Source organism: Battus philenor, unplaced genomic scaffold (genome assembly GCF_028537555.1).
Source record: "Battus philenor isolate CCGP_79_NKW_IND1 unplaced genomic scaffold, ilBatPhil1.0.hap1 SCAF_34, whole genome shotgun sequence".
Taxonomy (NCBI): Eukaryota; Metazoa; Arthropoda; class Insecta; order Lepidoptera; family Papilionidae; genus Battus; species Battus philenor.
In genome coordinates, this window is record NW_027181698.1 from 410,626 (window position 1) to 482,714 (window position 72,089).

Genomic DNA, 72,089 nt, shown 5'->3' on the forward strand with positions numbered 1-72,089 from the left:
CTTTTACACCTATTACAAAACTCAACTCTTCAAAGCTAGAAAATCATACGTGATATAATTTTTAGAAATAATTATATAAAAGATTGTGTTTTCTTTAACCTTTTATGTAGTACTTCAATTTTGTTTATTATTTTGTTTTGTGTTAATTAAGGTTCTTTGACGTAAGTTATAATATAATAATGTAATGTCTTAAAGAGGGTCGACTTAGAACGTCTTGATCAAAGGTTTCAGGAAAAATAATAAGAAATAAAAGCCATTTCAATGCTCGAGTAACATTTATTATGGATTAATATATTTTAGAATACACATTATTAAACTTTCTAAACTACGAATACAATCGAACATAAACAGGAATATATTTTTTTTTTTACATTTTTGTGGACTTTTATTTTATCCATTGCATTACTTAACAATATCTTATCTAGAATTTAAATGTCACTGAATAGTGAATCAATTAACATTAATTAAACTCTGTAATTAGTATATCTCTCACATAGAACAGAATGTTATATGTAATAGTTAACAGTCTTATATAATTTGATAAAAAGAATAAATACGAAGGACGACATTGTCGGTTAGAATTCAGAGGTCGACAGTTTGAAATTTTTTTAAATTTAAATTAAGAATTTTTTCCGCTAAAAAGATGTTACGTTGAAGTTATATTCTGATTATAGATCAGGTTTATCTATTAATATTATTTTTATCTGTTATAATTTCGAAATCTTTAGATAGTCAAAGTAACAATTTACGAAATATGTGTCAGAATGTCATCCGATTATGCGTCACCGAAGTTTTAAGGATCGCTGTTGTTTGACACGTAGTAGAGCAGTGTGCCATTTGTTCCACTTAAACCTCGGGAGAGCGAAATAAAAAAAAAACGTTATTAGCTGAAAAATAAAAAAAAGGTTAAAAGGTGTTAAGTGCTTAGTAACATAAATACGGACAAACTAAAAAGAAAGACGTTTATTTTTTTTATATTATACTATTATATTAAAATAAGTAAACTTGTATAATTAACTATTGAGCATGTAAATAAATATTTGATTTATATTCTTTAAAGACATCTCTTTCATTAAAATAATTAACGTTATTTAAATTGCTATTTTAAACGGCGTGAAAATATTTTTGCCGTTTGAGCTATTTTTTTCTTGCAAAGCTATTTCTGGGGAGTAACAGAGAAACGTAATGTAGTAAAGACCTACAAATGAACTACAGATCTTTTGTAATTTTATATATTTTTATACGTTAAAATAACAACATTGAGCAAATAAAGCAAGTCGTTCCTGTTATGCAAAATTAATAATTAAAGCTAATTTCCTTTTCAGACTTCATAATGCTAAAATTCATTATCTTGTCGCATTATAATAAAAAAATATAAATAAATGAAACGTATTTTGTACATTCAATAAAAATATGTTACTAGCTGCCGCGACCAACATTTTAAATACTTTTGACACTACTATCAAAAGTAAAGCGTATTTCAGAGTGATTATTTTATTCGTTAACTTAAATATAAGACAAGATTTTGATAGTAAATCGTATAAATTTTATTTGAAATCCTGTATGGTACACGATTATTTTTCCTTGGTACAACTGCTACAATTCCGTTTACTTCTATAAGAATGGCAAAGTTTCGTTTAGATTATTTCACTTGATTTAATTTTAGTAATTTTCTTTCTAAATCAATATTTGCTTGCTTGACAAAAATAATAAAAAAATAAACGTCGACCAGTTCGAGCTGCGCTAGCGCACATAAATATGCGTTTTAACAATATATGGAAATTAGTTATTTATTTACATATAAAGACTGCATTACATATAAATGGCCACCACTGCCTTCCATAGTTGTATTTTTATCAAAAATTTCTAGAAAATTTTTAAAATGCCGAAAAATATTGGTTAAAAGTTTTATGTCTATGAGTGCTACAATAATGAAAATATGCATATATTTACTATGCATATATATCCTCTTTGCGAGTAGATTTTTTTAAATACATATATAACGGGCCAAAAATAGAGACGAGAATATTGCATAAATTTGGACTTACATTTATTTTACATTAATATCTATTGTAGTAAAAAACATATGTAGTTCTATAAGTTTACATTATTATTATAATTTATTTCGCTGATGTCTAGTTAGGTTTACCTGTGTAGAGTTTAAAGGGTGCCAGAAGGGTCAGAGAGATGTGTGGAAGGATAATCGTTGGCATAATTCTCGTTGTACTCTCGTCTTAGTCTGTTATTCACCTCAATGCAGCAAGCATTACGGTTATAAGGGAACTCATTTTCCGATCGTGAGGATTTTGTTGAGCTACTGTAAAATGAAAATTATATACCATAAATATAAAGTTCGTGATGAAAAAATATGTAAGGTATTTAAAATATTTGGTGCTGATAAATAGAATAAAAAGACAATTATTTTCAGGTCTTATGTCATCTTATATAAGCCGATAGACGCGGACTGCAAGGCGTAGTCCTCCCTCAAATTTTGCTACTATGAACGGTCTCGCAAATTTGAACTTCCGTGCAGCTTTAAACAGTGCTGACTTAAGGAAAAATAAAGAAAATTTAAAAGGCTACGTTATAATTATTCAGTTTGAAAATAGAACCAATTTAACAGTTCTTTTGTTACTATATTTTTAACGTTTTAATAATTATAGTACTATTTTTTTTTAATTGTTTGCAATTATTTACATAAATATATTATGTTTGGAAGATTATTGAGAAAGTTATACGAAAAAAATTATTTTCTTTAGTGGCAGAATTTTTTTTTCCATAATTATTTAATTGGTTCAAAAGCTAAAATAATAATTTATTTTTAAATTATTATTAACTTACTTTAGTTAAATATAAAAAAATATAATAATTACCTGTAAAATACCACAGAATTGTTTTTGCGATCTGGGAAAAAACATCACTGTATTAATTACATCGAAAATATCACACTGAACTTTAAATGCTAAATACTAATAATAAAAAATGACTGCTCATTTGTGGTCTTCATAATTAAACACACAATACACTAAATGGGCCATAGAAAGGGCTATGTTAGGGATTTATTTACGAGACTGAATCAGGGAAGAGGAGATCCGTAGACGATAGAAATTAGTTAACGAAGTTATAGTGTAACGGTAAGTTAAACTGGTAATGGGTAGACCAAATAGAACATAGAATAAATGGCCACTAAGATTGTAATGTTTTGGAATAAAGACCACGGATCCACCATCAAGGTGGTCATTGTCGGAAGATGTTGAAATGACCTGTGACTGAAAAAATGATATTACCGATGAATAACATAGTTGATTAAAATTCAAGTTCCAGTTTAGTGGATACTAGTGCCCAGTTAATATATTTTATTTTTGATTCGTGTGAAAAATACAAAAGAAAATAAAGAAATAAGCTGCCAGGCGTCCGCTTCGCGTGTCTCACACTGCTTTTGGTGGACGTAATTAATAAAATCTAAAAAAATAATTAATAATAAAAACATAATCTCTAACATAAACCATTTGTAAAAAAATTTGTGAGAGCATAAAAAAAAAACTTTTTTATACATTCATAAAAATTCCTTTTTGGTAAAATTTAGTAAAATTCATACTTAGCTGATATAAACTAAGATATCGAAATGTTTCCAGAAAATTTAAAATTTTTAAGTCTTGTGGTTTTAAAGATATCGTGATGAGTCAGTATAAAGGTGAAAATATCTCTACTATAGAGCCTCAGTGCAGCTTCCGAGCATACTACCTAGTATATGCAGGACGGCCTTTTAATGTGATCTCTCTTATTCGATCTAAATCTTGGAATCTCCAGAAATAGCATACCTGTGGTTTAGCCTACCTTGGTAAAAATATTAATCTGTCGTAAAAAGGTATTAAAATGATTGACTTACCATTTTTCTTGTGGCAATACACGATAAAGAACGTTATTATGAGAGACAACGTCGCAATCATAAGCACCCCTGCTATCATAGGCGCCACGTTAGCAGATTCTGGAACAGAAGCTAATCCGATTTCAGTTCTCTACGAATATCTAAACATATATAATCGTGATATATTTTAAGTCTTACCATGTACCAACATAGTTACGATATAATTAGTGATTCCTTTGTCGTTTTCCACGTAAAGCTTATAATTTCCTTCATCGACCGGGGTAACATCTTCAACAATTAAAGTATATAAATAACAACCGTCCAGTAACTGTTTTTCGGTTGCTTCATATCGATCTAAAACAATACACCATTCTTAATTGTACACGTAAATTCAAAAAGAATTTTAGGCTGTGTAGACTTTTTTTTATTAATTCTCATTTTGTATCGCTAGTGTTTTATTTACAATATTTTTTCGCTTAAACGCAGATAGTTGGGAGAGGGTTGCCGCTATTTGATACGGATGTTTCTTTTCCTAGCTACGACGCACGACAGCGTTTTATCACTATTTACAATTTTTTTTATACAATTTTCTCTTATGGGTAAATACAGCTAAAATTTATACATATTTACAATACAATTTGGAAGTTTTACTCATTTATACATTAGTTGGTACATTATTTTATTTCAAGTCGTTGTCCAAGCGCCACAGACCGTTAAATGCCTTGAGGTTTTTTTTTATATGGCCGCCGCTATAAGGGGCTTCTCGCTCCCCTATCTTGTGAAAGGACAGGGTCATTTGTTTTCGCTTATTAAATTTTTTCACATTTTATTTTATTTCCACACTCTATATCCTTTCATCTTAAGTTCTTCCATTCTTTTTTTTACTTTCCACATTTCGTCTGTCTTACCCTTTCATTCCATTTCCTATTCCGTTCTTCCGTCACCTAATTTAATAGTTTCATAATTTTTTTTATTTTAAAAAATTTTGTTTACCTTGAGGTTTAGGACAATGCCGGGCCAACCGATCAAAAGATTCCGCCCTAGATTTTTTCTTGAGGAGGTCCGGTAATTTGAATGGAAGGGCTGTGTAGACTATGAGATAATAACTTACCATATGCCGAAGGCACGTCAAAACGCAATTTGTCTCTAACCCAATACGCAGCTTTCGGTGGTGGTTCAGCACAGATCGTCGTTTTTAACAGAGTCATATTACTTTTCCATCCGTGAACAATTTCTACGTCCTTCGTAGCAGGCGGTCCAGAGACATTCAACGTTATGACCTTTGACCGGTGGCTTCTACGAGCGTACAATAAATTAGTTAGGTCTATCAAAAAAAATAATGTACAATCAAACCAGTTTTTTTTTCGTAAATTAGTTGTAAAAATAATAATTAAAAAAAAGTACATGTTAAAGGATATATAACAACTACAAGAAATATATGTTAAACAACTTATGCAGAGATGGTACAAGAGGCGGACCTTTGGATGGAGATGAGACACATGAAGGAAAGGGCAATTTAGGGCGTATTTAATAAAGAAAAAAACAAATCACATATTTTAAGTATAGTATACATTTTACATTTACATACATGTTAACATGCACAAGATGCGTATAAATGTATGCGTTATACTTGGTATAGGTTTTACATTTATACGAATAAGTAATCGTTTTTTTTTGAGCAGTTTTAGCCCAGCGATAGAGGTAAAACCCAATGTATACAATATGACACCGTTTTTTAATCTTTATAACAGTGGCGCCGTGTACTCGCGCAGTCGACGCGAACACAGTACCAACCGTTTAAACGCGGCACTAAACGGCCCCGCCGCGTGCGACGGAGCTGGCTAGCGGACCGCAGTAGGCGCTCGATCGCGGCACGCGAAACAGCTGGAATTTGTCTATGCGCACACCCAGTCCGCGTCGTGCGTCATAAGTTTTACCTAGTTCTCACCTTATTTACTTTACTTATAACAAGTTTTCGTTTCATATCTTTTATTTTCATTACTAAATCTACACCTTTTTTAATTATTTACAACTTAGTTTTATAATGACATTATCATCCAAAATTCGTACAATCTCCTTATTTACGATACCGGTGAACTATCTATTTCGTTTTTGTAAATTTTCATTGTTCACGTTGATTTAATATCCTTATTTAGTTCATATATTTTTATTAAAAAAATATAATAAAACGAGGTGTACGCGTTTACGACTTATGTATTTAATTATTCACATTTTTAATTACGAAAAGACAGTTTTCATACCTCACACTATTCTGACTAATAATAAAAATTACAAAAAAAGTTTTCTTCGAAAATCTGCCCGGCCACGTAGCTAATAATTTGCTAGATTTTCACGGGGACTGAAAGTGTTTTTTATTAATCTATCGAATACAGACAGACAGATACATTCATTTTTATACGAATAGATAATATTTATAGCGAAATTTGTACATATCTATGGCTAATTTTATACCTGCTGCTGTTTGATATAAATAAAAAGAAGTAACAACTAGAAACATCTGTTAACTACTTGACCCTTCACATTTTTTACAATGTAAGAAAAAAAATGTTAATAACTTACCTTTCCTTTGTTCCAATTAGGTTTTTGACGATACACACGTATGACCCACGATGAGAGTACGTCACGTTGCAGAGTGAGAGATGTGCTTCAGACGCTATTATGTAACCATCTAAGCACATATTGGTATCCATTGTTCTGGGACTGGAAGCACACTTTATTTATTAATGGACACATAACGTTTTTATCTATATTATTTCAGCTGTAGGAAATACATCGACCTCAATTCGGTTAATGATATTCCTTTGATTTTGGCGAACTGTGTGACTTCTCCTTTTTATCCATATTAGTTTAAATTACTTTTCCTTTACCATTTTTCTTCAATTACAAATAAAAAATCATAGTAATGGCCTTACTTAATGACATTACAAAGTTATTCTGAGTGCATGCAAATGTAATAAAGTTCCAAAAGATATCGTAGACCTTTATATCTTAGTTTTAAATCTAAATTAAAAGTATATTATTAATTCAATCTCATTATTTGAACCCATCAAAGAGTAATTGTTAAGTTTCTGACCGGTTTTCTTGGAAGTTCAGTATCCCGTATTATCTGGTGATGACTTACACAGGAGTGACCTTTTTTAAAAATAATTCAGGATTTAAAAGTGCGAGTGAAATTTAATTTGATTTAATACTTTTTATAGCTCACGCTACAAAATATACATATATACATAGGTACACCATATTAAAGAAAAAAATACAATGGGCGGTCTTAATACACGAGGCAGTTTATACCAGGCAGTGGCGTACCTAGGGGGGGGGCGGTGGGTGCGGTCCGCACCGGGCGGCACTTACTTTGGGGCGGCATTTTTTAAATTTACTTATAGTTGTAAAAAGCAACATATTCATTTCATATTTATTTTCTTTCTTGAATAATAAATAAAAATTCTGTTCCCAACATTGTAATTTTGTTAAGAATTTTTTTAACAATTTCAATCAGTGTCGGTAGTTGCGAAAGAAGCTTCTCAAAATTGAAGTTGATAAAAAATTATCTTCGTTCTACAATGAGTCAATTAAGACCAAAAACTCTTGCAATATTACCAATAGAACAAGAAATTACAAATAATTTTAATTTTGAGAGCATTATACACGATTTTTCTAGTATGAAAGCTAGAAAGAAGAGTAGATATTATATAAATATGTTTACGAGTGCATACACATATGTCTAAAAAAATTACTCTGTGTATTAATTAATATTGATTAAATAACTTAATAATTTATTTATGTGTAATAATTTATAAAAAACCACTATTTGATTGACTTATAATAGAAGGGGCGGCAAACTGGAGATCGCCCCGGGCGGCAAAAGTTCTTGGTACACCACTGATACCAGGCAACATAATATGGAAATAGTACATGTATAAATAACGAAGGTGTTTATTCATTTGAATTTTAAAGGTAAAAGAGTTTTATTTGCTTCAAGTAAAATTGGCAGTTGAATAGTGAACTGTTGCTTGCAGCGTTTAAAACTTACCAATGATACCATTGATAGGACGGTGTTGGATTCCCGTTCGCTATGCATTCAAAAGTTGTTTGCGAGTAGAGATCTACGTCGAGGCGAAGCTCCGGACCAACCCAAATTACACGAGGTGGGTCTGAAACAGCACGAAAACAAAATAAATATGTTTTTGAAAAAAAAAATTAAAACTTTAATAAATACTTACATTTAACGTCGATGTCAGTTTTCACCGATTCGGATGTACCCAAACCGTTTTTGGCTTGACATCCGTATATACCTATAAACGATATTAAAGTTTAATTTATAATATAAAAAACATACAATTTTTTTAACTTAGTATTCTACCTGAATGCTTTCTCATCACAGGCACTATCAAGAGCTGAGAGCCATTGGACATTATTTCTTGTCCATCTTTCGTCCACCATACACTTGGTGCGGGATTGCCATCGGCCTTACATTCTAACGACAAAGTGCTAATACCTTCCTCTAGATTCGCAAGGACTTTTTTTTCTGCCCCAATTACGGAGACTAAAGGGACATCTGAAAAAAATTTATTAATGATAATACTCGTACATAATAATACATTAAAATAAATATTACCACCCGAAATTTATAAATTAGCTAAATAAACTAAAAGCACCTTTTACCGCGGTATCTAAAGTCCGAATTATTTTTTTATTTAACATTTGATAACGATACGTATCTTATTGACATAAAAATAAGTCTATTAAAATGATAATAAATGCTGTAATAATATTGCTATATAAAAAGCCGCCATATGTGAAAGTTCCCGCGGACGTCGTCACAACGCTTTACCTTTTGTTCGTCTCGCCCACTCGTCTCGCTCACTCGCACGGCGTGCACGATACGCGCTCTTGCTTGCTCTTGGCAGGTAGCCAAGACGCAGCACGTGCGCCCGCGGCCGTTGGAGTTCTGGAGAGTCGGATTTGAGCCATGGTTCGATCCGCAACCGCGCGTAGGCGAATTATTCATTTTCCGCGCACAAAATGTTTTAATAATTAAATAAACGTTTTCCGACATCACACTGGCTCCCAACCCGTGGCCTACGCGCTATTTATCGACGAAATCGCGTACTCAACCGTTCGCCATCTTAGCGTCGTAGAAGAATCCCATCGAAAATTTAACAATTGTGCGTTATCGGAGTGAATTTCGTCAGTGATTTGCATCTGTTGTTTGCGATGCCACGTTGCAAGGCTCCAGGCGTCCGTAACAACGTCGAGGATGAGGACTCGGACTAGTTCATGACCGAGGGGCAGCTATCGTCGTTCATGGCGGCGTTCACCAAGGCTCAAGCGGAGTCAAACCGCCAGCTAATCGAGAGTCTTTTGCTGCGATCGCCGGCCTTCACCACAGGAGCGCCCTCGCCATCACCATCACCATCGTCGTCTTCGGCTCATCCGTTTCCGTCGGGAAACTTCGCCGGTTGCACGGCTCGTTTCAATGGCGCCTTACGCGACTCTGACACTCTGGAAGCATTTATCGACGCGATTGTGATATAACAAGAATGTATAAACATCGCGGACGATCATGCACTTCGTGGTTTACCGATGCTACTCGAAGGAGAGGCAGCCGTATGGTTCCGAGGTGTAAAAGCATCGATAGCGTCGTGGGAGGACGCGCTATGTACGGAGAGTCCCAACCCCCGAGACATCTTCGCTTCTGAGTAAGGAGACCGGGAGCAATCGGAAGTATTCATCGGTCGTTTACGCGCCTCGGTCGCCAAACTGCCGTATGCATTGGACGAAAGAATTCATTTAGACATGGTTTATGGTCTCTTAAATAAGCGTATTCGGAAGCGATTAACACGAGAAAGTGTACAAAGCGTTGACGAGTTGGTCTCAAAGGCGCGCTACATAGAAGATTCGCTGATGGAGGGCTCATCGGTCGCGCAGTCCCGCGCGCCGTCAGATCAGCGAGCAGGGAGTGCGCGCACGCGCGCGCGTGCGCGTGCGACGTGCAACGCACGCGCCGCCGCCGTCGCTGTACCTGCTGTGGTAAGCGCAGCGAACGCGCCGAATCGAGGTAAACGGTTTTGTGTTTATTACAAGAAGAGTGGACATGATCGCGATGAGTGCTCAAGGCTTAAATCTAAAAGTGATCCGCATACAGTTTCGTGTTACAGTTGTGGTATGAAAGGTGTTATTCGTGCTAATTGTGTTAACTGTAATACAAAAAATACGGACATTAAGGATTCGTTCTTTTCGTGCGATTTTATGTCAACAAATAGGCATTTATATTCTAAAACCGATGCATCGCAATGTCAAGCCCATGTTTCTTTTGATTGTAATACTGTTTTTATATTCTGTTTGTAATGTATATGATGTGCCTGATGCGCGGTCAGTGGATTACTCGCGTACCGAGCGCTTGCGTCCGGATGTTTGTACCAAAGGCCGTTCAATTATGGACATAGAGATTTTCGGCTATCGCGGTACCGGTCTATTAGACACGGCGGCTAAACGTAGTGTTGCCGGATCCATGCTGTACTCCTTGTTGCTTGAGTTAGGGCAGCCGATGCGTAGCAGCGTCATGACTGTGAAACTCGCTGACGGTGTAGTGCGTGACGTGACAGTCAGACTGGTGGACGTTGTGGTGATGCTCGCGGGCGCATCAATACCTATCACTTTTATTATTTTTCCAGATGCAGTTAACAATGAAACATTGCTAGGCATTGATTTTCTACGGAAAGCTGGTTTGGTTATTGATATTTTTAACGAAACGTGGTTCACAGCTGATCAACCTCAGGTCATTCACCCCTTGCGTTGTGAGAAATCACGTAACTTCATCGGGTGCGCCTCTGCCGACATGTTGCGTTCGGACGAGGGTATGATGCTGTCACCACCTGAAAGAGCAAGCCTTGCGCAGACATTGCAGGAATACGAGGACATTTTCCGAGAAGGGGGAGGACCGACGTCGTTCGCTGAACACCGCATTGACACCGGCACCCACCCGCCGATCGCCGTCCCGCCGTACCGCCTGACGCCTGCGAAAAAAGAAGTTATGGAGGCTGAAATTAATAAGATGCTGACGGAGGGTGTCATCGAAGAGTGTGAGTCTCCGTGGGCAGCACCAGCGCTGTTGGTACCTAAAAAGAATGGATCCTACAGATTTTGTGTGGATTTTCGCAAATTGAATTCCATCACGAAGGTCGACTCCTATCCGCTTCCGGTGATCGACGATCTACTGCAGTATACTGGCAAAAGCTGTTTCATGAGTACCGTCGACCTCAAGGCAGGTTACTGGCAGGTTGCTGTCAAGGAAGAGGATCGCGACAAGACCGCCTTCGTGTCACCATTTGGCGTTTTCAGATTCAAGCGTATGCCTTTTGGCTTGCGCAACGCTCCAGCGACGTTCCAGCGCCTGATTGACAGGTTTCGTTCGGGGTTTGCTTTGCAAGGCGTGACTAATTTAGGTTACATAGATGACCTCATCGTGATCTCTGAAAACTTTGCTCAGCATCTACAGGATCTTCGAGCTGTTTTCGATCGCCTTCGTATCTTCAGCCTGTGCGCCAATCGAGCTAAATGCGTGTTTGCTAGAGAAAGCGTTAAGTATCTAGGTCACGTGATTTCGTCTCAAGGGCTGTCGCCTGACCCTGACAAAATCAGCGCCATCGTCGATATGAACGAGCCGACGAATGTAAAGCACTTGAAATCCTTCTTACAGACGTGCTCGTGGTTCCGCAAGTTCGTGCCGAACTTCGCAAAGGTTGCGCAACCATTGACTATGCTAACGAAGAAAGATCAGTCTTGGTTGTGGGGCGATGCTCAAGTCACCGCGTTCTTGGAACTTAAGAAATCACTTACCTCTCCTCCAATCCTCATCCAGCCAGATTATAGTCTTCCTTTTGTGCTTAGGACTGACTCGAGCAGCTATGCTTTAGGTGCAGCTCTCTTGCAGGGGGAGTCGCCGCGCGAAGAGTGTCCGATCGCGTACGCCAGCCGCCTTCTGACTTCGGCGGAACGAAACTACTCAACCACCGAGCGTGAAGCTCTTGCAGTTGTGTGGGCAGTCGAGAAGTTCCGCGGCTACATCGATGGCCATCCCGTGCGCGTCGCCAGCGACCACCAGCCCCTGAAGTGGTTACTAACCTTGAAGTCTCCTGCAGGTAGATTGGTCCGTTTGGCTATGAAGTTGCAGTCTTTCGATCTCCAAGTGGACTACACCCCAGGAAAGGCAAACGTCATCGCAGATTCGCTCAGTCGACCGCCATGCGTTAAGGAGGCTCGAGATGCTTGTGGCGTCTGTACGGTGGTGGTTGAAACGCCACGATGGGAGGCAACCGCTCTTCGTGAAGATCAGCTCGCAGATCCTGAAATCGCGAAGATTATCCTGGGCCTGGAGGGAAAGGAAAAAGTGGAGATTGGTAGGTGGACAGATAGAGGACAGACAGATATGTCAAAGGGGATACTTTACCGATATACAGAAGCAGAAACCGAAGAACCGCAGCTTGTTGTGCAGTCAACCGTCGGAAGCAAGTGATGGTTGAATGTCACGACGCTGCAACAGCTGGTCACGGTGGTGTTGATAGGACTTTGCATCGTATTTCCCAGCGGTTCTATTTTCCTGGAATGCGTCGTTTTGTAGCGGAGAATCTCAAGTCTTGTACTGAATGTCAGCGTTACAAGCCTTCGAATGAGAAGCCTTCAGGCTTGTTGCAGACTTCAGTACCCGCACAGCGCTTCGAAGTTGTAGCAGTAGATTTGTTCGGTCCACCTCTTAAGGGTCCCAAGGGTGAACGTTGGGTCCTTATTGTCGAAGACACCGCCAGTAAGTGGGTAGAGCTGTTTGCGCTTACTGAAGCTACTGCTGAAGCTTGTGCTAAGATCTTGATAGAGGAGGTTTTCCTTCGTTTTGGCGTTCCTAGACGATTAATTTCTGACAATGGTGTCCAATTCGTCGCCGATGTTATGCAGAAAGCCATGTTTGTTTTGGGTGTTAAGCAGAATCTGGTGCCCCTGTATCATCCAGAAGCGAATCCTGTGGAGAGGAAGAACAGGGACCTTAAGGTGCAAATGGCTATCCTCGTGGAAAATCACCATCAAAAATAGCCTGAAGCTCTGCCATTTATTCGTTTCGCTTTAAACACATCGTTGACAAAAGCAACCCAACAGACTCCTGCATACCTGACTTTTGCTCGCGAACTTCGCTCAACAATTGCAGCTCAGACGGACTTGCGTGCAGTTGTCGAAGCAAAGAACTACGTGCCACAAATCACACCTTATCTGCTAAGACTCGCAGATACTCTCCAGTCCAGCAAAGAAAGTTAGCCCAACTACGTACCTGTTAGCGTTTCCTAATAAGTCCAACATTACCATTGGGAAGTATCATGTCTCTGACTTAAGACGCTATCATTCGCGAGAGGGTGAATACACTGAGATTCCTGTGCCTGTGGCTCCAAAACGTCCTCGCGGCCGACCGCGAAAGCTTGTGTCGGTTTGACCAGTTGTGAGGTCACTAGTCCTGGTCAAAAGGGGGAGTATGTAATAATATTGCTATATAAAAAGCCGCCATATGCCTTTTGTTCGTCTCGCCCACTCGTCTCGCTCACTCGCACGGCGTGCACGATACGCGCTCTTGCTTGCTCTTGGCAGGTAGCCAAGACGCGCAGCACGTGCGCCCGCGGCCGTTGGAGTTCTAGAGAGTCGGATTTGAGCCATGGTTCGATGCGCAACGCGTAGGCGAATTATTCATTTTCCGCGCACAAATTGTTTTAATAATTAGATAAACGTTTTTCCACATCACAATGCCCTAGACCTGTGAAGTCTTTGAAAAAGTCTCAACGTGTCTATATACTTACTTAAAATAAAACAAATTTACATAATTTAAGCTCACACGTTGAATTTTAAAGAATTAAACTTCACAAACGACTATATAAGTATTTCGCATTGTGATCAACTTTAAAATAATATACGCAAACGATACTAGAATGCAGTTAAATTTCAGTTATACGCTGGGTAGTTGTACGCCGGGCCAAGATGGAGTCCCAATCAAATACATGTATTCTATTGTAAAAATGTATACATTGCTCACGAGAAGATTTACCAACTCTAAAAATTTATGTTGTTTTTAACCTATGGGTAAAGCATTGTTAACCAACAGTCAATTTTTAAATTTGTTTTTATTTTGCTTCTGAAAAATACTTTATGATTTAAAATATAAATAATATGACTAATGATAATATAACTACGAATGATAGTAAAATTTAAATAGGGTGTCCGGTGGCAGAATTCGAATTTTAACTTCAAATTAGGCAAAAACAACGTTTATTAAATATTTATTTTAGTAAGAATTAAAAATAACGATTATGCGTATATTATTTATTTAAAATTATATTGTCTAAATGCTGAGGAGTACGTCGAGAACACTCTTTAAATCTGGTCTTGGTATATCGTGCCATTCGCTTCAAAAGTGATCTTGGGATACCAGATATTTTCGTATTCCAATTCACTGTCAAAAAGTGTTGTGCAACATTCCTCGGTACAAGTTCATACAATATCTTATAAAGACCTGAATTAGTAAATTATAAAATTTTATACATCGATAGTTAAATTGATTTTGTATACCGCGGTAATAAGTCTTGTCTTTTATTGTTGTACTAATAGAAATTTGATTTTTTACCATGAATACGTACAAGGTCATAACACATACATATTTTGATTCGCCTGCTTTTTACTAAATTTCGGAACGAGAGAAAATAATATTCAATATATATTCTCATCGTCATATCAGCCGGTAGATGCCCACTATAGGCCTCAAAGTTCGCCACAATGATAGGCCTAGCGCTGCCCGCACCCAGCGACTTATTGCGACCTTTAACTATTTGGTTTACCTAGTGGGGTGCCTATTCATGCCGCGCCTATCACCTAGCGGTCGCCAATAGAGGACCTTCCGGTCCAAACGGCAATCGGTTGCATGAAAGATATACATCGTCCAAGTCCCGTGCTTTTATTACAACTGAAGTTTTTTTTTGGACAAATGAATATTTTTCGAATACAAAATCTGTAAATACAAAATTTAATGCATAAGTTATCTAGATTAAAAAAGATAATTAAAAAATTATGTTGACTATGGTTATTAGATTCAGATTTCGTAAGTAATAAAAATGTACTTTTAACTCACAGGTTACATCTAACAAAGCGTAGGCATTCCGATAATGAGGCACAGGGTATGAGGGATGGTAGGCACGGCAAGCCAGTTGTTTTCCGTAGCCAAATCTCGTAGCCCCAATCTCCAGAATCGAGCGAGTAGTCCACACATCTGGTTTCTCTATTTCCGATGTATTTGTTTGACTAAGCGGTGTCAAGCGTCCCGAATCTAAATGAACCAAATCCACAATTAAAAGGAACTAAGTAAGAAAAGGACCAATATTTAGCCACTTCCGCACATGCAGTGGCAGTCGTGCAACAAAGTGCCCCGTCCGCCAGCCCGCTAATAAATGCGCATGCGGCAAACATTGGGAATTACACAACTACCACCTCAACAAGTGTTTTACCCCTCCACGGGGCATCTTCAGGAGTTATGTTACACCGATTAGTGCCAAACACAGAGTTTATGATTTTTTTTCCCATTCCATTTCCATTAAATATTTAAAAGGAACTGTTTACTGAACATCTGATTGCGCTATTGTAGTATGCAAAAACATATACAACACGAGCACACGCTGGAATTCCATGTGAAATTCAAAACATATTTATTCAAGTAGGTATTTTCACACAGTTTTGAATCGTTAATAATTTTTAACATTAGAAAAATGTCAGTGAAGTCAATCCGTAAGTAATCTAGCACTTGCTTGGAATGCTGACCAGTTAAGAAGAGCGGGACAGAAATCCAGTAGTTGATTTTTAAATAAAATTTAACTGTTTTTTTTAATCGTTTGTAGGTGAAGCATCTGACCTTTGTCTCGCTTGGTGTTAAGAGATGACGAAGTCTACGACAGTATATGCTTGCTTAAAAAAAACTATTTACTTTTTTATTGAAGACTTCTAAGTTATAATTGGCTGGAAGTAATGACGCCGATTGTTTCACTCCTTGGCTGTTCGCAATATAAAATTGTGGCAGCCAAACGCTTAGCGCGGGTGGAAGGGATTTCAACCTTGTACGGACGTCGTGAATCCATGCGTTTCGCAGTCCGATGGAAGAAAGGAGATGAAACAGAATACTAATCAAGTGGTAACTTTTTACCGATGCCAAGGTTTGAAGTTTAGTTTTAGGTATCCATTATCTTACAAACCCTGCTAATGATTCGACAGAATAAGTTCCACATATTTCGATTAAATAAGAACTGTAAAATGCTATAATAATATTTATTTAATAATATGGTTTTAATATTATGTTCCAAATTAAGAAAAGTAAGGTTTAAACTTAAGACATACTTTATTATTTATGAATACTTTCAAACCTATGATGGATTTGTTAACTTTTTAAAGACAAAATTAAGACTTTACGTGTTTATTTATATTTCTTATATTTACCATCTGCCTGTCCTTCCTTGATATGATTTTAAATAATGGCGCGTAAATAGTATTGTATAAAAATGTTATGCGAAGCAACCATCACCATGTACCAATTTCTTTATAAATGTCTTTTACAAAATTGTTTAATAAACATTGCGATTTTCTGAAGAGCAAGTCTTCGAACTTCATCGGTTCATGTGCGAATTTCTTAATTTGTGATGTTTCTCGTTTTTCTTTTTCTCTTTGCTCTATTACAATGTATATATAAGAATTTGTTAAGTATTATGAGAATGTCAATGCAGAAAGCGCATTATTATTAAATATTTACCTAGATACCATTCGACGTGAGCAGGTGGGTTTCCATATCTGACCTCACAGACGACCGTAGCTCTTGCTCCAGCTGACATCATAATTTTCTGGTTTGGTTCAACCAGGGTTCCGTTGAAGAGAATCCTCGGTGACTCTGGTTTAGCTCGTACAACTAGAGCTGCCGGAGGACTTGAGAGCGCATCCTAAAATAGATTACTAATTAATCTTTTAAACCTTACACATCAGTTAGATATTTTAGTATAGCATTGTGTATTTTTTTTGTATTTGAAATAGGTATATGTAATTTTTTTATAATAATATTAATTTGAGAGAGCATGCTCGTAGTAAATCCTTTTTTTAATTAAAACACAAGTTACATATTGTATATTATGTTCATTTTTCGAGTGTAGAGAATATATACGTACAAATGTGAATGTTTTTTAATATATTTTTACAGAAAGCATTATTAAGGGTTCTTCGTTTTTTTAATTCCTATACTATATATTAAAAATGTAATATGTTTCTATTTACTATAGACTAAAAATAAATAAACGTTTTTGATAATAGTAAATTTCTCTTTTAAACACAATTACAACGTTTTGTTATTATTATCTTTAGTTTATGATATTGGAATAAACATAAATATTTCTCATATTTTATTTTTAATGGCGAGCGACAACTACCATAAACGTCTTTAAAATTGCACATACGGGATTTACAATTAAATGATGAGAATAAATATATAGAATATTCTTATAATATTGTTAATTTTGGAGTCTTTTTAAAATCAATAGGCAGTTTTATTTAAAATGTAATTCGATATTTTAATAAAATTCCTTAATTTCGTTAATTGCACAAGTGTATAATGAGAATAAATATAAAATATTATAATATTGTTTACATTTATAACCTGCATGTCGAAGTTGCTGGGAGTTACTTGGCATTGCCAATTGCCATTGTCCATGTGTAGCTTGGCACCACGAATCAGAATAGTGCAGTCGCCATTCATTTTTGTACGAGGGGTCGCCCATTCGTACTTGCCTCGATGCATACCTACAGGCTAAAAATAAAAGTTAAAAAACTGTTTTATTTTAGAGAAATGAGTGTACTTCATCTAGTTCTTCGAGTAATAAGGTGTCCTTCATCCATTATCATCATCGTTACAGCCGTAGCCGTACTTTTTATTGCTGTAAAGCGTGTTAGTTATTTATTTTCATAATAACACCAAAATCTATGAAGCTCATTGAAAATTATTTCCATTGTTTGATGAATGGAATACGGTCCTTTAAACGTTGGGACCAGTTATTAATAACACACACTCTAATATTTAATGGAATCAGGCGTTACCTTGCGAAAAGAAAAGGACCAATATTTAGTCATATATTAATGACATTTGAATCAAGGAAGTCAAATGATTGAAGGGAGTGGCTAAATATTGGGCCTTTTCTTACTTAACACACACTCTTTTTGGGAAAATTCTTTACTGCCAATGGATTGTTTCAGAGATTTCAAATTATTATCCAACTTAGAGACGCCATACTGTCTAAAACTTATAATTCATCAAATTAAGAATGGGAGTGGATGAAAGCGCTCTTGAGCACTCTTTCTTCAATGAAAGAGTGTTGTTATAATTCTGTTTTATTGATGCAGAAAATTGAAAATTAAATTCCATATAAAATAATAAATATTCTTTAATAAATTATTCTTTCACCGCGTGGAATAACTAAAGATCAAGAACAACATATATCACAACAAACTCCTTACAATAATCGGATCAAGCTACCAAATACGAAGCGGGGTAGCATGAATTGTCTGCGAAGTTTAATCGGAGTTGAACGTTTACTCTCCAGTTTGATATCTCAGCTAATTGGCTATTTAGTTAATAACCTGGGGATAAGTGATGTTAATAATACCACAGCTAATTAATATATTTACTTCATCAAATTGAGTAGCTGTTGGCTAGCAGATTAGGATTTGTCATTATTGATATGGGTTCAAATTACCGGTGTATACATTTAAACATAAAAGTTAATGTCGATTCTTAATTATAATTGATTTATTCTATTAACTACTAAATATATAACAATTGACTTATGTGGTTATTTATTATTTTTATTTATTTATTAGCAAAAGATATATGTTCTTGTCAGGTAGTCATCTATTATTATAATGACAGTCCTTATAATAATTATGCTTGTTGAATTTTATAGTTATTTATAAAATTGTGTTTCTAATATTTATTAGTAAATAAACAAATATATAAATAAATGTTTAAATATACCTGCTGAGTCAGCAAAATTATGTATTAAAAATGTTTACTAAAATAATAATATTTTTAAAAATGTTTCTAATAATATTAGAAGATTTTTACCAAAGTTTATTTTATTTATTTATTTAACAGTTTATTGTACACAATAAAAACACTAAAGTAACAATACAAATATAACTGACACAACAGGCACTACTTATTTCTAACCAGAAATTTCTTCCAGTAGGCCTACGGAAGGAGATTTATAAAAAGTAAGGCAGACACAACGTGCACAATAATTAAATTGAAATATTTACAATAGAAACGACTTTTGACCATAATTACATACTTAACATGAACATAAATGTATACTTACATAAATAAGCATAATAAATAATATATATACATAATATAAGCATAAATACATATATAACATATATAACTAAAAATATTATATATACTAGACAACTAGCGATAAATAGTGCTCTTTGACTCGCTTTTTAAATACAGGTAATGATGGACAATCACGTACTTCGTAGGGGAGAGCGTTCCATAATCTTGCGGCATGGACAGTGAAGGAATAGGAAAAGAAATCAGAGTGTTGGGTGGGGATGGCCAGTGACGACCTTACGTTCGAACGACAAGGTTTGTCCTGGGCCCGGGAGAAGTGGAAGAGGTTACGGAGATAAGAAGGAGCAGAGGGATTGTATAGGATGTTATAGAGAGTAGAAAGAACATGAGCGTTCCTGCGGTGACGAATTGGAAGCCACTTGAGTTGCGATCGGAACTGGGAAATATGATCGTACTTAGGTAAACCGAAAATAAATCTAATACATACATTTTGGAGACGCTCTAGTTTGTTTAGAAGCTCCTCAGTGGCATCCAGGTAGCACGCGTCAGCGTAGTCAAGAATGGGGAAAAGGTGAGTCTGTACGAGGGAGATCTTGGTTTTCAGAGGTAAAAAGTTCTGGAGACATTTGAGCGAGTGAAGTGAAAAATGTAATTTTTTGCTGACCTCATTGACGTGCGGGAGCCAAGACAAATTGGAATCGATGATTACCCCAAGATTCTTTGCAGATTTGCTAAAAGGTATAATAACGCCATCGTAAAGCAATGGACGGATAGCAGTGACAGCGCCAAGACGCTTATACATATATGCGCTCCCAATAAGCAAAGCCTGTGACTTTTTCGGGTTTACTACTAGTCCGAATGACTTAGCCCAAGTAGAGATCCGCTCCAGATCGGCATTGATAAGAGCAATAGCATCATCAAGATCAGAGATTTTAAAATGCCGATAGATCTGCAAGTCGTCTGCATAAAGATGGAAGTTAGACAAAATTACAGTGGTGACTGTGTTTATAAAAACGGAAAACAGGAGTGGTGACAGTACACCACCCTGCAGCACACCCGCACCGAGATCGCACCAGTCTGAGGAGACATCATCAGAGTGGATCCGCTGAAAACGACCACGAAGGTAAGACTCAAACCACACCAAAGCAAGAGGAGAGACGTTAAGAGAGCGAAGAATAGCGAGAAGGACATCAAAGTCTACAGAATTGAAAGCGCTGCTAAAGTCGAGTAATGTTAATATCGTCAGAGACTTCTCCTCCATTGCAAGACGTATATCATCATATGTTCTCATTTATAAAATTAATTGATTAGAAAAAGTTACCGAGAATTTTGATAGAAAATAAAAAGATAGCGTGCAATATGTCGTGAAACAATTATTTCATTTAGGAAAGATGGTTGCATTACAAATGTAAAATAAAGACGTAAAATAATAATGATAAAAACAGAGTTATTACACACAATAATTATAGTGACATATCTAGTGGAAGTATACACAAAACCAAAAAAATAATACTAATTAATAATATAGATACAGATATATTTTTTTCTTAGATATCCCGAACGTAATGGTATTCGTATATGTGTATGTTTTGTTTTTGCACATGCAAGCAGACCTACTCAGACAGAACCGCGGAAGTGACGCGGTTTTTCATAGGCCCGTGATGTTCAGTGCGCATGGTCGTATCAAATTAATTAAATACATACTCATATATGATATTATATGTATATATACAGATATATATATATATATATATATATATATATATATATATATATATATATATATATATATATATATATATATATATATATATTTACACATATGTATTAGGCGTTGAAATCAGTTCCAATCTAAGTACGTAAGTGATGGAGCATTGAGTTGGTTTTAAAGAGTTAGTATCTTATTACAAGACGTTTGTAACACTTTATCAATTTATTTAACACACGAACAAATTTTTATTAGCGCTTGAGTGCGAGCAAAAAGGACGTGCATTCGTCGTAGGACTCTGGGGCGCAATGTGCTCTGCGACCGAGTGAAAGCGGGCAATAGAACAAAGGCGCAAAAAAAATAAAAGAAACAAAAGTAACAAAAGGTCTGCGCCCGCGTCACCGGTGCGTGCATGTGCTCGCTGCACTAATTCGGCACACTAAGTTCGCCCGTCGGCTACGCTCGCCCACAAAATCTTACACCTATTATTCATTCAGACATCACATCAGTATATATACGACTCCCACAGTACTCCCCCGCTGAGACCGAAGGTACGTCCCGATCTGGTTTTCCTTACTGGAACGGTTTCTTCTGTCAAAGTGGGGTTGATATTTTTAGGAACGGAATTGGCTAAAGTCGGAGTCTGCTCGGTTCTGGTTTGTGTAGTTGCGCTGGCGGCTGCGGTTGTGGTTGCGGTTGTAGTTGCGGTTGCGGTTTTGGTTGCGGTTGCGGTTGCGTTTGTGGTTGCGGTTGCGGTTGCGGTCCTCCCGGGCGAAGTCCTCGTCTTCGCTCGCGCTCACTCCGCTCTGTACGGAGGCGCGCATTTCGGCCTCCAACCTGTTGAGAGCCACGGTTTCGGCCACTTGCGCCGCGGGACCCTCGTGCTTTCTGAACAGGTTCCCACAGTTTGCACAAGTTTTATGTTTATTAATAAAAAGTTTGTTTATTGTTTTTATAAATATTTTGGGCGGTTTTATATCTAAAAACGTATGTCTAAGCTCTGTTGACAATGAATATGTTAAACACTAACATTAATAGTATAGCACAATGGCGTTATTACATAAATTGTTAACATTAATGTATTCATGATGAAGCAATTATGCCTGGACGGTTAAAGATTGACTGCTTCGTAGCTTTTCAGCTCGAGATTCTTAGGGAAATATGCAAAATTCTTCAAAGAGAATTTTCTCAGTATTCTGTTACATGAAAGCTCTGAAATATAATTAACTGCATTTTAACGACAATGTATTTTTACATCACTGTGAACGATCAATAACAAGTTTCCGACAAAAATAAAAATTACTTTAGATTGTTACGTCTTAAGATAGGGATCTAATTAAAATAACATTTTACCCAAAAGGTGTAATATTTCATCATATTTCCGTACTTCATCAGAGCTGAAGACTGACTGTCACTAATCCTGGTTATAGTCAACTGGATTATGATTTAGTTTTAGACAGTAAGGCTTGCTCTTAACGCTACGAAAATTCGAAGTCCCTAAAGCAATCCGTACGAGTGCCAGTAAGGAATTTACACATAGAAAGGGAGCAAGCTGCCAATGGACACCAATAGTTTTATATTAAACTAACATAATGTAATGCTGAAAAATATTATGTAAAATAAAAAAAATGTATTTGATTTTTATGACAAGACTGAGCACATGTTTTATTTGTGACCTAAACAGTAAATGCTCAAATTAATAAAAACAGCTTAAATTTTATAAACAAAATGATTCTTTTATGCATATTGAATTAGTATCGCAAAAGATTTAAAGACATTTTTAACCATAACCTTCTCTGTAGAGAGTAGTCGTAACATCCCACAATAGCTCGTCTTAACAAAGTGAACGACTTAATAAGGAATCCGTTATGACTGAAAAGAGCGAGTTCATTGCCCAAAGAGACTTGAAATGAATGGATATTAAAAGTTACCTTTTTTCGTTGACTTTCTGTTTCGTCTCGTTATTATCGATAAGTTTTTATTTCACGTTTCTCTATGCACTGTAACCTTTACTCGGATTAAAAAACTTTCAGTGGGATATCGATTTAAGTACTTTATTTTTGGCGTAAATTCTCATTATTGTATAAATTTATATTATGATTTCCGGGTGCAATGAGTTGTAAAAAGAAGCCGGGCTTGGTACAAGGAACTGACGACCTAGTTTCAGAAGGACTGCTTGCAATCAATCGGTGCCCACCATCAGCGTTAAGACTCCTGTCCCTTTTCCAATTGTCTAATTGACAATGATTCTGCCAATGCTGCTTTGCAAGCCCCTTGAAATGAACCGGTGTTCGCTTTTGATAAGCATAAATCTTTCAGCAGGTTGTAGAGATTTCGCTGTTATAATAGTTGGCACAAAAGTAATACCATGATGTGAACGTGACATAATTTTTACTAGTGGGCACAAATATCTGCTTTGACATTTATCAAGTAGATATATAGAGAATTAGTTGTCAATAAACGATGGAGTATATAATATATATTTATAAAGTTAGTTTTGCACCACCTGTTACCTCTCGCTTACTATTTCCACCGCATAAAAATTCACAAAAACCTAATTATTTCGTTGACAACGACCTAGTTTAAGTACTTGTTGACATTATTTGTGTGATTAAGAAAGGGACTAATAATATAGCCACTTCCGCTATGCAGCAGTAGTCGTGCAATGAAGTGCACCGCTTGCCAGCCCGCTGATAAATGCGCGTGCGGTAAACAATGCGAAACACAACTACCACCGTTAATTCACTCTACACGTGTTTTACCACTCCACGTTGCATCCTCAGGAGTAATGTTACACCGACCAGTGTCAAACACCGAGTCAATTATTTGTGTGACGTTTAAATATATTTGTCTCCTAGAGAACAATAAATTATTGTACATTGTATCGCCCGAATGATATGGCAAATTAATGAATGGAGAAACAATTGAATTTAGTTATGCCGGTGGTAAGAATAAAATTATTTTTAAAATAATTTTTAGTGAATCTAAAATACGAAGAGTTCAAAAAGTATATTCTTTAAGAATATAGAATTTAACTTTACATTAAATCATGCATCAAGAAGAGGATAGAATGTTTCCGATAATTGTACATACAATAGCCCACAGATGAATGGTTCACAGAGAATGTATTACATGTAACCCACGCAGGAATGCTTTATCAGGCAGCGTGTACCACAGGCGGTGTACGCATGAACAGTCCATCGGATGGTATGGACGTTAGTTCATGGTAGAATGACCTATTAAAATTAGCAACCACTTAAAAAATTGCTTTGGGTGAGCATATAATTTGATTATCGCAGTGATAATCTTGTTTACTTAGCTATAGGCAGCGTACACACTCGCGCACTAGGATAAAATATAATGCAGGGATGATCGACACGCGGGTCGCTTGCGGCAGGTTAAACATGTTCATGTGACCCCACGAGCATTTCTATAATGAATTTATTTTATCGACTTTGCTTCTTTAATATATTATTCTAAAATTAATTATAATAAAAGGGTTATACGTAATAAATCAAAATAATTAATCGAAAATGACACCCGATCAAAACTGAATGATGTACTATTAGATTACTAGGTACATGTAACTTCTTCATCAATTTGGGCTGACATTGATCAGGTTGTACCAAAAAAAAGCAGTACAAAAATTTCAAGTAAATTTCTTTTTTTTTCTATTTTTAATTTATATTAAAATGTATGTATTTTAATTTAATATTCCTTATTGTACACATTGGGAAACCTCTTCTTACCGAATCGGAAATAATGTATATTTTGTCAGCTTGGTGTGCTACCGTAACAAGGTTCATCTGATGTATAAAAAGCTCATTTAGTATTTTATTAAAAATACCAGACTTAATAAAAGATGGAATCTGATAAAACATTCGACATGAATTCCAACCCTGGAAAATAAAATCTACTAAATTCTGCAGTAAGAAATATAAAGTTTAAGTGTACGGTTTTACAAACAGAAACAAATAGTATCAACGTCAAATGTATCTATTAAAGTGTTAACAAATAATACTGAAAACTAGAGAAACAAAAGTTTTTATGTGTGGATTCACAAATACCTTGTTTAAGAGTAACTCTTATAAAAACAGTAATAATAAGAATACTCTTGTGTAGTAGTGCCGAACCAGATATTATGTAGTCAACTTATAAAGTGCATCTAAAGAAAACAATAAAATAACCATATTACTGTGAAATAGATTTGTTAATTGATAATAGAGCTTTGAAATGAATTTCTCTAATACGGTGTTATGGAAGTCTGTAAAAATAATCACAAAACAAGCAGAAGCGCAGTTTGTTGTAGACTATATATTTATATATATATATATATATATATATATATATATATATATATATATATATATTTATAAATATGTATATCAAAACGTATTAAAAACCTTATTACTTATATTTTAAGTTGAAATATGTTATTACAAGCAGACTCACTTTGTTTCCTACTTCTATTTACTTCTAAATTATACTTTTTATGAATGAGAGAATGAAAAACGACTACACTAAAACATCGCAATTAAAAGTACATGCACTATAGAAACAAAAGCCTCCGTCTCTTTCAATCCGGTAATATCAAACGATATCGAACCTATTTACTTAGAACGATATTTAGATTAAAAACCTTCTGCGCACTTTCGTTCAAATTCATTGAATCTGTAAATGCTAAAAATGCATGTAACTTTAGATAAAAAAGAGGAGATAGGAAGAGAATAAACCTTTTTCCAGAGACGGAGGTTAGGTTGTAATTCGCTTTATGCAGTCATGGTTATGCTCGAGATTTCTCCGCGAGATCGGATTAGGAGGAGATCTGTACGAAAGAAATGAAATGACATAGCCCAGCGGGTTGGCAAACTGAAGTGGTAGTGGATAAACCTCATATTGCTCCGAGTTGTTAGCCTCTAGGAATGTAAAGTTCTGAAGTGGAGAGCCTGTACGGGCAAGCGCAGCTACGGTTGTCTACCCAACGTTTACAAGGTGGACAGACCACCTTCACAAAGTCGAAAGACTATCGATGCAAACCGCTTCCAACTAGATTTTGTAGCCTTCGATGTCATAGTTTTTGATAACAATTTAAATCGATGTATCTTAAATTATTTTATGAAGAAAAGAGATATATACTTTATTTTGTGTCTGTAGATTTGACTAAATTCATCTCTCTAATAGAATCAAGCGTTACCTCACGGAAGTCTATGCTAACTTAGAAAGGAACTAATATCTAGCTACTTCCACTATGCAGCAGTAATCATGCAATCCAGTGCACCGCCCGCCAGCCCGCTGATAAATGCGCGTGCGGTAAACAATGCGAAACACAACTACCACCGTTAATCTACTCTGCGCGTGTTTCACCACGGGGCATCTTCAAGAGATGTTAGATCGACCAATGCCAAACACCGAGTCAACACATTTCATATTAATTTTAAACGGCAAGCGCTGTTTGGCTATTTGAACTCTATAAACAAATATTATGGTAGATGTAGAATTCTACTCAAAACTGTCTGTAATAAAATGGTTTGCACAGTAAAATGATAGGTCAATATCAGTTCTCTGACTGCGGGAGTATTTGCTAACCGGCAACTACGAAGATAAAGAAACAGTTAACGGACAACCTCCTTGATATCGAAGCGCCTTCATAACTTGCTATCGTTTAAGCAATTTAATAAAGTTTTGAACAATTTTCAATTAATTAAGAAAAGGACCAATATTTAGCCACTTCCGCACATGCAGTGGTAGTCGTGCAATAAAGTGCACCGCCCGCCAGCCCGCTGATAAATGCGTATGCGGCAAACAATGCGAATCACACAACCGCCACCGCCAAATTACTGAACACGTGTTTCACACCTCCACGGGGCATCTTCAGGAGTTATGTTACACCGATAAGTGCCAAACACAGAGTGAGCTCAGTCCGTCACCGCTTCTTATTTATATGCCACCTCCACCTCCATAACAGAAAGTAGAAACAGAAGGTAGAAATTTTAACATTCGTTATAAGGAGAATCGATTTGAATTTAATTCAAGCTGATCCTTCAGGTTTTTTATTCTCAAAAGATATTAGTTGCCTTCTAATAGATAATTAAAGATATAATGTCTTTTCTTACAAGAAGAAGTTTTCTATTTGGCACAGAATTTTAGTAGTAATGTGATTATATTTTCAATGTAATGCTTTATGGAAAACCATATTTTTGGTGTGATACACGTGTATGTTTTGACAGGGGTATTATCTACTTATGGTTTGCGAAAAATCATTTAAGTCCTTGATATTTTTCTGTTTTTATCTGCATAAGGAACTTCCCTTATGTGTTAACGAAAACTTTGAAAAATTTTGCTTTAGACGAGCCGTTATTTACGAGGTTTGCGTTCAGCAACACATTAGACGACACAAATACATTCATATATAGTATAAATATTTCACAATGGTAAAAATATGATAAAAATGGTGATAAAGAATTATTACAAAACTTGTACAGTCACCAACGAAATTTTAAATTAATTTTATATTAAGAAAAGAAGTTTTTTACCTTATTGTTTCTTTGCCACGAGCATACTCCTCTTTTATTAGATACGCGGCATCTCAGCAATGCGTTTTCATCCGGATTTACTTCTGTATACGAAGGTACTTCTAGGAACTGCTGTAAAGCAACTGAAAGAAAATTAAAATTATGTATAAATATGAATACATATTATATTTTCCTTTTACATTTCTAGCGTTACGTTATTAAAATATGCTCCGTCAACAGTCGCTAGTCTATAAAAATAATTTAATGGATCAATAGTACCTAATAGAATTGCTATTACTTCTTAAGTATATCAATGTATTTCCTATAATTACCGAAGTCGTCGAATAACGAATCATGTTGCAGCACAAAACCAACCTATGCCACACGTTGGCTAGAATGTGCTAATTACTAGCTGCTATTTTTTATAGTTATTTATTTACCATTTTGAAGCTTTTACACCTACAACCAATCATACTTACCTATGCACTGACTCATGGCCATTATTTAGGGGATATTGCTGGAAAGATAAGACTTAAAATTTTTTTGTAATGTTGCTTTCGTTGAGTAGTCTGATTTTAAAAAATTCCACCGGCAAGTCGAGTTGAGGAAGCATTCATTAAAAATAATTATTTTTTACAAATGAAATCTCTAATAGGTACTTGGCTTAGCAAAAAAAAATTCAAAAATGTTTTTTTTTTCCATGTTAAAATTACCGAGAATGAATTCTATGAAATTAAACGCACAAAACGTAGCATGGGCCAAGCGAAGCGGACAGCCGGTGCGAGTATAATGTGCTCTTTTGAAACGATCTTGTTTATAATTATTTTATTATCAATTATTGGTAGCCTGTTAATATTATTAAAAGAACCTTTGAAGTAATTATTTGCATGCAAATAGGTTTAAATTTGTGTACTGTTAAACGTATGAAAATGTATAATATGTTGTGCTGTTGACGTGCCTAAATGAAATTAATAAATAAAAAATTACATTCCCGAGAAACTATATAACAATTATCTAATCATTACTAAGAAAAGTTTTTTATTTCTTTTATTCCGTTTGCCGCAGTCGCCTACGCCGTAATCAAATTCTAATAATTATGTTCGATATAATTCCTCTATTATAATGGCTTAATATCACCACTTGAGCGTGGGAAGAAAATAACGTATTATTTCATATTATTCTTTACGGTAAACTGAGTTATGTAGTCATAAATCTCGATAGATTCAAATACGTTGTACGAAGAGCGTCGAATTAAAATAAAAAAACAGAACGTTTTCAAGTGACACTTGAATAAGTGCAAAAACTTGAATTTTTTTCCGGTATCACGCGTTACTAAGGTTTAAAATTAATAACTCAGCCTTTCAGATAGTAATTTATTACTACATATAATTGTTACCATATAATACGACAAATTTACATATTTTAATATTAAAAAAAATAAATAAGGCAACTTAATGTTTAAAAGAATATTATGAGAAATTTAAGAAAAATAGATTTTTTAATTTAAGAATATTAAAACATTACATGATTTTTTAAAGTAATTATTTGTTTTGAAAAGTTTTGTACTGCAACAATTTGAAGGCTTGTTAATTGAAATGGAAAAAAAATTGTAGCTTTTTTCAAAATGATTATTTTATTTACTGGTAAAATGTATACCAAAAAAAAATTAATTTTGTGATCTAGCTCGGATCTATGAAAAAATCAGTGATATAGCTGTTTAACGATAATGTAAATTAGCAGCAAGCCTTCGTCAACAACTGTCAAACGCACGAAGTTCAAAGCGTATCGTCAAAACTTCAACACCTCAATGTATCGATAGTCAATTCAAAATCACTGGAAGCATTCAAGAATCACCACTCTTTAGACCGAATCGAAGTTTTTCTAGTAGTCCAGAAATGCTAGATACTATGGCAAGTGCACTCCTCGGTCTTCCGTATAAAGTTATACTGAAGCATGTTGATGTAGTCTCTAGTACAGTACAGCCTAGTCGTACACTACACTAGTAGCCTTTTCGAAAACTTGTTTATTTGGGATGCAGGAAATGGAAGTCCACTGTTGTTGTTTAAAATTCCAATAGAACCAGTTAGCAGCAGCTTCCATCAAGTATTTTCGCATGACATGAATGAGGTCGTTCATTCACCTTGTGGATGGGCGTCCAAGACGTGATAGACCAATGCGTAATTTTCGCCATAATTCAATAATACCAATAACCAAAGTTTTATCCTATAGTTTGCTAATTTTAATGTCAGAGCTTTGATATTACAGGCCATGCAAACTTTATTACAGAAACTAAAGGTATGGTAAATAAGAAGACGCTTTGAAAAGTTCTTCTAAATGTTTTAAAAAGTCATGTACTTTTCTAATAAAATTACGTTTGGAGTAAATAACAAGTCAAAATAATGATCATTGTACTCTTAAGGAGTGGTAGGTGCGTCAAATTATTTCATCTCACGAAGCAGTGCTGTGCTTTGTTTGCGATTTCTGCCCCAATTTGTAAAAACGACGCGTCCTATTTTCTGCAAGGATATGGTAACAATCAAAAGTAATTTAAATTATTTAATTGGCCTAACCAAAAGGTATTGGTAATATATAGAAGTAAATATTAACAAAGTCAGGTTATTGTAAATGAAAATAAACAAAACATTACATATGTAAAAGATAAGAAATAAGAATCCAGACACTAAAAAAAAATGAAGGATGGAAAAAAATTGTAAATGACAGGACTGAAAATAGATAAAAAAACAATAGGTATTTACGTCAGAGGAAACGAAATAAAAAACCAAAAGTTATTTACAATATTAATCATCATATCATATCAGCTTATGTGCAACGCCTACTGTGATGCATAGACGTCTCTCAAAGTTTTCTACGATGACCGGTCTTACGTTGCCCGTAGTGGATAAATATATCTCAATTTAAACAAAAAAAAATCCGGACAATCTAAAAAATAACTATACATAATCGCAAAGTTAGTTTGAGTTAAAAAATATTTTTAGCTTGGAAATCTACCAATAATCGACGGGTTGCAAGCAACGGAGGGATTTATACTTGGTATGGCTCTACGGGATCGAAACCAAAAAGAATAAATTCCTAGTCCTCTATATTTAATTATAAATAAAAAATCTTCCGTAAATGATTAACTACAAAAAACATGAATTCTTTTTATATATATAAGATTTTCATCTTTGAAATCTATCCGTCGGATGGCTCAAAGCAAGTAAATGCAGCACGCAGCACGCGTTTTCAATTTAAATTCTATCTAAAAAAGAGATTTCTGTTTTCAGACACTTATTAATATGCAACGTAGCCTTAATTGAAAGGCGCCGTGGTTAGGGAAATTTCTGAGCTGTCAAAACGTATCATGTCTTGAGATATCCAACGAAAACTGACTTCTTTCGTTTACAATTAATAACTATTTTGTAATTACATATTTTATTAAGATTTTTTTAATTAGATACGTAAAGGCAAATAGAGAAGCTATATATTGTCTTATTCCTATATTAAAAAGGCACGATAATATATAAAATTTATGACTGCAATTTAATAAAAAATTTTGCGAAAACTAATAAAATATCAAAATGCAAATTATTATTAATTAGTCAAGATATAAAAAGAGTTAAAAAGAATTTAATGCGTTATTAACAAATATGTGTTTATTTGTCCATAAGTTCTCAAAGCTTGTCCCGGAATAAATATTTTGTAAAATCTTTTAGTTCTTATCATGACTAGGGTTATCTGTCTTAATTGAACTTGATAACTTTATCATATACGAACTTAATAAAGACAATGTATTGTTTCAGCTGTATTCTGAACTTGAGATAAATATTAAAAGCTTGCGTACTAGTTACAATAGTAAATTGTTGCGTAATTGTTTAAGTAAAATATTTTTTTTTATTTTATATTAGATTTAAAATTCCGTGATTAAATAATTATTCTAATTACTTACCAATTTCCACAGCGGTTATATATGTAAGTAAAAAACGAATTAATAGTGTGTATTTTCCCATTATTGATTTTTAACTGAATAATTAATTTAAAATGATTATGTTCACAATGAAAATTGAATAATAATATTAATTATTTAGCATTTAAACTAAAAACGACGAAGCAGAAGTTATTCTGTTAGTGTTTAGTGCTTTTATACATCGCGCCAGTCCCGCGAACCCTCCGGCATCAAAGGCGAGGGGATGACGACTGCCGTGAGAGCTTCCCATTCGCAGCGCCCCATATAACTTAAACTCCGAGGCTCGTTTAGAAAATAATAATCCAGTACAGATTTAAGTATATCTCTTCAGCGAAATAATGTTTGTGATTAATAACAATATTTACAATTGCTTTATATTAGTTTTTCCTGTTAAACTATAACATATTTAAAATACTATAGACGCTGCATAAATTGTAGGGTCGATTGATGTAAAATATTGGCGATTTTATTAATTTTATAAAATTTATCATATGTTTTATATATATGTACTCAAATTAAACTAATTAAAAACACAAAACATAACACATAAATATTTATCCCACTAACTAAATAAAACATGAATATCAACAGGTTTTGTTGTCTAGTTTAAATTATAGCAATATCTGGCAGACAATGCTCTTCTTTGTCCATATCAAATTGTTTATAGTATATGTAAAACGTGTATATAATTACACTTGTGTGTGAAAGAAGTGAACTATTTTGTGCTACTGATGAAGGGTGATTAGTTATAGGTGTTAAAAGCTTAAAAATGGTGATTGTATAGATCATTTGATGTCAATTAACCTATGTACACTTTTTTATTAAAACTGGTTAAGGAAATAGTAAATAGCATAATAATAATCCAGTAAAATAAAACGTATTTAAAATTCAGATTAATAAATAGTACATAAAATTAATTATTATTTACTATCTATCGCTGTAAGCTTTGTAATGCCCGTAGTTATTGAGCCGTCGCATTCCCATAGAAAAGAATAGGAGGGATTTATCTACAAAAAAATGTAATTATAAACAAGTGTAAAAACTTTAAATCTTTTTTCTGATTAACGAGCTATACGTTCATTCATTTGTAATACTTTTACGCCTGGAACCAATCACCCTGTATACTAATATTTAGTTAAAACCAACAATTGATGGTATATAAGCGGTTTTGCCATTGAAAAATGCCGTTCAGCCGTCGGCATTTACAACACCAATGACCTTTTTTGATAAAAACTTTGCTGTAATTTCACCCGCCACTTTTAAGGTAATAGCAATTAACTAAATAAAGGTTCGGCTCTTTTGGAGGAACTTGATTCGGCGCGTTAAACTAGGATTATCGAGCCTAGTTACTGTATGGAGCGTCTGCCTAAGATTTCTAAGAGTTTGACGGCCTTTCAATGCGATAAAACTGTAGTACTGTCCTGTACTCTCCGTACCGATGCCTCCCGGATAACCTTCGGGCTTAGCCACCCTGAAAGAGGTTTTAGAGCAAGCACTTACTGCACTCCGTCCCGTCGAACTCGCGGAATTTGTAAATGCCTCTTGGGCGGGAATGTACCTTTACCAAGTGTGAGGTAACTGAATTTGAGAAGTTTTTAAGACCCTCGGTTCTAAACGTTACAATATTTTAAAACGATCTTGAGTTTTGTATTTTTATATAACAATAATGTGTTCAAAACGTAAAGATAACTTGTTTATTAGATGTAAATTCTTTGTTTATTCTTCCAAATCAATTTCATCCGTATCAAAGTAATCCCCTTCCGATAAAACGCACTTTTGCCAACGCTTATTCCAGTATTCAAAATATTCAGAATAACCTTTTTCAGGAATAGCCTTCAAGACCTTTTTTGATACAGTATTTATCTTCGCAATCGTGTCACAATGGCGTTCGACGACGCATTTGCCTTTTGAGTTTGCTGATAACTCTTATAGCAGGGTTGAGCAAACTTTTTTGGTCGGAGGGCCGCAGTTTCAAAAACAGAGGGTCATGTAGAAAAAAGTATATAGACAAAGTACGAACCATGTTTTAAGCGTGATTTATGTTTGTAATTAAGCAATTTACGGCTAATTAGTTTCTTTTATTATATTTAGGCCTTGTATCTCTGCATTTTTTCTAAAAAATACAAAAATAAATTAAAAATTTACATGCCTCGAGGGCCGCATGCGGCCTCCGGGCCGCCGGTTGCTCTGCTCATCCCTGCTTTATAGGATAGGAGTGGAGTTTTTGACGCTTTTTTTTAAATTTCAGCGATTTTGACACCAATAGAGACTTGACTCGATTGAGATATTATACAAAACATCCTTCTAAATGGGTTGGGCTGAGCCAAATGATATTCCAACATTCGACTAAGAGACACTTGGCAAATGTTATAGACAGTCCTACCAACCTATAAAAAATTACCTGCTTTCCTAATGCCCGGGTGTTTTAAATGACACTACTTTTTGATTAGAGTAGTATATATTAAAAACCAAAAATTGCAAATTTTATCGTGTATTTGTATATCGTATTTTTATATTTTTAAAGCTACTTTTGCGAACTTTCTTTTAATATATTTTATATTTTTTAAATTTGTAGTTATAATTCGCTAAAATTAAACATATAGACATCTCTATGTCTATATGTTTAATTTCAACGCAACGTCACAAAAACAGGTGTCTCTTTATTAAGGTTGTATTTTTATTTCTATCCTAAATCATAGTTACGAGTACTCTGTAAATACAAGGTTTTGAACACAAGAATAACTGTGATGTTTTAGTCTTGGCTTTTCTATTGTTAAATTTGGAAAATTCTACAGGATGTTTAGCTCAGCTCATTTGCTGTCAATGTATGGCAAACTTTATCTAAAAATCAATGATCTCCTAAATAATAAATACCTTAATGATAATATAGTCGTCGTTTCAGCCCAAAGACGCTCACTGCAAAGCGTAGGGTTCTCCCAAAGATATCTATGAGAGGATGTACCATAATCGCTTCATTTTGCACCCGGGTTGGCGATCGCAGTGTGGTATTATCCAATAACATCCCCTGATAACTTTTTGTGGTCAGTAGCAATGTTATATAGTTAATGCACAAAGCGTGAGTTAGGTAAGATAAAGAGACACGCGGGAATCGAACTCGCGACCTGCGACCATAAGCCTCAGTCCTCTACAGCTGGGCTACCACTGCTCAGTGATAATTATATAGTTAACAAATACAAAGCGTTTTCCAAATTCAGATTAGGGTCCACGTATTAATACTAATTATTGTTTATAATAGGTTGTCAAATATCTCCCTTCCGCCTTCGTGTCTTTTGAATTTCGCGGCTATGTACAAAGCGCTACAGAGCTCGTATCTGGCAATACTATACATAATTTGAAAGGTCTTGACATAACCTACAAAACGACGCTATGCATGATTAGTTTGGATATTGCGTTCAACAGTTATAGACGTGTAAACATGGAGTTCACTAACGCCGAAATTCGCGCTATTTTAAAGTTTTCCTTCGTTAAAGGCAAATCCGCTAGAGAAACGTTCCGTGAGATTAATGGTGTTTTGGGGGATGGTATTCTATCACTTCGAACCGCGGAGGAATGGTTTCGACGATTCAGAGCCGACGAAAACGACACCATGGATAAGCCAGCCGGCGGAAGACCTGTGGCGACGAATACCGATCAAATCATGGACTACATCGAGTTAGACCGGCATGTGGCATCTCGTGACATCGCCCAGGAGATAGGAGTTAGTCACCAAACCATTTTAAACCATCTGCAGAAGGCTGGATACAAAAAAAAGCTTGATGTTTGGGTGCCGCATGATTTGACGCAAAAAAACCTTCTGGACCGAATCAACGCCTGCGATATGCTGCTGAAACGGAACGAACTCGACCCATTCTTGAAGCGGATGGTGACTGGCGACGAAAAATGGATCACATACGACAATATCAAGCGAAAACGGTCGTGGTCGAAGGCCGGTGAATCGTTCCAAACAGTGGCCAAGCCGGTATTGACGGCCAGGAAGGTTTTGCTGTGTGTTTGGTGGGATTGGAAGGGAATCATCCACTATGAGCTGCTCCCATATGGCCAGACGCTTAATTCTACCATCTACTGCGAACAACTGGACCGCTTGAAGCAGGCGATCGACCAGAAGCGTCCAGAATTGGCCAACAGGAAGGGTGTAGTGTTCCACCAGGACAACGCCAGACCACACACTTCGTTGATGACTCGTCAGAAGCTACGGGAGCTCGGATGGGAGGTTTTATCACATCCACCATATAGCCCGGACATAGCGCCAAGTGATTACCACCTGTTCCTGTCCATGGCGAACGCCCTTGGTGGTGTAAAGTTGAACTCAAAAGAGATTTGTGAAAAGTGGCTGTCCGAGTTCTTCGCAAATAAGGAGGGGGGCTTCTACGAGGGAGGTATTATGAAGTTGCCGTCTAGATGGAAACAGATTATCGAACAAAACGGCGCATATTTGAACTAAATCCGATCACTGTAACAATTTTTATAAAGCATTGAATAAAGAGCAAAAAAGCGGAAGGGAGATATTTGACAACCTGTTATGTCCCTTCCTACAGTTTGAAGTTATTGGTCTGTTGGATACAATTAATAAATAAATATCGCTTTATACAGGTTGAATGGAAATTGTTGCAAACTATTGATTGATTTTTGCTGTTATTTGCGTACATTGTCTTTAATCTTTTTACACGTGTAATTCATCATCCTTTGTGTGTATGGGCTTGCATTTGGTTTTTTTTCCACTAGTTTTGTTTACCATAATTCCTATTGTATACTTAATAGTATACAAATATTGCTTTTTTGTATTTTTTTATTTCTCTTCACGATTGGATTACGTTATGTAATGTTTTAAAATAATATGTCATCGTGGCACTGGTAATTATAACGACATTAAAATAGTCTTTTACTTTAAGCTTTTTGCCGGTTTTTTGATAAAACTATAACGAATTCTTTGGTTCTCGAACTTAAAATAATAACTTTTTTCTTATCTTATTATATATATGTATATATTTATATATATCTTGAAAGACTGTTAAACATTCTGTATAAGTTGAGTAACTTTTTTCTATATAGGGTTTTAATCCTTTTGTTAGTCCACACAGTCTAAAAAATGCTAAAGGCGGAAGCTTATGATGACCGTTTGTTATGTAAGGCACCTATTATTGTACAAATAATTTTTAAGTTTCTTCATAAAGTAAAAAAGAACATTGGCCTTGATTCGCATTACCTATTTTTTAATTTTAGGAGAAAAAATAAAACAATTGAAGTCTTTATTGATTACAATTTATTAAATTATTGCAGTATGGCAGTGTATTTAATATTGAATATCACATAATGATATTAAGGTTATATAAAGAAGGCATTTTTTTGTACTTTTAATATTATAATATATTGATTTCTATATACTAATTTGTTATTACATCTATAGTTAAAATATAAGTGTAGATATTAATAAACCTCACTACATATGACTGTGATAATAAATGAATATCATTATTATTTCATAACCTACTAACTTAGAGTAAGTTATATATGCGCTACCTTGGAAAAATCAAAACTTTTTTAGCTACGCGGCGCAGTTGTATTACTTTGTCTTGAAAACCGCGATGCAGCGCTTTAGCGCTGCAAGTTTGACTGTCTGTTGCTCCTTGGGAGCGTAGCGGTGTGATGGGAATTAATTTATTTTCATACATTATATATAAACCAGAAGTACACGCTGCAGAAAGGCACATTATATTATTCAAGATTTCTGTACGAACTGGTTTGGAAAGTTCTGGATTGGAACAACAACTGCAGCATAGGACAACTATGCTTACCGGTGGTCACAGTCGTAAATTGCGCCGTGGTCCGCCGATCCTATGGGCAATCTACGGAAGATTAATCTCAGCAGTGGATGCCTTACGGTTAAAATGAAAATAGCGTATGTATCTTATTTATTTTACGAAACTGTAAAAGCCAAATATATTCAGAATCGATTCTATCTATGTTATAGTTTTATGGTAATAACTTTTTTTGTTGCTAAATTGTGTGTCGTATGAATAACATTGGCTTCTAGCTATACCTTTTTAATTTATATAGTTTCATTAATTCATGTCAGCCGATTGACGCCTTTTGCAAGGTCCACCTAGTGGGGGGCCTATTTAAGCCGCTTCAACCAGTTCGTGGTTGTTATTTGAGAACCTCTCGGCCCAAACAACAGACGGCTGCACGAGTGAGGTCCCTCCCCCTGCCACTTCAGACGAGAAATTCTTCGAGCTACTACTACTTTTCTACTGTCTTACTTAGCTACTATATTTATTACATAGATGGTGAGCTCCCATTCGGCGCCAAAAAAGTACGCCTTATCAATATAAACTTACGAGGGATAATACGACAATAAGATTAAACCATCAATTTAATAGAGTTCTCTACCTTTTTAATATTAGCAGGAATCTTTGTCTGTCCCTTCTTCGATGACTTGGCATCTTCTTCTGGCTTCTTTTGCTTCTTCTTTTTTTATTTTTTGTTCTTGTTTATTCTCTTGTAATTTCTCTTCTTCGCTCACAGAACTCCTTGGGCTTGTTATTAATTACAACCGTGTCACAGCCGTGTCACAGCCGTGTCATTAATTAACAAATCCTTTCTAGAACTACTAATTGTTCCTCGGTTGTTCTGTTCTGATAGTGTTTTGATCCATTCCAAAGGAGTTTCAGAGTCTATGAAGCATGGCCCTTCGTCTTCGCTTGTAAAATGATATCCATTTGCGTTGGCAACTCGCGCGGTGTTCTTTCCCTAACATAATATGCTTTCTACAGGTTGATTGTAAATAGGTGCAAAAGCTTTTTGTTAAAAAATACGCTATACATCCTTAAAGCTTTTACATCTATAGTCAATCATCCTGTAAAGCTAAGAAGTTGGTTTTAGCTTTTTGTATCTTTATACATTACAAACATGACAATTACTCTTTATAACTTGAAACAAAAACCATATCTGAATATGTTAAGTCGAAATTGTTAATAAATACCTTGACTTTGCGCGGTCAATCGGCTTGCTTGGACTCTTCTGCGCTTTTTTATTTCGATCCGCTGCCGTGTCTGAACCTGATTTGTTGACAAGTTTGGCGGTTGAGGGGATCAACGCCTTTGAAAACATCTCCATTGTATCTATATATCAATTAACTTGCAAATAGAACTAGTGTATGATGTAATGATTTTACAAAACATAATGTAGATATTATGCACGAACGAGACAGACAATGTACTTAATTTTAAAAATGGAATAACTACACCTTATTAGATAACAAATAAAATTTTGACCAGTGATCAAAGAGTTTGATATGTTAGATAACTTGAATAAAATGTATTACATGTTATTAGTCTACGACCAATATGTGTTATCAGTGATGATGTAAGACCAAAACGTGGTCTCTGACTTCGGGTCTCAATCTCCTCATAGTCGCACAGCGAGTCATAGTCAGCTATGGATGAGATTTTTCGATGAAAGGAATAAAGAATTTGATCGCGACAAGCGCAGAGTAGAACGTCCTCCCACAAGGTAGACAGGTGAATCTTGTTAAAATCTTCGGTAAACCCTAGATTCAGGTCGCTTTCTTCCACATTTCAATTTATTTCATCACATTAGGGGGACCGGAAAGTAATGTCGCTCTCTTAAGTTAAATTCACACTACATTTTTTACACAAGTTTTTACAAGTTTATATTTCTAATCAACAAAATATTAACCTTCATTATCAACAACCTTTTGCAATCTAATATACAAATTTTCAATGCCAGAGAGGGTAAAATCAATCGCTTTACCTTTAAAATATGTCGACAGAAACGACATTACTTTCCGGTCCCCCGAATATAAAAAAAATTGTCAAATGCTTTAAAAATTGATATGGAAGGTGTTATAAGGATAGAGATTCAGATATTTCTCTTACCGTATACTTCAGCCGAATAGAGCGGTCTGATTTACTGAACCCACGGCGCGGTACAGTATGCAAGAGCATCCAATCAGATATTCCGTCCAACCAGCTATTATATCTTGGACATGCTGAAAGTCACTTGTGAATTACATTTATTTTCATCGATGTGTGAAGGCCACGGAAGTGCGGCACAGATGGCGCAACATATTGCGCCACAAATTTTCTTTAAAGGTCATGATCCTTAGCAGCCCTTGCTGCTACACAAAGAAATGATTCTATTATATTACTGAATAACGTGGTTAAATAAAGCTTCTCCCATAATTTAACGTCAAGCTGAAATCGGACGATAGAACAAGTGGCAATAAGTTTAATATAAAAAATTACAACACGGTCTGTTACAATTGAATGTAGTAATAATTTTGTGTGTATGGTTTAAAAAGCGCTATTTTCATTCAAATAAATATCACCATATTAACTTTTGTCTGTCGTTAACATAAGAGTTTCTAACGATGAAAAGTAAAAAAAAAAAGTATTATCTACTTATTTAAAATTACGATACGTAATTGTAATAAATTTTTGGAGGCTGTATTAGGTATTAATTATTACAGTTATCAGCGTCTGTCTTTAAATAACGAAATTATAAAATGATACATTCAAGTGTACTGAACAAAAAATATTTAAATAAGGTACAAATTGTATACTTTGGCGTCACAGTAATACAACTTTACAAGGTGTATAAAATACATTTACTATGTATAAAATAGAACAAATTTAAAAATACGTGACATCGGTTTGCCGTTGATTTATAGGAAAATCTATTACTAAAATTAGACGTGACATTGTACCTCTAAGAACTGCGCTTGATTGTATCTTCTAAGGCTCGCTCCAGATGACCTAGGCGCTTTTCCATGATGGTCTCTATAAGCCTGCGCTTGTCCCTGACCTCGTCTGGTCACGTACGAATGGTGAGTTTTGTGCAATACAGCGACTCCTCCAGAGAATATCGCCCCGGCGAAGTGACCACCGGACACCATGAGCACAGCCCAGCGTTGGAAGTCTGGGATGGATATTCTCTCGCGGCGCTCAATCCACGCATGACCGTCACCGTCGGTTGATAACTCTTCCTAGACATAAATTATTTCTTTTTTATGAAACACCATAAAACAGTCTCTGATCACCTGGTGAACAAATCATCATATCAGGCGATAGACACTGAAAAACATAAAGACTCTCAAAGATCGTTAAGATGATAGCTCTTGCGCTGCGCGCATTTAGCGATTTCCTGAGAACTTTGTTGACGGTCCTCCTCGTGGTTGCTCTAACCACCAAACGTGCAACCGATGGCCGTTAATGCCGAAAAATTCTTGAGAGGCGACCACTAGTCGGTAGACGCGGCGTGGGTAGGCGCCCCTCTAGTCGCTGGATGCGGGCAGCACAGGACCAATCATCGTGGCGATCTTTGGGGAAGAATGAAGCCTTGCAGTGGGCATCCATCGGTTAAAAATAATCGAAAGAAGAATAATTAGAATTCGGGAATCGCTCTTTCTTACTATGTAATCATTGCGTTATTTTTTATTTCTGAAACTTGTTTTTTTATATATGCCATGCATTAATTGACAGCAAATGAGCATTTGAGAGGCCTTGCAGTGGGTGTCTATCGGCTGATATAATAATGTTGATGATGATCTATATACACTCCCTTTGAATCTTTTACAGTTATAAGTAATGACCATTTCAATCGTATAATATGATACAGCACGTCATTAAAAGCAATCATTGTAGAATTATTTGTCGCGTGTTTGAGGTATGTAAGGGGCAGGACGGGGAAGGTAGAAAAGCGACAAGCCGATTGTTGTGAAATACCACGTGTGCGTCTTATTAGTCGCTTCCTCCTTCGTCTCACTGCTGACATACCTCACCCTGTGGCTTTGTACTAGTTATTTCAATATATTACAAGCGTAATCTTTACAAATAAATAAAATTGGAGTATCTGTTTATAATATTATAATATCTGCCTTGTACTACATGCATATGAATATATATATATATACACACACACACACACATATATTTATCTATATATATATACACATATATATACGGTATATAACCAAATTATTTATTTAACTTTTGACTAATACTGACAGGTAGCTGATGTAACAAGGAGTGACTTAAGTTACTTTTATTTTATATAATATCTGATAGAAAAAAAATTAAATAATTTATTTTATTAAATTCCACTCGGATGAAGTCGCGGGACAAAAACAAACATTTTACTCATTTTAATAGACATTGATGATATTTTTAAGGTTGTTTATTTAAAGTACATTAATATATTATTACTTTTACTTCTCATTGACATCATCAATAATATTTGAAGCGTAGAATATCCACTGCCAGACATAGTCCTCCCCCGTACATTTCAAATAGCACCGGATGAAAGCGACCTCCGACGATCTCAACAATGTCGTCTGCCTTGTGGGTGGTCGTCCTACTCTGCGCTTGCTATTATAGAGTAATTACTCAAAATAAAGACAAACTTGTTGTGTCTTAGGCTTAATAAAATCAATATCTCTTTTGAATCTCTAAGATAGACTTTTATGTAATGTTTCTGACTTGACTGTAATAAATGACAAAGGTTATTCAATAATTATTGGTAAACGTATTTACCAACTACCTACATAACCTACTATAATTTAAAAGAATTTTAAAAGACAATAAAGCTTTGGAATGAATTGATCTATTATTGTATCTAGGATATTGTTAAGATGACTATAAAAAGAACCTTCTAAGTTTGTTATGAGCTTTTTAAAGATCAGTTTGCGCTTGGAACCCTCGTAGCTTTAAGTTGAAAGATGCCATCATAGGGCAATTCAAACGTTAAAATTCTTACGCCGCCTACATAACATACATAATTTTTATTAAAGCGAAAGGGTTAAACTCGTGTCGAGTCCATTTTAGAATAGCCAATTTCAAATCAAATTGACTCTATTTGGGACGTGGGCCCGACATTGGGAAACACTGGGTTATAGTTAATGATTTTTTTTTATTTAATGTAATCAGGCGTTACCTTGCGGTAGTCCATCCTAAGTAAGAAAAGGACCAACATTAAGCCACTTCCGCACATGCAGTGGTAGCAGTAGTAGGTCCCACTCTGTGTTTGGAACTAATCAGTGTAACGTAACTCCTGAAGATGCCCCGTAGAGGGGTGAAACACGTGTTGAGTGCTTTAGCGGTGGCGGTTGTGTAATCCGCGTTGTTTGCCGGATACGCATTTATGAGCGGGCTGGCGGGCGGTGCACTTTGTTGCACGACTACCACTGCATGTGCGGAAATGGCTAAATAGTGGTCCTTTTCTTACTTAGAACACGTTATGAGCTTCGCTTACCGGTCTGTAGTCTACTCCAGAACCTTAAGGTCCCTGTGGATAGTAAAATAGATAAATAAATGTTAGAGATACATAAGGATACAGGAACATAGCACCTGGGACTATCAACCTAATATCAGTTATATTATTTTGGTCATTAGAAATTGTCATCTTATATCCCGGAAATCTTTTATTAATCAATATACAACTGTTCAAAACACAAAGGAGATGATTGCCTTAGTTACATGAAAAATTGGATACTAATAAAATTGATCGTATTTTTTTGCAATTACATACAAACGCCAATATTGAGCCGCATACAATATCATGATAATGACGGGACTTATACCGCCACGTGGCCCAATTAGTACGCATATTTTTAGACGTTTCAAGGTTCAATAAAATCAATAAAACAACGTGCTGCAATCTTTGACTACTTATAAACTAATAACCAGTTTATTATTTTTTAATTCGGTAATTTTCTAGAAGACTAGTGAATTATTTGACGATCAATAATATACAATGGGCAAAAATATTTTTTGTGTATCTAAAACTCGAGTGGTTAACAAATCTTTCTAAGGGTCATTGCCGGTATACACTTTTACAATAGGATCCCAAATAATGTTCAGAAAGGTTCTATGGCTGGATCAAATTCTGGACTAAACTTTATTCAAAGTCATTATTAGTCAAAGAACGTTTGTGTACCAAGGGTGATTCTTCTTTTCAGCCGATGGACGTCCAATGTAAGGCATTGGCCTCGTGACAGAAATCGCCACGATGACCAGTCTTCTTAATCTTCAGCGACTACTCGCGACCATAACTATGTCGTTGGTCTACCTAGCGGAGGTTACTACACTGTAAATGACTACATAGAAGGCGCACCTTGGGAATGTTGGTTTTACCTACAGGCTATTTATATTAAATATGTAACTAGATATTATTTAAAAAATCACATAGTCCGGGTTGAGTTTATTTCGCGTCTTCGTCTCAGGTGTGAGGCATTTACCATCCGAACTGGTGGTAGACTCAACTTGACGTCAATATTAAGTAATTCATCTTATGGATAATATAGGACTTATGAATCTGAATCGAATTGGTATTTGGTTGGCAAAGGATCGACAGAACAAAATTAATAGAGCTATTATATTTCCCAGTATAACAATTATTTACTAACAAATATAATATTTTCTTAACTTTAACTCATGGATTCAAGTCGATCATATATACAGGGTGGGCCATGAATCAATTTTTATATTCATATTTTAAAATTTGATTAGAAAAGATTATAAATGATAATTCCTGGGAATTTTATTAAGGAATAATATCATCACAATATCATCAAAAACTCTATTTAGATTTTTACACTCTTTTAACCGAGTGCGAAACTTTTCATTTGGTCGACGACAAAGAAACCACGCGATCGTTAATATGTGACATACATGTCGTTACGAAAAATGAACCATTTTGCCATGGGAGGTGTTATTCAATATACTCAAGAATATTACGTTATTGTTAGATTTCTTAACTTACTTTTGACCATAGATAGAATATTCGGATGCATACAATAATGTGATTAAAAAGTAAGATGAATTTATTTAAAAATGTATTTTTTTTATTTATTCTTCCATATCAACTTCATCGCATTCAAAGTAATTGCCGCCCGATAAAAGGCACTTTTGCCCTCTAAACAGTCGGAATAGACTTTTTTCGGTACACCTTCTTCGATTCGGTTTTCATCTCTTTAATCGTGACAAAACAGCGTCCCGTCATTGTCCTTTGAGTTTATTGAATAGCCAAAATTTACACGTAGCGAAATCAAGTGGTTGTGGAACGATGCAAGTCATTTTGATGTTTTTTTTTTCCCCAAAACTTAAGCGATTTTAGCACCAAACAAAAGACTATGCGTTTTAGACAAAAAACATATTTTAAAATAATTTAGGCTGAGCCAAATGATTATCCAACTATTAACAAATAGACGCTTGGCAAATGTTATAGACAGTCCTACCAACCTAGGAGAAAAAAAATCACCTATCTATTTTTACACACTTCAACTTTTCTACTACTTCAACTTTACTAACTTCAACTTTAAACACTTCAAAATAGGTTAATATGCATCTGTACATCCATTGTCTGGTTATTACAATAGGATTAGAACATTCCATCAGAATTAACATTGGAAATGAAAATATTGTTTGCTCAATGGTACTCGACAATCTCCAACATAGTTTATATCTGGTTTAATTAATACATTGTTTAATTAATATTGAACATCAAATTTTATAGGAAGGTTTAATGACAGCACTAAGTCCGCCTACACACGTATTATCAAATTATTATTGTAATTTTTGAAATGCGGTTACTCTCTCTGGGTCTCATTAGCTGGCTTACAATTGCTGAACGAGCCATGTCGCTTTACGAGTTCAAATCACGAATGAGGGGATTCGTATACGAACTACGAAAGATACGTAAATAAAGACAAGAATTCTTGTTAAATATATATTTCAGAAACCATCTTAATTATTCACTGTATCTGTGACGTGCGCACAACACTAGAATCACTGTCTGCACTACGACCAACTAGCGGCAGGCCAACGAGGGTCATGTGCTGGCGCGGAAGGCGAGTCATTAGCTATCACAAGGAATAAAGATAGAAATTGGGAAGGATGAGAGAGAAGGTGAAAGTAGGAGGGAGTATATCCCTGTCTCGAAAACAAAATGTAGAAAGAGTATTAAAAATACTTTGTACAGGATACTTTGTGCTTGTAACTAAATTTAAATGTTATTATTTACTAACGCATTTAAGTATTTACAATTTCCGGTTCTATGAAAACTTGTTAGTGCAAACGATTTTGTATTACATGCGATTCAAAACGCTCCTACACAACCTTTATGGAACCTTTGGATAGACGATATGAGCGATTTCTAAATGTTGACATATTTCTGTCATGAATCACAATAAACATATAAATCTTTTAAAATTTAAAACATAGTAATCATCGTCATAATTTCAGCCTTGAGGACGTTCACTGCTGGACATAGGGTTTGATAGAATAATGCCGGTTAGAACCGGCTCGCATTCAATTTCTTCCGACAACCTTGGCAAAATTATCTGTTGAAATTTTGGGTGGACGTACTTCGCTGAGCTATCTATTCCATGGTCTCCACTCCAAATCTTTATGGTTCCAGCGACTATCTGTTCTGGCCTACGTGGCCTGCTCAATGCCGCTTCAATTTTAAAATCCACTGGGTAATTGGTGGTTACTTTCATTCGTCATCGGATTTCCTCATCATATTACATAAAGCATATAATACCTGATTAAATGTACCACAAAAATAATACAAGATACAACCTGTAAATAATCCTGATAGAGGACAGTTTTCTCTAAAATATGTTGTATTTTTCTATACTTATATCCATTGTAAACCTTGTTAGGATATTCTGATTTACTTCACATTTTTTTATATTGTTATCAAATTGTTGTATAGCTGTATCCGCTAGTTGCCACAAGCGGATACTGGACTAATAGCTCGGAGACAACCAGAGATTCTCGATAAGCTGGTTGTAGCAGGAAAATTAGAGGAAAAGAGACCAAGGACGCGATCACCTCCCGGACAATTGGATGAATCCTCGAACAAGGATTTCCAATAAGGGCGCGACTGCCAGCAGTGAAGAAGAAGTATCCACTTAAAATAATGATCTATATAAATATAATTATAAAAATATGTTTGTTGACTGAATAGCTTACCATATTGTGGCCCGAAAAGATATATCAATATTCTATGAATCGCAGTTCAAATTACGTTCATGTTTCGTATTAAAGCTTATCGATTTTAAATAATGGGTAGATTATAACAAGGCCTTTATCAATAAAATTCAATCGCCAATTGTGTTGCAAAACTCGAAAACGACTCGAACTATTTAGTTAGTTTATTTGTATACTCTCTTATGTACTAATTTCAACAAAGAAATAGGTTAAAGGTTCAACGAAAACAAAAAATTATGCAAACCACAAAGACTGCCGGCGGACCGAGTGGACTGTCGACTAATACCACAAAGGTGCAAAGGTGCTTCAATTTATTAACTAAATATATACGTACTTACACATCTTACATTTACATGCTTATTTATATCTTTATTCAAGAAATATTCTATTGTAATTTAAGACGACGTTTAATATTTTTGTGTGATTATATTTTTATTTTGAAAAAAGAAACAAAATAACCAAAATCACCGCCGTAGCTCGAAGAATTGCTCGTCTAAAGTCACATTGGGCGGGGCACATCGTTCGTGCAACGGATGGCCGTTGGGGCCGAAAGTCTTGAGTGGTGACCACTAGTGGTAAACGGAGCGTGGGTATGCGCTCTACAAAGTGGTTCGGCGGGAATTCGCTGAATTCGATCAGCGCAAGACCCGTGATCGGGGCGATTTTTGAGGAAGGCCTATACCCTGCAGTGGGCATCCAACAGTTGAAAATTAGAAGATGGCTCTATTTTGCAGTTCTCTGGGTCGCATATATATAGAAAACGAAAGAAAAGAAGTTGTACCACAAAACAATTGAATTAAAAAATGTTATCAATACGAAACTCTTCCAGTATGCCCTATGGAAAACTTACTTTTATAAGAAATTGTTGCGTACAATTAAAACATTAAATCATTACATAAAGTGATCTCTCTGAAATACGTTCATATTGTTAATAATTTTCATTATAGGTTCACCACAAGTTTTGAGTGATCATAACTTTTGAAAGGGAAACTGGATTACTCATTTTCGATAACTTTTAACACGCCAAAAAATGTTTAGTCACGTTTTTTACCTACTTCAATGAAAGGCTCTGTCCCTTCAATCTAACTGTCAAACCAGTTTCTAGCTGATATTTAATAGGCAAAATAATAATATCATACTAAATTTAAAGTCTTTTAACCATAAATATATAGTCAATCCATACATAGGTGGAAATCTCTTATATATAGTTAAATTATTTATTTCAATCCTAAATATATAGGTGTATTGTACACGTACTTTTGCTATGGATTTAAGTTAATGAACAGTATGTAAATAATAATTTTATAAAATGTAGTTTTATTTTTCTTAAATGGAAACACTGCTCGAATTCGTCACTGTTTTGTGAAAATTTCCGATAAAAGGATCGAGAGTGGTGGGGTTGACACAGCGTTTTGATTATTGAGTCGGGAGCTCGGTCACACGTTCGATAACCGTCGAAGTGATAAGTTGTCTAGTGGAAACTATGCTAGTTGGCTTATTTGAGTATTAAAATGGGATAAAAGTATTTACTGTGCTGTGAGTTGATTTTTCTGATAACTATAAACTACTCGTATAACTTAAAATACTATCAAGTTATAATATATGCTCAGCTTTAAACTTAATCAAAGATATCTTGGCCAAAAACCTTCAAAGTTTTTGCAACAATGAAACAAACATTTTTCTTATTAACAGGCTTCGCTATGTGCTTTTGAAATGTCGACATTAACATAAGGTACGTTTAAATCTGTATGTATCTTCATACATGATTTTTTTACTTGTTCTTCTGATTTGGTCGGTCGGGGACGTTGCTGGATACGCAAACTGTTAATTTAAACTATGCAAGACAAGGTTACAGAACGTGGCCCAGCTGTTATTTATTTATTTATTTATTTATTCCAAGCTCCTTCATAGCTGACAAGTTCGTACGTATCAAAATATAAACATTAATTGGGTAACTACGCCAATTAAGAAGTATGATCACATATCTTCAAGATCTGCGACAAAATTAGTGACTGTTTTTATAAAGACGAATGAAACATGATATCAAATATCATGTTTTAAATAATCGTGTAATTTTTTGGTCTGTAATACTGTTCGTTTATTGTACTTTAATAAAATAAAATACAACATGCATCGACTATTAAGAGTCAAGAAAAGCTAGAAAAGCTCCTGGTAGTATCTTACAGACAATATGCTAGCAATATTGAAGATTCACAGTGATTACATACAAATTTACCGTCCGCGTACGCGACTGAACAAGTTATGTTCTACGAAATGAAATTTTATTCAGTGACTCAAGTGCTCAAGTTATTATGTGATATTTTTATGATATTCTTTATTCATGCGTGGTACAATTGTAACGGATTTTAAAGTTTCTTCTTGGAAATTAAATATATATTTATACACAGATATGTAAGAGATTTCTACCAACGTGTCTGTTGTCGCCAGACTCGAGAGACTTTTAGATTTTGAATTTGGTGGGAGTATTTATTTTATGAAGAAAAGGTCAGCTAAGTACTGTTTCCATTAAATTTCATTAAAAAAATTGGAAACAAATTAGCTTTCAAGAAGAACGTTATTTAAAAATAAAGCAAATCTTAAAACTATGGTATGTATAAAACTTGGCCTGAATATTTTTTGGCATGTTAAAAATTAATGTGAAGCACTGTTATAGCGTGCAGAACAGATGGCTGTTAGAGCCTTAAGGTTGTACGTGGACCACGGACCGGCAGGCGCCGCGATGGATGTCAACCTGCAAAGTGGATAGACGAACCTGTTAAGTCGTGAGAAGGCGCTGCTAACTTTGATTACATTGTGAGTTACGTGTTTTTTTTTAAATGACAAAAAATATTAATTGTAAACTTAAATTATGTTTTTTATTTAACACATGACTCAAAAAATTTCAATTTTACAGGAAACCGATTCTTCATTATAAATAAAAAAAAAACATCATACCATGGTGCTATCCAAGTGCAAAATATGTACACTACATAACACTCAGTATAATAAAGGTTTATACAAAATGTATCCACTATCTAAAATATTCATGAAGATACATCATGCTAGAAACTACCCCTTGTTTATTCAAAAACACAGGTTTACATCGTTGAATCGGCCAATAATCCGCTACAAAGCAAAATCACGAGGGGGAAAGGGAGAATACCTGTTTGTTTGGCGCGGTAAAATGCATGTAAAAATAAATACACAGAATTGAAAAACATGAAAAGCAATTTCTCTCGCGTTTATTAAAAAACTACTAAAATATGACCGCAGCTCGGAATATACATTACGAGAATAATTATAATGTTATGATTTACATGGATATTAATGAGATGGACAGGCGAATTTTTTAAATTCTTCGGAAGATCTGTATGCAGGTCGCTTTTAAATGGTCCTATTGAAAATCTAAAGGAGAGGCTTATGTCCAGTATTAAACATTCTACGGAAGAATTTTGATTATAACTTACATTAAACTAACATTCGAGTCCAAAGTTTTGATTATATGAGTTAAATTTTTAAAACAGTTTTTGACAATATTATCAAAATTTTCACTTTTCTATGATTTAATATTATTCTGTTTGGTTTCTTCCGTTTTCTTCTGTTCAGTAAAACTGTAACGTATTTTACATGAGTATTCCTTAGGGAATATTATCTTACATTGACTGTTAGCAACAAAGTAGGAAGCGAACCACATTGTTAAGAGTTTTCCGTCTACAATTGAATTGATACAAAGCTTGGTTTCGTCACTGAAGTTAAATCACTAAAGAAATATTAAAATTTAAATATTACTATTAGAAGCCATTATATATAATAAATTACTGATATTATTATACTTATAAGTTAGTCCCGTGCTGGTTAGTATGAACTTATAATTAAGGGGAAATAAACAGAGTAATTTTTAATAAATATACATATATAAACATATAAATTTTAAAGGGGTGAATGTATAAATTCACCATATCCAAAAATCAATGATTTCAAAAAAAAATAACTTAATGATAATATAGTAAGAAAAAGCTTTTTAAAATACAGATTATATACTTAATCATTATTTATTATCTGTCCCTGCAGACTTTGTACTGCCAGAAGACACTGGCCATTCGCATACGAATTAAAAAAAATAGTTTATTGATTCGGAATGATCAGGATATTGGGAAGTACGTGAGAAAGCTTTAACAATTTTACATCTATTTCTCATTACCCTGTGTAAGCATTCTAATACTTTTTTCAATGAACTTAAATTCAAAGAACTAAATTGGTGCTTTTATCCTAAAAAAATAACGTAAAGAGTATTTTCAAATTATTAGAGTACTTTAACATATATCTTGAATTATTACACTGTTATAGTTATCCCTTTTTATAATATATGTATAGAAAAGTAAAGAGTCGATCTGTTTCAAGTTGTAAAGAGCTGTCAATTATGAAGTTTAACTTTCCTAAAGAGGGTGCGTTACAAATTGTTTCAACCACTTGGTTTTCTCCGTACAAAACAAGTTTTATGATGTTACGAATAAAGTAAAAAAATTAAAATGTAATAAAAATGAAAATTTAAACAGACGTCAATATGTTAGGGCAGATGTCAACTATCACTTTATTGACATATGTTTCATAAATGTAATGTTACATACGTTACAGATTACTATTACTTATTACTATTTTCAAGCTGTGCTTGTTTATATCTATGTTATATTCACACTTATGCAATGATGCCTATACCTATTTTACTATTATATAAATTACAAGTTAAATATAGCGGCGGTCTGATAATACAGTACGTAATAATGGCCTTGAAATAAAACAAAAAAATAACCATTAAACTTTATATGTCGGACAGAATTCATATCGCAATATGTATAACTTATCTCTTATAAGGATGTATTTACACAGGAGCGAAATTTCAGTCTACATTTGAACCAACGGAAGGAACCAATATAATTACTTCTGTTTAACCTGTTGTTTTTCTCTTTTACACAGATTAATATTAAACGTTTTGATATACTTTTTGGACGCTTTAGAACCGAAAATTAATGTCTTTTATTAAATCTGGAAAAAAATAGTAAATATTTTTTTCATAAAAATGAATTAAAAATCTAACAGAAATAAAATAAAGAAATAACGAATTAAATGAAAAAAAAAAGTTACTTTTTCAACTTTAAAGAAAGAAGCCACGTTTAAACTGATTTTACATTTCTTTGCGTTTATTGACGCTAACTTAATTCATTTGTCCCTTTCACTTGTTAAAAGTGCGATAGAAAGAAAGCTATATTAATTCTGTTCAACGAATATAGTACAGATACAGACCTCATAGATCGAAACAAAGTCTTGTATGACAGATTTTCTATCTATTAACACGGTATGTAGCATTGATGACGTAATTTAATTCAATACTCTTTATTCCATACGTAACAGTAATGAATACATTAACTTATTCTAACTTACTTAAATGTTACAATGGGAGATCTTACTTAAGCCAATTTCTTACAAACAAACATATTATAGAAACAGAAGGTTAAATAGCGAGACAACCATTTATTCATATACATATATTTATTTATAAACCAAAAATAAATATATTAAAATACACGGTTATAAATAGAACAATAAAAAAATAACTTGGATAAGTTCGCAGCTGCTTGAGACCGAAAAAAGGAAACAAGAAAAAATAATAATTAGTGAATATATCATTAATATTGAAGAAAATACTTTTTAACTAATTAGAAGATCTTCGAAGATCTACTGCGAGTATAATAATTCTAGTGTTATAGCCTATATCTTTATAATTTTAAGCTATGTCTATGCTATTTCGAAGCTATGCTTGTACGCTATTTACTATTTAATATATATATTACTAAATATTATAATAAATATATTAAAAAAATATACCAAGATAGTAATATTATTCAAATAAACCTAATCTCCAATAAAATATTAAAATTTAAAAATTTATTAATAAATCATAAGAATAATTTAGTTGAATAATTGATACGAAATCATATCACCCAAAAATAAAGGATATAAAACATTTTTTTATTGCTGTTAAAATTCGAAAATTATTAAAACATTTATTGCAAATAGAATAAAATTGTAATTGCAAGTGTTTAAATATATATAAATGATAAACTATTAACTTTGCATAAGTGTTCAAAGAAGAACCGTAACAAATGTTATTAATTTATACATAAACATATACTTACATAAAAAGATTAATAGTTGATTAAACTGTATGAATGAATAAATTTTTTTGATTTAAATTAAAACAATAATTCAACTTACAAATTCAAATTATACCAAAGTAACATCACACAGAAATCATATAAAATAAAATCATTTACAACAATTCGTACATCCTACATTAACTAAAATAATATAAAAGAGCCAATTTAAAAAAGATTAGATATGAAGAAATGTCGAAAAAATTTGTCAATAAGTTTCTACAGCCGAAAAGTTCCACTTAAAAACTTGAAACTATTATAAAGTTATAAATAACTTACTCTATGTCCGAGGTATATTCAAATATTTGTACAATCCTCGGACCCGATTTGATCTTAATATAATACTTGACCCGTTTGTTCTGCGTCGTTTTTGAATTATGTACATGTTAAAAGTAAGTGTCTACCTAATATTGTTATATCTAAAACTTATCGGAAATCACAACCACTTAACATCAGTTCATAAAATGGAAAAAGAGTTGTATGGAGTATGAAATAAGGTTAAATTATGAAAATCTATCACTGAAGATCAGCTTTGCCTATTATTTTGAAGCGTGTTGCTCAATCGTCCCTTTAAAGTGTTTTTATTTGTTTGCAACTTCAATACGACTCTTAGAACTGATGCCAAAACTTAAAAAAAACATAACGTTTTGTGGGTACCACTTCCGTCATAGCTTTTTAATTTTAGGGTATTGGTTAATGCGTGGTGAAGCAATAAATGCAAAAATGATATCAAATTATCTGATGGATCCTGATTTATATGAAGAGGTGAAATGGTGTTGAGTCGATGCGATTTACCTAAGTAATTAAAAATATGTTCAAGTCTAAAATTTTCATTAAAATATAAAAAATAGTGAAGTACAAAAATGTACGAAATAAAAATAGTAATTCTGAAATTATTAAATAATAAAAAAATGGTTTCTAAATAATCAATTTTGTGTACGAAGTGATAAATCATATTCGTAAATAAATAGCTAAATAAGCCCGTTATTAGTTGTAAATAAATAAAACTAAATATAGAGTTCTGTACAATATCCTTGATAAAAATTATAATAATATTATGAAATAAATAAAATATTGTCCTTAATTTACCTTACATTTAATCCAAGGTCTATTTATATATGTTACAGTCCTTGGATATATTGTTCTCCTTAACTATGTGTCATATCGTTTTGTTTTTTTGATTGTACATCTTAATCTAAGGTCATTAGCTATGCTAATTTATCCTTATTAACTTACAATGTAGGCTGAAAAATAATTATTACAAACAAAACAAAATTCTCACAAGGAAATGCAAGAAAAAAATGCAGATCATAAATGTTAATTACATGTGAAATGTATAAGAAAAATAGCGGTCGTTTTATTATAAATAATTTTTTGTTTTCATTATAAAATTAATCACGAATTTGCAGTTGCGTCGCATTCTCCCACGAGGTACATAATAAAACAGAACTCTATTGAATATTGTTTTGATTAGAAAATGGCGGACCAATCATACAACGCAAATATTTAAGAATAAGAGAACAAGCTTAATGGGGAATTGGTTTTCCTTTCACCCAATAATCATGCAACTAATAAAAGTAATAAAAACAAAGGTAATTTTAAAATTAAAATGAATTTTCTTTACCAAATTTTTACCATATATGAATATTTTAAATTTTACCGCGAGATCTAAAAATCTATATTTACAAATCTCTGAGCAGTTTTATGCCTAATATTAAATAAATTCACGTTTCGGACTTTCATTTGCTTGTACAATTATATTTAATACATACAACTAATATTATCATAGCCTAACTTTACTTACGTTTAACCTTCCTGTACCCGCGCTAAATAGTGTAACACCTGTACCCGCGTCCGGTGTAACGGACCGAAACCCGTAACTTTGATTTTTTGGGAAAACCTATTGGAAACTTATATTGTATTTAAAGTTAGGAATATGTTTAATAAATTAAACCATTTTTTTACAATTATTTGCATTTATTATTGTTGCCCAGTCTTCAGAAACAGCCATTGAAAAACATTAGTTATTCTTACAAATTAAGATAAAATGAACCAAAATTAAAATTCTTCTTCAACATAACATAAAGATCTTCGTAAATCTTCTAGATAACAGAACTAGGAATAAAAAAATAAAATCTAATCCTCTTGAGATTCATTACTATAGCAATAAGAGAAAACCATAACCGCGTGTTCCAAACAAAAATATTTTTTGCAAGTAAGGCAGTTGTAACGCGTTTTACGGTTTTTTTCGAACTACAAAAGCTACAACGACCTTGGCCTAAGTTGTTAGCGGTACCTGATGATTCTGGACCGTCTAGTTTGCAGATTTCAGCACACCTTTGTCGTATCATTCTCGGTAAAGAAGTAGTTCCCGCCCGTCTCCTCAACTGCGCGTCAATGAGTTCATACGACAGCTTTTCCAGAAAAATTCTTCTTTCAATTTTCTTGTTAGGATTATTTTGTGAAAATATAATATATGTATTAATTCCTGCAACATTCATCAAGCTATATTATATATTAATCCTCATTCATTATCACGCCCATAAACGAAGCTCTAAAACAAAAATATTTTTTTTTAATTCATATATAGCATAAATACTCTGAAATTTCATTATAAAATTAAGGTAAAACTATGGTAAAAATGTATACGAGTAAACTTCTTTACAAAAAATATGCAAACTATAAAATAAATCTACGAAAATCATGAAAAATTAAAAATATTACTCACTAAAACACGTGTGCCCGCGCCGGAATGACGCTCAGTTCACCCAAATGTGGCCTCCACTCAAGGTTACACTTCACGTCAATTTCAAGGTCGTATCAAATTAGGCAAGTACTAGAAAGTTCATTAAACTAGCATTATTCGTTCTTTATTTAAAATCGAAAAAATCATTCTGTCGGTCTCTCAGACAAGCGCCCGGGTATAGGAAGGTTAAATAAAATTAACTTATTACGTACATTAAAAATATAGTTAAATATTTAAACTTTAGTTTTGTGAATGACGACGATATTATGGATTAACTTTAAACTTTTTTACTTCTCTGCAGAAGGTTTCAAGTTATTTGCTCTTTTTGAAGTGTTCATAAAACTTGTGTTTTTACTATAATAAATCAACTAACTGTTTAGGTCTTTTCCAGGATTTATGTATAAGATATTGTGATATGACAATATAATTTCCATTTTAAGTATTATTGCTATTTTCCGAAATGTCTTACTTAAAATTTACAATACGACACCGAGTTCAAAACTAAAAAACGCTTAAAAAGTGTGACGTAGGAATAAAAATTATCTACACTTATATCATAAAAAGATCTTCTATATAATCAAGAAATACAATAACATGTATCATTAAAAAAAAAAAAAAACTAACTTTATAGAATTTTAGAAAATGATTTAAAGGGCATCAATTTTAGTACCTAAAACAGTGATTTTTTACATAAAAACAATACAAAAGTAATCATGCATTTATGGCCTACTAAATAGAAATAAAATTGAAAAAAAAAAATAAACGAATGAAAAAATATCGACCTAAAATTTGACTTAACTGATAATTTATACAAAGAATGTTTTGACAATTATAACTATTACACTCATTTAAATTTAAAAAGATTTTTTTAGAATTAATACTATGTTAAATAATAAACGATAATTTATTATTTATGAAGCATAAAGAATAAATATTATGAAAAACATAATTATTAAAAAGCGTAAAAAAAAGATATTTTATACATTATGCTAATATGGTGGCTGTAGAAAAAGTAATATCTTAATCGTGAACGTAATTTATGTTTAAAAAAGTTGGAAGTACACTAGTTTTTAAATTTTATAAAAACACAGCACGGGATTAACTATAAGGCTTATGTCTAATCTTTGAAGGTGCTGTAACTATGGAGACAAATTACAATTAATACTACTAGAAATACTTAATAAATATCGTAATAAAAACTTTAATATTGCATTATAGAATGGTTAATATTGAGTTTGATTGAAATATACATAAGAATAATAACTACAAGTGGTAATTTTCTCAGAGGTTAGAAACATTTTTTGAAGTGTGTTCTAAGAGTAACTCAATTATGACCTATCGTTGTCTTCTATGTCCATTTTATATTTATTCTGCTCTTGATAATGGATTGTCTTCTTTAATAATGAAGATATGAGTTTGAAAACCATTGGAAGAATAAAGCGGGTATTTCAAATAAAAATAAATTATCTTCAACTAGTTATTTTAACAAACCATAATGACAATTTCCTTCCTGAAGAACTTGAAAGTAAACAACATAATCGTGTCTCGGTGTCAAAGCTGAAGAATTATTACATTGTCTATAGCAAGCCATAGCGATCGCAGAATACACCACCGCCCTGAAAACAAAACACAAATTTATTTCTGGAAATCAATCGATGTTCCATTATGTTGCGTACGCGCATTTTAAATGACATGAAGGAAATATTTTAGATTTATATGTAGCATTATCTTTTTGCAAAAAAGTATGGTGTCTATAGTTAGGTAGTTTGGATATCGAACCACCTTTGAATCCGCCACCAAAGCTGATGTTACAAAGTTAAGGATCATTCGCTCAAATTGTCTTGATAAAAAAGAAGATGTGCAACCGAGGCTTCATATTGGTTAACTCAAAGAGTCTCCTTTTAATAACCTATAGATTTAGAATAGCAGTTTTATGCAGCTAATTGTCTTTGTTTTTGTTATTGTAGATTATCTTTGGGAGAGGATATTTTAAATCTAAAATACCATGTATCCATTTTCCATGTGTCAATTTTATATTTTTAGCCAGTAGAAGTGTGGATTTATATGAGTTCAAAGAGAACGATTTTTTAAAATTCGGATATGTCTGGTTTTTGAGCGCGTATGGGATATCTATGACATCGATGTCACATTGGGTGGTTTTATGGTATGGTATAATATAAGAAGTAAGGATGGTTGGATGATTAGGAGTTTTACTCCATAAGATGGTCTGCACAAGGTGCTATAAAGTAGGAGGTTGCGGAATAGGGAGAGAAGAAATATCAGAGTTCTGCTACTGTAGCCGAAGACCTAGAAAACGGAGAAGTGTATACCACACTCTTTTATCCTGCAGTCTTGGCGGCTGATTGTGGGATCGTAGCCACCTCATGCTGACACGCATAATAATTCTGGTCAAGTCTCTATGATAACGGATGAGGAGCTCCCACTCTACTCTATGACAATGAGACACCGGCCAACGCTATTGGAACTATAGTTGTATATATAAGTGTTTCCGTATTTTGATAAAAGTCGTTAAAGAACACTGTGGATATTTAGCCGTTTAGTTGTTTTAGCCGGCAGGTATCCGAGACCGGAGTCGTAATGGAAGGTTATATAGCATATTCCCTACGAGACAAAATAGAGGAGTGTTTTATCTTTTTTAAGTTAATCAGAACGTACTTTTGTCCCATCTTTAGGTATACCGAATAAGAAACATCCTTTGTGTTTTCAACATATTAAACGAAATCGGTATTCTAAAATAATCAAATGTATTTAGCGGACTATTATAGTTACAGAATTTTTGTTATAATTCGATAATAAACATGTTTGAATACTCTAAATAATGCGAACTGGTTGCATAAATCACTCTAATAATTATTGTGTATACGCAATAAGTGTTTATATTTCAATAGATATAGAATAAATGATAAAAATGGTAAATAAAAATACGTCACAGGTAAAAATAAAATTATATAAACAAAAAGAAGGATAATAGTGATCCAGGTATTGATTTTACGTCAACCAGAGATTTAATTGACTACCGCCTGTAAGGTATAATAAAAAGGATATTATATAAGAAAAAACATACTTACAAAGGTTTGAAGGCTGCATTTTCTTGTTGTGCGTATTCAGTCTTCTCTTTTTGAGGTAATAAATGTTTATATACAATACTTATTAAGTAGCTATTAAAACTATATTTTAAGATCTAACTGTGGATTTAATATAGTTGTGATGTGGAAAACGTTTATTGAATAACTAACATAATTTGTGCCCGGAAAATGAATAATGCGCCTACGAGCGGTTGCGCATCGTTCCCTGGTTCAAATTCGACTCCCCGAGAACTGCAAAGGCCGCGCGCGCACGTGCTGCGCCTTGGCTACCTGCCCAAGCGCAAGCAAGAGCGCGTATAGTGCACGCCGTGCGAGTGAGCGAGACGAGTTGGCGAGATGAGCAAACGGTTGAGCGTTGTGACGACGTCCGCGGGAACTTTCACATATGGCGGCTTTTTATGTAGCAATATTATTACATACTCCCCCTTTTGACCAGGACCAGTGACCTCACAACTGGTCAAACCGAAACAAGCTTTCGCGGTCGGCCGCGAGGACGTTTTGGAACCACAGGCTTAGGAACCCCAGTGCATTCACCCTCTCGCGAGTGATAGCGTCTTAAGTCAGAGACATGATACTTCCCAATGTTAATGTCGGACTTATCAGGAAACGCTAACAGGTACGTAGTTGGGCTAACTTTCTTCTGAACGACGTAGGGCCCGTCTCGTTTAGGTACGAGCTTAGTGCTGATACCTTTTGCCGAGTTGCTGATAACGTGCGTTTTCATCAATACGAGGTCGCCGACGTCGAGATTGTCACTTTTACGAATTTTATCTTTAACAGCTTTGCGGAGGTCCTGTTGGTGTTCAATACTTTCTTTACTGGACTGGAGAGTATCTGCGAGTCTCAGCAGGTAAGGTGTGATTTGCGGCACGTAGTTCTCCGCTTCGACAACTGCACGCAAGTCTGTCTGAGCTGCAATTGGTGAGCGAAGTTCGCGAGCAAAAGTCAGGTATGCAGGAGTTTGTTGGGTTGCTTTTGTCAACGATGTGTTTAAAGCGAAACGAATAAATGGCAGAGCTTCAGGCCATTTTTGATAGTGATTTTCCACGAGGATAGCAATTTGCACCTTAAGATCCCTGTTCTTCCTCTCCACAGGATTCGCTTCTGGATGATACAGGGGCACCAGATTCTGCTCAACACCCAAAACAAACATGGCTTTCTGCATAACATCGTCGACGAATTGGACACCATTGTCAGAAATTAATCGCATATCAAGCGCATCTATCAAGATCTTAGCACAGGCTTCAGCAGTAGCCTCAGTAAGCGCAAACAGCTGTACCCACTTACTGGCGGTGTCTTCGACAATAAAGACCCAACGCTCACCCTTGGGACCCTTAGGAAGTGGACCGAACAAATCTACTGCTACAACTTCGAAGCGCTGTGCGGGTACTGGAATCGGCAACAAACCTGAAGGCTTCTCATTCGAAGGCTTGTAACGCTGACATTCAGTACAAGACTTGAGATACTCCGCTACGAAACGACGCATTCCAGGAAAATAGAACCGCTGGGAAATACGATGCAAAGTCCTATCAACACCACCGTGACCAGCTGTTGCAGCGTCGTGACATTCAACCATCACTTGCTTCCGACGGTTGACTGGCACAACAAGCTGCGGTTCTTCCGTTTCTGCTTCCGTATATCGGTAAAGTATCTCATTTGACATATGATAACCTCTATCTGTCCACCTACCAATCTCCACTTCTTCCTTTCTCTCCAGGTAATCTTCGCGATTTCAGGATCTGCGAGCTGATCTTCACGAAGAGCGGTCGCCTCCCAACGTGGCGTTTCAACCACCACCGTACAGACGCCACAAACATCGCGAGCATCCTCAACGCATGGCGGTCGTCTGAGCGAATCTGCGATGACGTTTGCCTTACCTAGGGTGTAGTCCACTTGGAGATCGAAAGACTGCAACTTCATAGCCCAACGGACCAATCTACCTGCAGGAGACTTCAAGGTTAGTAACCACTTCAGGGGCTGGTGGTCGCTGGCGACGCGCACGGGATGACCATCGATGTATGTAGCCGCGGAACTTCAAGACTGATCTTTTTTCGTCAGCATAGTCAACGGTTGCGCAACCTTTGCGAAGTTCGGCACGGACTTGCGGAACCACGAGCACGTCTGTAAGAAGGATTTCAAGCTTTACATTCGTCGGCTCGTTCGTCGTTCATATCGACGATGGCGCTGATTTTGACAAAGTCTGGCGATAGCTCTTGAGACGAAATCACGTAACCTAGATACTTAACGTTTTCCCTAGCAAACACGCATTTAGATCGATTGGCGCACAGGCTGAAGACACGCAGGCGATCGAAAACAGCTCGAAGATCCTGCAGATGTTGAGCAAAGTTTTCAGAGATCACGATGAGGTCGTCTATGTAATATAAAATAGTCACGCCTTTCAAAGCAGACCCTGAACGAAACCTGTCAATCAGGCGCTGGAACGTCGCTGGAGCGTTACGCAAGCCAAAAGGCATACGCTTGAATCTGAAAACGCCAAATGGTGACACGAAGGCGGTTTTGTCGCGTTCCTCTTCCTTGACAGCAACCTGCCAGTAACCAGCCTTGAGGTTGATGGTGCTCATGAAACAGCTTTTGTCAGTATACTGCAGTAGATCGTCGATCACCGGAAGCGGATAGGAGTCAACCTTCGTGACGGAATTCAATTTTCGATAATCCACACAAAATCTGTAGGACCCATCCTTTTTAGGTACCAACAGCGCTGGTGCTGCCCACGGAGACTCACACTCTTCGATGACACCCTCCGTCAGCATCTTATTAATCTCAGCCTCCATAACTTCTTTTTTCGCAGGCGTCAGGCGGTACGGCGGGACGGCGATCGGCGGGTGGGTGCCGGTGTCAATGCGGTGTTCAGCGAACGACGTCGGTCCTCCCCCTTCTCGGAAAATGTCCTCGTATTCCTGCAAGGTCTGCGCGAGGCTTGCTCTTTCAGGTGGTGACAGCATCATACCCTCGTCCGAACGCAACATGTCGGCAGAGGCGCACCCGATGAAGTTCCGTGATTTCTCACAACGCAAGGGGTGAATGACCTGAGGTTGATCAGCTGTGAACCACGTTTCATTAAAAAATTTAATAACCTAACCAGCTTTACGTATAAAATCAATGCCTAGCAATGTTTCATTGTTAACTGCATCTGGAAAAATAATAAAAGTGATAGGTATTGATGCGCTCGCGAGCATCACCACAACGTCCACCAGTCTGACTGTCACGTCACGCACTACACCGTCAGCAAGTTTCACAGTCATGACGCTACTACGCATCGGCTGCTCTAACTTGAGCAACAAGGAGTACAGCGTGGATCCGGCAACGCTACGTTTAGCCGCCGTGTCTAATAGACCGGTACCGCGATAGACGAAAATCTCTATGTTCAAAATTGGACGGCCTTTGGTACAAACATCCGGACGCAAGCGCTCGGTATGAGAGTTATCCACTGACCGCGCATCAGGCACATCATATACATTACAAACAGAATTTAAAAAAACAGTATTACAATCAAAAGGAACATGGGCTTGACATTGCGATGCATCGGTTTTTGAACATAAATGTCTATTTGTTGACATAGAGTCGCACGTAAAGAACGAATCCTTAGTGTCCGTATTTTTTGTACTACAGTTAACACAATAAGCACGAATTACACCTTTCATACCGCAACCGTAACACGAAACTGTATGCGGATTACTTTTGGATTTAAGCCTTGAGCACTCATCGCGATCATGTCCACTCTTCTTGCAATAGACACAAAAACGTTTACCTGGATTCGGCGCATTCGTTGCGCTTACCACAGCAGGTACAGCGACGGCGGCGGCGCGTGCGTTGCACGTCGCACGCACGCTCGAGCTCGCACTCCCTGCTCGCTGATCCGACGACGCGCGGGACTGCGCGACCGATGAGACCTCCATCAGCGACTCCTCTATACAGCGCGCCTTTGAGACCAACTCGTCAACGCTTTGTACACTTTCTCGTGTTAATCGCTTTCGAATACGCTTATTTAAGAGACCATAAATCATATCTAAATGAATTCTCTCGTCCAATGCATACGGGAGTTTGGCGGTCGAGGCGCGTAAACGACCGATGAATACTTCCGATTGCTCCCGGTCTCCTTATTCAGAAGCGAAGATGTTTCGGAATATTTTATGCGGGGGTGGGGCGCTCCGTACATAGCGCGTCCTCCCACGACGCTATCGATGCTTTTACGCCTCGGAACCATACGGCTGCCTCTCCTTCGAGTAGCATCGGTAAACCACGAAGTGCATGATCGTCGGAGTCGCGTGAGGCGCCATTGAAACGAGCCGTGCAACCGGCAAAGTTTCCCGACGGAGACAGATGAGCCGAAGACGACGATGGTGATGGTGATGGCGAGGGCGCTCCTGCAGTGAAGGCCGGCGATCGCAGCAAAAGGCTCTCGAGTAGCTGGCGGTTTGACTCCGCCTGAGCCCTGGCGAACGCCGCCATGAACGACGATAGCTGCCCCTCGGTCATGAACCTGTCCGAGTCCTTATCTTCGACGTCGTTACGGACGCCTGGAGCCCTGCGACGCGGCATCGCAAACAACAGATGCAAAACCACTGACGAAATTCACTCCGATAACGCACAATTGTTAAATTTTTAGATGGAATTCTTTTACGACGCTAAGATGGCGAACGGTCGAGTACGAGATTTCGTCGATAATTAGCGTGTAGGCCACGGGTTGGGCGCCAGTGTGATGTGGAAAACGTTTATTGAATAATTAACATAATTTGTGCCCGGAAAATGAATAATCCGCCTACGAGCGGTTGCGCGTCGTTCCCTGGTTCAAATCCGACTCCACGAGAACTGCAACGGCCGCGCGCGCACGTGCTGCGCCTTGGCTACCTGCCAAGCGCAAGCAAAAGCGCGTATAGTGCACGCCATGCGAGTGAGCGAAACGAGTGGGCGAGACGAGCAAACGGTTGAGCGTTGTGACGACGTCCGCGGGAACTTTCGCTTATGGCGGCTTTTTATGTAACAATATTATTACATAGTTTATTTTAAGGTGATATTTCAGGTCACATGTTAACAAGCCGCGTCGTATGACCCAGCTTGGTAACACGCGCCTCGGATGCGCTCTGGCTAAGTTTATAAGTTCTCCAGGGCGGCGAAGCTACAGGTGCCCGCCCAATACGAGTGCAGTACGCACGTTCCCGACCTGATAGCAACCTCCCACGTTACATTTCACTTTCCTTTTACAGCTAATAATGTTTTTGTGAGATGCTCGCACACATAGACAGTTATATATAAATAGAAAGTTACATAATGACTACGCCATTATTTTTGTATTCCATCTTTGTTCTGTATTGATCGATGTTCTGATATTTTTCTTATTAATGCCTTAGTTGAGACAGTAAGAATAAGAAGTAATAAGATAAAACGTCTAACATTTTTTATGTCTAAATATTTTGAAAGACATTGTTCTAACATAAAACAAATATTTTATATTTCAAATCAGTACTATATATTTGTATTGGTGCTGTATTTTTATCGTCTAGGAGTAATATTTATGACGATAGATATTTTCAACGTGACATATCAAATGCTGCGTATTATGTTTATTGCATTAATTATTTGTGGACCTAATAATTTGAAGGAAAAGTACTATTATCTCTCTTCATCATTTTATTTTCACGGAAATGATAGATGGTCTTAGACTTGCAAATAAATGATTCTAGTGTTTGCATGAGTTTTGTCTTGCTAGTTAATCTTTCGGCAAAGTAATCGTGATCATACGTGTTGAGAAACTTATATGGCTTTCTTGCTGTCCCCCGTTATTTGTCCATTTGGGTGGAGTGCATTGCACCAGCATGCATAGTTGAGATCAAGGTCATTTACTTTTCCTTCAAGTAAAAATCTCTCCATTGCACCGTCTTTATCTTTCGTATATAATTACTAAAGTTTATTTTACAAATTGCATCCATGTAATTAATCGATTCATTCTTAATTATGGAGGATACTTAAACATTTCAATTAACTAATATTGTAAAACTAATATTTGTGTGTGTTTTAATACTTGCACTGTTGGGACTGAAGTGTAATACTATCCTCTTGAACCATCTCTCGTACGAAACATAGATATATATATACATATTTATATACATATTTATTAGTGGGTCCGGAATATAAAGTCGTTTCTATTGACATATTGTACAGAAAAATCGATTGATATTTACCGCTCCGGCGTTGAAAATTTGTACATAAATTGGCAAAAGGTTGTTGATAACTAAGGTGAATTTATTGTTGATAAGAAATAATAACTTGTCAAAAATGTACTTTCTGGTCCCCCTTATATTTATACATCTATATCATTATTATACAAGAAGAGGTTTTTTCATCTGATTGTGTGATATACGCTCCACTGGTACGAGTTAATTATTATCTTAAAAATAGGAAAGCAAAGAAAATAATGGCATGTAAAGAGTTAGTCATAGAAATAAAAAGAGACATAAATAATGATTAAGAAGAAAAGGAACACAAAGATATGTCTGATAGATATAGGAAGCGATGCTAAATCTTTACATGTGTAAAATACAAAATCGTTGTAAAACTTGTGCTAGGAGAAAAAAATTGAATAAAAAATTTTTCACGGAAAATGCAGGTTGAAAATTTTCGGAAAATCAGTTACGCGTGCGTCACCGCCTCAGGCGTTTTAGCCAGTGTGATGGATATCGAGGGTGTTTTAAACTAATCACGGTGGCACTCGACGTCGAACCGAATTAGTAAGTCGATTTTTTTAACAGGCTTGGATTTCAACGAAATTTTCTGCATGACATATTGAACACGTTCTGAAATATTGACACGTTATGGCGGCTGTTTACATGGTAATATATAATGAAAAATTGCTATAATATTATGATGTTATTTAGTTTTAAAATTCGAAATCATTTGAAGTCATCTCTCTTTGCTTGCAACATGAGTTGTCTTTATACCGAAACATAGTAAACGTGCTTTTTCTATGTAAAAACTCACGGGTATAGTTGATCAAATTCAAATTCTATCTTTATTTAAGTAGGCATTTACACGCACTTTTGAATCGACAGTTATTCTAATGTAGTAAGCGACTACAGGTTTGGAATGCTGATAGAACAGATGGTCAGGAACTAAACAGTTGCTCTTTTTACATTAAATTTAACAGTGTTTTTGCGTACCTTATAATTTCAACCATGTTAATATGTCAAAACTCTTAATTGTTTTAATATGATTTATCTACTGATATACTATTTTTATATTTAAAACTACGAAAAAAGGGATCTAATATATCTTATAAAACTTTAACTAACTATATATGCGTACAACCACACCTCAGGATTTGTTACGTTTTTTAAAACGAAATTTGCTATCGTTTTTTAATAATTAGTATGCTATGAAATTTGTATTGAGAATCCGAGTAGAAGAAGACCTTCAGAATGCTAATATTTTAAAAGATTTTTAAGGAAATTATAGCTGTTAAGACCTGTATTATAAAAAAATATTTAGAATTAGTTTCGACAGTAGTGCCCTATAACGAAATATTGCGAGACAAAATGCTATAAAAATTATTAAAATATACGAGTCGAGCCGTATGAAAATCTGTAAATCGTCTTATTGTTTTATTTGTAAAGACGGATTAGCTGAGTTTTCCTGCCAGTGTTGAGAGATGAGGGTTCCGCTAGAGATTTTTATCAAGTTATACCTTAGAAAAAAATTCTGTCTGTTCTAAAACAAGCTACAATTACAGGCAACAGTTTTTATTTTTGCATTTGAAAGTTTAATTTTTCTTTAGTTTTCTTAATATTTATTGATTTTGAAACAATGAATACCATGGGTTGGGTGCCATCAAGGCAAGCTTTTGAAAAAGGAACCTATCTCCGTAATAGTCCGTCCTAACTCGATATAGGCCTGCCCCAAAAATTTCTAACAGAAATCGGTGCAAAAGTAGATCGCTATGAAAATAAGGTCGATTTTTAGAAAAAATAACTTATTGACGAAAGAATGCGGTATTATTAATTTTTTTAATACGAAATTACATGAAAAAATATAAAACGACACATCATACTTTAGACTTTAAACGTGAGCTAGTGTTTAATATTAGTTAAAGATTCCACTATACTACTTGGTTTTAGATTTTTTTATTATTTTTACTGATTTGTATTAAAAAAAAAAAACAAGAATCACCAATAAATTTATGCACTGTAGCTACTGCATTTGAGCGCATTATTGTAAATCTTTGGGGAATATCTAGCAATGGAGGTACTGCGGCTGAAATGTCGCTAATATACCTATAAGCCCCTTGTGCCCATGGTAGTGGAAGTGCTTTAATTAGACAGAAAATATTACTAACGAGCACGTGAGTTCTGAAAATATATTTCATGTATGTGAAAGTGTCAACGACATATTTAAAGGTCGCGGGAAGTTGCTGGGTGTTGCCCGCGTGAGACCGGTCATGGTGGCGGTCTTTGGAGGGGTGAACGGGGGAGCAATGCCTTCCAGGGGGCGTCTATCTGTTTACAAGAATAAAAGTGTCGTGTTAAGCGGATGTTGTACTGATGTGATACTGTTAAATTTTGTAGTTTAAAGTTTAATTAATTGATTTTTCGTTAACACTACATTATTTGACAGCAAAGGTTTTACGTTAATAATTAATTACCTTGTATTATATAGTTAACGATTAGACTTATATAAGATACGGGTATTTGGCCAGGCGGCCCCAAGAAGGATTTATTATAAAGTACAAAAAATATTTTTAAAAAATATGCACACATTTTCCATAACAATTTAATGATCAAAGGATAAATTTCTCCGAGAAAATCCCCGTAATAAGGACGATAACGCCCTCTAACAATTTTCTCGTATAATTTCCGAGTAAAGCCGATTTATTCAACTCCGTATTGATAACAACTTGTTACATTTTCGCCGAACGTTTATATTGTAAATAGCCAATTAGATGAACGAGTAATAAAGTAGATGGGGTATTAAAAATGGAGGCGGGAACAATTATGTATTTATTTTGCAGAAATATGAGTGAATTTATTTCACATTTCCCTTTATATAGCACGCAGAGAAGATGGCCGCCGGGTACGATATCACCTCATTCCTCATGGATCTGGGTGTACGCATAAATAATAAAGCTCTGCAAGATATTACGTTTTATAGCTTCAAATCTATAATATAAAGTATATTATTGAATAAATCTTGTTCAATTAGTGAATTTAAGTTGATGGTATTGTATGGAACTTGGTTTGTAGACACATTTACGTGATTTTTATTACAACGTACTCCCAAAAAATGTTGAATTTAATTTGAAAGAGCAACTGTTGAGTTTCTGGCACACAACAAGTCAGCGTTTCGAACCGGTGGTAACTTGCTACTTATAGTGCAAAATTGCTTAATTTCATTTAAAAGAGCGATTATTGAGTTGTTGTCTAGTTCTTCTTAACAGATCAGCCTTCCGGTTGCAGCTTATTACTTATAATATTAAAACGATCGACGATTCTTAAGCGCATATAAATACCTACTTGAATAAAGATATTTTGAATTTTTTACGGTTGTGGATTGGCGACCAGTAGCTGTAAGACGTAGCGTAGAATATCTCACTACAAGATCTTAGACTAGTTAAAAGGGGCCTGCAACCAGCATCTTGCAGTGTCGTTCATCAACCTTAAGAAGGTGGTCTGTCCACTGTTTTAATAAAAATATCGCAAAACATTATTGGACTACCATTAACAAAATTCAAAACGCATATTACATGTAAATTAGCGGAAAATGCTTATTATTCAATAAACGAATATTTAAATGATAAGAATCCTTGGCAGTAGAGTCGCCTGATTAGTAGTCGCCTAATAATTTTTATTTCATTTAGGCTGTATCTGATAAAGTGTAAGTGTATACATCTACATTACACTTTATTAATAAATGTATAGTTGTGGAGTTTCTTCCTGCTTCTTCTCCACAACTATAACATCTTGCCAAACAACGAAAATAAAATTGATATAAAAATTGACGATCAAATCCAGTTGTGTAAAATTTCCAATGTTGAATAAACTAATTTTATCTTTATCTTTTAACCTAATGAGTGGATGGTCTACGCTGTGCTTGTTGGTTCGTGGTCACTAGAAAGTTAGAGCTCCTGGGACCATCCGTTCTGCGTACTGTAAGGCCTATCCTACCACTATCACTACCAATTTCACTCACAAATCTTCTGAGCTCTACGTCGGTTACAATCGTTTACCTTCGATTTTCGTAAAGCTTAAATATTTTTAATTAATTACTATTAATTGGTAATAACAGGTTAACTAGCAATAGATTCAGAGATTGCATGCGTGATGAATGGTAAAGGTAATAAGATCAGGGCGGTGGTGGCTGAGGAACTAAAAAAGGACGATTCAACTAGTAACACGTCTGTGGACGAGATCCGAGTGGCGAAATCATTAAAAAGTAAAATTAGAGACAAAAATTTAATAGTTACTAAAGCAAATAAGGGTAATAGTATAGTTATTTTAGATCACAATGATTACATTGGAAAAGTCAATAATATAATTCGCAGTGGTGATTTCGTTGCTCTGCGCTCGGACCCAACAACTCGCTACAACACAGAAATCAAAAAAGCCATAGATAGTTCTAAGTTCACGAAAATTCATCAAAACATATTGTTCCAATGAATCCGCAGGCACCTGTGTTGTACGGAGTCCTGAGTCCGATGAAGCTGTAAAAGTCAAAACGGCTAACAGCGCGCATCAACATTCGAATATAGCCAACTGAGCTCACTCTGTGTTTGGCACTAATCGGTGTAACATAACTCCTGACGATGCCCTGTGGAGGGGTGAAACACGTGTTGAGTGATTTGACGGTGGCAGTTGTGTAATTCACATTGTTTACCGCATACGCATTTATCAGCGGGCTGGCAGGCGGTACACTTTGTTGCACGACTACCACTGCATGTGCGGAAGTGGCTAAATATTGGTCGTTTTCTTATTAATTGGTAAACTTACAAAACACCACTTCTAGAGTAAAGATACACATATCCGAAAAAGCTAAATCAAATAGTCTCAATGGTAGTCTAGACGAGGTGCCCTGTTCTAGTACTCGTTTAGTTTTGGTTTACTCAAAAAAATTCACATTCGATTAGTATATTTCGATCCTTTATCGAGTGAACAAGTTAAAAATCGATTTATACATCGTGAAATGTTCGACCTCTCTATGTGGTCACAAAGATTCATAATTCTAACAATTAACGTAGATCGCATCTACTTAAGATCGTCGGAAGACACTGTATTCTCAAGTAATCGACATACGCTGAGCTTTGTCTTATATTATCGTTCTTTTTAGTAAGCATAGCAAGTTTAGTAAATAGAAGTGTCAGTGAGCAGGCTACAAAGCATGCAGAACAGATGGTCACGTGAGGTTCTGAAGTAGAAACCACGGATCGGCAGCGCAGCTTATGAAGTCTACTCATAAGGTAAATAGGCAACCTTGTTAAAGTCTCCGGAAGGTGATAGATATAGGCTGCGTCTTACCGATTCTATTAAAAAGAAAAGAGGGCGATCGTCCGTTCTTTCATTAATTCGTCTTAGGCGATAAGCGCCAACTTTAAAGCACAGTCCTCCCCCAGACTACCTCAAAGACCGATGATGAAATAGTTTCGAAACTTTATTCATTAAAAAGGTATTCTTACAAGATTTTATTCGTGATTTTATATGTGGTTAGGAACATCAAATTGCAGGTTTTGTTGTCATTTCAGCCCAGGGACGCCCACTGCAAGGCGTAGACTTTCCCCAAATAAGACTAAGAGGTTGGCGATTGCAATGTGGTATTATGTTATGCACAGAACGCTGCTGATCAGTCGCAATCCTATATAGTATAATTATATAATTAGGGCACAAAGTGTGAATTATGGAATATTGTATCCTGGGAATCAAAATTGCGGCCTACTATCGCAAGTCAGTCCTCCACCACTGAGCGACCACTGGCCGCTAAATTGCAGTTATATATGACTGCAATTTAAAACAAACTACTGTTTTAAAATGCGTTCACGTTATATTTATTGTCCTATTTCCATCAAATCATTTAATAGTATATTTTAAAATAATCAACGAATTCATGTCAACAAGTTATTTGTAAGTAAATCAGTTAATTAAACGTCCGGTTAATTTGATTATTGATTTTCGAAAAGGAAAGGAGATGCAAAGTTGTATCAAATCACCCGAAAAAACTCGACAGATTTTGTACTGCCAGAGGTTATTGACCTGTCGCTGCCAACAGAACTTATAAATAATCATAATATATTTCAGAGTGATCACTTTTTTATCGATTAGACGTGAAAATAGTCCTTTAATTTTGTGATCGATTATTACTGATCTATGTTCCTGTTAAATGACGTAATAAATTTGCACTGCGTGAACTGTGAAGCGCGCAAAGTTTAAGGCGAACTGTCAATTGCCTAATGTTCGTAGCGAACTAATAATGCATACCTTTAATAGTTTCTGTGCAATTATTTTCCATGTAGGTACTTTAAAAAAATTAGCGAACTTATAAAAGAAAACTTGAAAGAAATCTGTTAAATCTTATTTAAGTGTTAGCGTGTCTAAGGAAATTAGAGGTTTAATTTTATAAATAATAGATTATTATCATTATTAGAACATTATTAAAGTTTATAAATTGAACACATATAAAGCCGCCATTTGAAATATGTCAATATTTTTATTTTTATTATCCATGTTAATGTAATACAAATTGTTTGCTAGCAATAAATAAGCTGATATTTTCAATAATTTCAAATGTTTAAATCAGAAAAGAAATTCCTAAATTCACAAATTTCGAAAAAATTCTTATAAAGTATAGTACTCATTTTAAATTTTAATTTAAATCCTGCAGCGAGATGTACGTGAGCGACGTTGCGAGCAAACGCTTGCTTTTGAACACCGAAGGGCCCGACATTCCCGACATGAATACCGCGCGCTATAGACATCGTAAATCGATATCTCCGTACTGACCCACCAACGGGAGCGCGTTCCTTGGGGGCTACACTTTGACAACACAAACTTGTTTAAGTCCAAGGTTAGCGGAGTTTTCGATTTCGCTTTTACACAGAAGTTTAGTAGACGCGAATTATTATACTCCGTTGATTATTAATAATTTTAAAATAGTAATTTTTCAATTAATAAAAATATAACCAACATACTTAGACATCTTTAGAAGTCGGGAGGTAATGTATCTTAAATGAAATGAGACATTAATAAAGTACTGACCGCAAAGCTGTTCCATACGGAATGCTTTATCATCATCATGTCAGCCAATAGACGTCCTCTGAAAGGTGTATATGTACCTCATCCAACACAAAGATCACCAGTATGACTGGTCTTGCACTCCTCGCATCCAGCGAATTCCAGCGACCTTGACTATACCGTCTCGGACCGAAATGTTTTCTAGTAGCGACTACGAGCCGGTAGACATGACCCACCAGGTGAACCGATGACGGAATGCTTGTTATAACAAAGCATAATCATGGATAAGGGATCCC

At 35.2% G+C, this 72,089-nt stretch overlaps 1 protein-coding gene and 1 long non-coding RNA gene across 2 annotated transcripts; both read right to left on the reverse strand.

Moving 5' to 3' along the window:
* Positions 1 to 2,241: 2,241 nt before the first annotated feature.
* Positions 2,242 to 4,140, reverse strand: LOC137927585 (uncharacterized). Its single transcript, XR_011107775.1, has 4 exons — positions 4,067 to 4,140; positions 3,890 to 3,988; positions 2,874 to 2,904; positions 2,242 to 2,317 (listed from the first exon to the last, which is right to left on the reverse strand). It is a non-coding gene; the product is annotated as an uncharacterized lncRNA (long non-coding RNA).
* A 72-nt stretch (positions 4,141 to 4,212) lies between these two features.
* Positions 4,213 to 28,007, reverse strand: LOC137927568 (irregular chiasm C-roughest protein-like). Its single transcript, XM_068771344.1, has 10 exons — positions 27,986 to 28,007; positions 27,528 to 27,649; positions 17,598 to 17,747; positions 16,707 to 16,890; positions 15,045 to 15,239; positions 8,250 to 8,444; positions 8,110 to 8,181; positions 7,920 to 8,040; positions 6,449 to 6,589; positions 4,213 to 4,222 (listed from the first exon to the last, which is right to left on the reverse strand). Exons 1-10 carry the CDS (start codon positions 28,005 to 28,007, stop codon positions 4,213 to 4,215), a joined length of 1,212 nt encoding a protein of 403 aa, XP_068627445.1.
* Between the last annotated feature and the right edge of the window lie 44,082 nt (positions 28,008 to 72,089).

What these genes read in the sequence shown, in the direction of transcription:
- LOC137927568 (XM_068771344.1), bottom strand. Translation starts at nt 28,007, where the DNA reads ATGGCCATGAGTCAGTGCATAG. An exon ending in CGTGGCAAAGAAACAATAAG is followed by an intron (nt 17,748 to 27,527) that starts GTAAAAAACTTC and finishes TTTTATTTTTAG; the next exon opens with CCTGTAGGTATGCATCGAGG. An exon ending in TCCTATCAATGGTATCATTG is followed by an intron (nt 6,590 to 7,919) that starts GTAAGTTTTAAA and finishes GTGTGCTTCCAG; the next exon opens with TCCCAGAACAATGGATACCA.